The following is a 72,089-nucleotide window of genomic DNA, read 5'->3' as shown; positions in this document are numbered from 1 at the left end:
TGGTCTTGCTATAATTTACAGTAACTCCCATACTGTAAACTCACTCTCACTAGAAGAGACACCATCATTTGGATTCTTGGGATCGGAAATCAAGAGTGAGAAGTAACTGCTAGCGAAAAATCTCCTTTTATATCGTTCACTGAGTAACAACTCCGTCTTCCTTGAGCAACTTATGGAAACAATCACAATCAATGCTACCTCACTCTCTAACACAATATTATTAGGAGATTTAAACCTGCACTATAACTGATATAGCAGATGTGATCTTAGCACATGATCTGGACATCCTCTTCCTAAGTGAAAAACTGGCCCAACCCAATGGCTTCTCCAATACTGGACCTTCTCGTGACCCCGGACTTTGCTATTCTACGTCTAGAGAGCACATTGAAACAGGGGATGGTCTTGCTATAATTTACAGAAACTCCCTTACCTTAAACTCACTCTCGATAGAAGAGACACCATCATTTGGACTCTTGGGAGCGGAAATCGAGAGTGAGAAGTTACTGCTAGCGAAAAATCTCCTTTTATATCATCCACGAGTAACAACTCAGTCTTCCTGAAGCAACTTATGGAAACGATCACAATCAATGCTACCTCACTCGCTAACAAAATATTATTAGGAGATTTAAACCTGCACTGGAACAATGACAAAGACCCTGAGTGGCTGCACTCAGTAACCTGTTCAAGGACCTCAAAACGATTCAAGCATGCAATGGACCAACCCACAACAAAGGTGCCACACTTGACCTCATTTTTTTTTTTTTTTTTTTAAATATATTTTTATTGCAGGAATCAGTAAAACAATACAGTAACGACCAGCATTGTATCATGAACAACATATGCAAAATAAAGCCCACTGACCCCCTTCCATAACGTTTGTATGCAGCTAATCAGCCCATATCCCTGGGGTTGGGCGGCAAATACAGTTGGGGTCAGTAGGATGCTGGAGCTGGTCCGGATAACACACTGTCCGTCATCTGCTTTTCTAAACAAACCCAAAACCCCTAAAATAAACCCCCCCCTCAAAATTCCCAGTAACTGTGAAACCCCCCCTCCCCCCCCCACCATCAGCGCCAGGTAGCTCATCAACCTAGGATCCACTGCTTGACCCACGGGGAAGGTAATAGTGCTGTCAATGCTAATGTTTAACGGGACTCGGGGCGAGTTACTTCTTCACTTTCGGAGTCGCTAGGGGTACAATAATCCCTGAGGGCCTGCACCAGCGTTTCCCACTCCAACGCGGCCTCCTGCGCCTTCTCATTACCCTGCCTCCAAGCCAGCTGGTATCTTAGCGCGCTCTCACCCGCCGCCCATTTCAAAAGCTCACTGTGCCATCTGCTGCCTGCAGGACCAGCTCGTGCCTTCCAGTTCCTGGTCACCTCTCGCTTAGCAAGTAGGAGCCCCAGGTCAATAAATTTACTGGAGATTTTATTCCGGGGGGTATGGGGGAACCAGTGCAGGAGCCCTACCGCCACATCGAATGATAAGTGCCTCCCTGTCACCTCCTCCAAAGTCGTCGCCACCTCCTGCCAGTAGGACGTCAGTCCTGGACAGGCCCATAGCATGTGTAGGAGGTCCGCCTCCTGAGCCGGGCACCTAGGGCATTCCGCTGAAGCCGTGGCAAAATAACGCCTGATCTTTACCGGGGTCAGGTACGCTCTATGGAGGACATAATAGTGGACCAGTTGGAAACGGGCGCTACGTGTACCCTTCCAGGCGCGCCTCACCAACTGGGACCAGGTCGTCTCCGGGATCTCCCTACCAATGTCTTCTTCCCAGCGGGACTTCAGTGTGGTGAGAGGAACCAACCCCTCGGTAATCAGCCTGCCATAGAGGCAAGTGACCGCCTTTACCGTGCCCGCCGACATCATTACGTACTGGCACACCTGAGACAATTGAGGTTCCTCTAGCCCGTTCTGCCAGTGCGCCTGGATCGCTCGCACAATGGCCGAGTGCAGCAGAAAGTCGCCCCGGGGAATCCCAAAGCGGTCAATGAGATCCTGAAAGGACAGGAGCGCTCCGTCCTCGTACAGGTCCCCGACGAGCTGTAAACCGGAATCCTCCCAGTCCGCCAATCGTGACCAATCCCCTCCATGGGGGAGGGCCGTCAGCATCCCCAACGGTATTTCAGGCGCATATGGCGTCCGTAGGTGGCCTCTGTTGTGAGCCCGATTCCAACATAGTCGGATAGTCCGCTCCTCCATCGACAGGTCCCGTAGGACCAAGCGTTGTCGCAGCGCGATAAAGGAGAGGACGTGCCTGGCCATACCCGTCCCTCTACCGTCTTCCGGGCCTCTGAATTCCCTGGCTATCTCTTGGGTGTAGGTCTGGAGCTGCGCCGCCAGATAGTACTTCTCGAAGTCCGGCACGGCGAGCCCCCCCTCGTCCTTCGGCCTCATCAGGGTATTGAGGGCCACCCGCCGCCGGCCCGTACCCCAGAGGAACCCGACCACCATAGAACGCAGGCGACGAAACGTGGCCGGTGGGACCCAGATCGGCAAAGTTCGGAAGTAATACAATAGTCGGGGGAGCGCCACCATTTTGAGTAGGGCGATGCGTCCCGCCACTGAGAGCGGCAGCGTGGCCCAAAAGTCCATGCAACCTCGGAGTGCTCGAACGCAACGGGCAATGTTCCCATCCAGGAGGTCGGGTTGGTCGTGGTACACAAATACCCCAAGGTATTTAAAGCAGTCGGGCTCCCATCTGATCTCCTTACTTAGCGCAGGAGTGGGGGTACCCCTACGCATCGGGAAGAGGCAGGTCTTAGACCAATTCACTCGGAGGCCTGAGACCGCTCCGAACTCCGTTAGCGCTAATTCCGCTCCCCGCAAGGCGTCGACCGGATCCTCCAGGAAGAGCAACAGGTCGTCCGCATAGAGCGAGACATAATGTGGGCCCGCCGCCGTCCATAAGCCTGTATAGTGGGCTCCCGAGCGAAGATGCATCGCCAGCGGCTCCACCGCTAGTGCAAAAAGAAGCGGGGATAAGGAGCACCCCTGCCGCGTGCCACGCTCCACCGGATATCGCGATGAAATCAAAGGGCCCGATCTAACCCTGGCCGAAGCGGAAGCGTAGAGGACTGCAGTCCATTTGACAAATCCCTCCCCGAGGCCGAATTTCCGTAATACCGTGCATAGGTAGTCCCACTCTAGGCTATCAAAAGCCTTCTCCAGGTCCACCGACAAGACTACCGGGGACGGGGCATCCACGAATGGTTCCCCAAGCAAGCGGAACAACCTTCGGATGTTCATAGTCGTATTCCGCCGTGGGATGAAACCGGCTTGGTCCTCATGCACTAGGGAACTCATATGTCCCAGCAGCCTCGAGGCCAAGATGCTGCTCAATATTTTGTAGTCCACCGTCAACATTGAAAGGGGACGGTAGGACCCCGGGTCAGATGAGTCTCGGCCTGGTTTGAGGAGAGGAACCACCAACGCCTCACACATCGAGCCAGGGAGACGACCCAACCTCTTCGCCTCCCTGTAGACCACCAGTAATCGAGGGGCCAAGAGGTCAGCGTAAGCTGCATAGAACTCCACCGGAAGGCCATCTAAGCCCGGGGTCTTGTTCCTCGCCATCCGTTTGATGGCCCCGCGGATCTCCCCCAAGTCGATATCAGAACCCAGGGTTTCCGCCACTTCCTGTCCTACTGTGCGGAGTTCCAGTGGGCTAAGATAGTTATCAAGCCGGTCTGGGTCACGTGCGGAGCGACTGCGGTATAAACTTTCGTAGTAATGCCGGAAGCAACTAAGAATCTCCGGTTGGGTGCACACCTCGGTCCCATCTGCCCTACGCATATTTGTCGTCGTTTGGGACTGGCGCGTAGGGTTGGCCAACCACGCCAGCAACGCGCTCGACCTGTCTCCCTCCGCAATAGACCGGACCGTATAGGCCTTATAATCGAAACAGCGGAGCCGTTCGACCTCCACCGCTACCTTCTCCCTCGCCTCTACCGTTTGTGTTTGCAATTCCGGGTGTCCGGGGCGGCTAACTTCGAGCTCGCGGAGTGCCCGGTCCGCTGCGTCCAAATCAGCCAGGATAACACGCCGCATGCCCACCTTCTTAGAGATACAGTAGCCCCTCACCACCACCTTAAAAGCGTCCCATTCGAACGCCCTAGTACTCGCAGAGCTGCCGTTGGCCGCAAAATAATCCGTGATTCTCTCCCCTAGGTCCGCCTTGAAGACACTGTCCTCGAGGATCTCAGGGTGCATCTTCCAGGTGGGTACTGCCGGCGTCCCGGGGAACCAGCGAATGTCCAGCAGGAGGGGGTTATGGTCTGAGATGGTCCGCGATAAATACTCTGATCGGACCGCTGCCGAAACTAGTTCGGACGAACCAAGAAAGCCATCTAGCCTGACATGCAACTCATGAAGGCTCGAGAAGTATGAATAATCTCTAGACGCGGGGTGATGCGCCCTCCAAATGTCCGTCAAACCCCAGCGGGTCTGCCAATCTTGACGACCCTTAGCCGTCCGCCGGACCGGGGAATCGGGGAGCGGGGGATGCGAGCGGTCTATGTCCACATCCACTACGGAGTTAAAGTCTCCCCCCAGCAGGAGGGGCCCGGCGAAAAAGTGGGCCAGCGAGCCCGATAACCTGGAAAGGAAGGCAGTCTGGTCTACATTAGGAGCATACACACAGCAAACATTCAGGTCCCTCCCTCCTAGAGTGCCTGAGATGGCCACGAAACGCCCCTCTAGGTCCAACACTGTCCTCGTGACCTGGAAGGGGACTCCTGCCCTAATCCATATTAGCGCCCCCCTGGCATAAGCAGAGTACGCCGTGGAAAAGACCTGCCCTCGCCACCTACGCTGAAGCGCCGCCCCTTCCGCCTTGTTCAGATGCGTTTCCTGCAGCAGCGCCATTTGCACTCCCCTACGCACTAAATAAGCATGGACCTTGTGACGCCTGGACATAGTGTGAAGCCCCCTCACGTTCCAAGTAACACATTTCAAGTTAGCAACATCAGCCATTGTCCCAGAGTGTTCTTGCACAGTCTCCCCGTTCGGGTCCCCTCAAAGAAAAAGCATCAATCCTCCCAGCGCTGATGGCGGCCATTTTCCCCAACCAGAACCAAACCACCCAAAAACCAACAAGACCCCCCCCCAACCACCCCAGAACAGGACCCAAACTGCACCATCTAGATCCCATCCAAACCTCGATGTATATCAACCCCAAAACCCCACTAGTCCCACGGTCGCCACCGTAGGAAGGCCTTATGGGCCAGGTGCGGGCTGGGCGGAGGCAGTGGGCCCTCGTCGCCCAGGCTACCAGGACTATAGCAAGCCCCCCCCGGTGTCAAAACCTTCCGGGGCAAGAGCAGGAGCCCCCCAACCCTCTCTCCTTCGTTGTCAGCAAGAAAGAACGGCAACCGCCTCCCCCCTGCCGGGCCCCCACCCAAAACAAGGCAGCATACCCCGTTACCCTTGTCCGTCCAGAAGGTCCTCCACCGATTTCGGTGTGATCACCGGTGTATGGGTACTGTCTGCCACTGAATCCTCCGAGTCCGATGGTGCCCCCTGAGCACCCGGGTTTTCTTCCTCCTCCTCGATGACTTCGCCTCTTGCTCCCGACAGTTCCGACAGAACTTCCAACACTCCCCTCCGCTCCGATGATGTCTCCGCAGTCGAGGGCCCTCCCGTGCGGCCGCGGCGATTCCTGACCCTCTTGGATCGCCTCCTTTGTTCCGGCTCATCCGCCTGATGGGTCGAGGCGCCAAAACCATCTTTCCCTGTCCGATACAGTTCGAGCCAGTCACAGACCTCCTCTGGGGTGTCGAAGAACTGGGTTTTGTCGTCGACAATGACGCGGAGCCTTGCGGGAAATAGGAGTGAATATTGGATGCCCTCACTCCTGAGTTCACGCTTAACCGCCAGGAAGGAGAACCGCTTGCGCTGCGTCTCGTAGGTGTAGTCAGGGAAGATGTTCACCTGACTGTTCGCAACCCGGAACGGGCCATTGTGCCTGGCGGCATTTAGGATCAGGTCTCTGTCCCGAAAATGTAGTAACCGCGCCACCACCGGCCTTGGGGGACGTCCCTGCTGTGGGGGCCGTGCTGGGACTCTGTGGGCCCGTTCTAGAGTGTAAAAGGAGGACAGACCCTCCGGGACCACCGTGTCTCGGAGCCAGGTCTCCAAGTATCGCACCATATCGCCATCCTCGATTTTTTCCGGCAGGCCCACCACTCGAATGTTATTCCTCCTGTTGCGGCCTTCCGCATCCTCCGCCCTCCGTTCGAGGGTCTCAATTCGGTATAAGGCATCCTTTATCGTCGCAGCCAGGGTTCTCTGCGCCGGTTCTAAAGTTTTCACTGTGCCCTCCACCTCCTTGACCCGGTCTGAGAGTTTACCATGGTCTGCCCTAAGGAGGCCCAGGCCCGTCGCCACCTGAGCAATGTCCTGTTGGAGGGCCGACCGAGTTGCCTCTATCGCCTCCAGTACACGGTCAAATTGTTGCTGTAGTGGTGCGCCACCAGGTCTTTTTGGGTCTCCATGCTCTTCCTTGTCCTGGGCTTCAGAGTCCGAGGTGGTCTGGTTGGAACCCTTGGCTCCTTTAGGTTTCCCCATGCTGCCAGGGACTCTCCGTAAGGGTCCCGGAGTAGGCGTCTTCGTGTACAGGTGTCCAGCACGACCTTCTCGGGAGTTCGTTCTCACGTCGGGTATGGGCGATCTCCTTCTCCAGAGCCTGTGGAGACTCCGCCGCTTCGGCTCACGCCACCGCCACGGCGTCCGAGGGCACCGATGAGGGGGCGGAGACAACCGTCGCCGGGTCGGGCAGGCCCGTTCACCCACTATAGCTCCGGGGTGAGGGCCACCAACTCCCTCGGTTGATCTGTGGCGCCAGAGTGTCGCGCCTCCCATGTAGTTGGACTGGCCAGGAAATCGTAGCTAGTTGCGGAGTCGCGATGCAGACCACCGCCTGGATCAGAGGGCACCCGCACCCGGTGCCCTCTAGTGCGTGGGCACCCGCCCGGTCGTCCAATCGAGTATGAACCCGTTGCAGAAGGTCCGAGCCTGCCAATGTCCAATGTCTAAAACAAGCGAGGATGGTGAAGCCGGGTGCCAGTCGACACCCGCGAGACCTCTTCAACTTCGTAGTTTCGATCAAGGGGACAAAGGAGTCCGGGCGCCATGTTGGGTCGCACTCCGCAACTCCGCAAACTTCGGCGGTTCTTCGTAGCCACCCCCGGCCAAACTCCACCAAGGACCCCGGCAGGGTGTCGTCGCCTCGCTCAACCGAATGAGGGGTCTGGGGCGCCCCTCAGCCTCCGATGTTCAGGATAATCTCGGGCTTAGTCCCGGAGCCGAGCTCTCAGGCGACCATCGCCATCGGCGTCCAAGCCACGCCCCCGCCACACTTGACCTCATCATGACTAAACCAGGATCAGTAAACACTTCACATTACTCCAATGGACTGGTCTGACCACTATCAAATTTGTTTTCAAATATCTGCACAAGAAACCAAAATCAAGGGTCAAACGAGAAGTGTTAAAAACTGGGTAAGGGATTACAGTCAAGTATACAGATCAGAACTGACAGAGCTATGGCAAACCTCCTCAGCACCTCAGACAAACCAAATAGCACTTCAAGTACTGATGCACTTCTACAACAGCAGTATGACCGACAGAGTTCAAAAGACAGCTCCTTTATGTCTAACAAGGCAAAATAAAAAAACCTTCAGTTCCATAGTTCAACCAGAACATAGTAAACAATATTGGGGAGAAATTTCGCCCCAACCTAATGCACAGCTAGGGTCGCCGACTAGGCTGTTTTCTCTTACGTACAACTTCATCCAAATTTTCCAAATAATCCAAAATTAAACTTTAAAGTTCATCTTGTTCTCGACTTCTCTCGTCTCCACAAGCGGAGTATTACATGCCAATTTCCATAGTTTCTAATGTTAATGCTGGGCCATCCGAACCTCTAGCAAGAAACACGAATGATGCAAATTCGTCTGGAGGCAGTGTTCTTTATTTAAAATTAACCCAATGCATTTCGGGCAACTGGGTGCCCTTCGTCAGCGTAACAAAACAATGTTACCCTTTGAACCTCAGTATTGCATCAATGTTCGTGCATTGATATACAGTTATTTAACATGATTAAACATACTCACAAATGCTTCTTACTATGACAATGTACATCTGAACACTGAAGGTCAACAACTGACGGGAATCAGAACCTCGCTCCTATCATGTTCTGTCTTATTAACATCACGGCTGCAGCATTGAACTGTCTACCTTCAACTTTCCTTTCATTCACTCTTTGTTTCTGTCCTATTTAGCCCACCTCTCACTCTATGCTATCACCGAAACCCTCCTACCTCCCCACACACTTTCTCAACTACCAACTCCATTTACAATTACCTGCTTGAAACGCTTTCACTTCTAAATCCATCCACACTCAATCTCCCACCTCTCCACTGCATTTTAAATTGCCCACTAACCTAAAAAACGCTCTCTCATATGCTGTCTTTCGACCACTTATCATACCGAACTTCCAGCTTTTGCTCACACTGTACTATACCATACTAACTTGAAGGTTAGTTAGTATCCTCTCATGAGGATATCTGGAGACTAGATGACTCCCTGAGGGAAACCCAGGACTGGCTGCAACCCCGCCATCTAAAATAAGACCTACTGAAAACAAAATTAATTCTCTTCTCACCCCCCCCCCCCCCCCCCCCCTCAGATCCAAACAACTGCAACTTTGGTCCCTTAATTTCAAATCGCTAAACTCCACCCCAGCCATCTGTAACTCAGTAAAATCACTAGGTATCACACTAGACTCAAATCTAAACATGGGAGCGCACATACAAGCTGCAACTAGGAGTGGCAACCTACATCTGTACATTCTAAGAAAACTAAAACCCTCCATACCGCTAAGAGACATCAAAACAGCGGTTCAATCTCTAGTGCTCTCCAGACTAGACTCTGGGAATGTCACACTCATAGGTCTACCCAAAGTCTGCCTAGCCCCAATGAAAATGACAATTAATACAGCAGCAAGACTTTTAACAGGTAGCTGTCATTACAATTGCATCTCCCCATCACTCAGGGACCTCAAATGGCTTCCAGTTGATGCTATGATCCAAATGATGGTGGCATGCATAACAGTGAAGTTAGGCAGTTTCCGTTGGTTAAGTTACTGAGAAAATATGCCCAAATATTGGTCTTTAACAAGAAGCTCAATTAAGCATAAGCATAAACAAGAACAATTGTATGTATAAAATATAGAGATTTTATTAAAACAAACCTTTAAAACATATTAAAAAACATTCTTATTTCATAAAAGGATTTTTCAATTAAGAAAAACTCATTCACAAAGGCATGCATAACACACAAAGTTATACACAATTCTGGTCCCAAATACATGGTGAATAGGATGAAGCTACCAGGAGGTGGAAGGGGTTCTAGAAGTGCTACATCCCTAGTACTAGAACGACCCAGAGTCAAAAAAAGAAAAACTACGAGCCGTACTTTTGCCATTTTAGCCCCCCAAAAATGGAACTCCCTGCTAATCTCAATGAGAGCAATTACCTCTCTCAGGCTTTTCAAGAAGGAAGTAACTAAAAAAACATGCATCATAAAAGAACTATTTTGAAACTGTCATTCACCCAATTTTATACTGTATCCTATTGTGGACCTCATAGTCAACGCTAAGGGGAGGGCAACATTCACCTCAGTGTTGACTCTAATGTTGACACTACAGTGAGTTGAGAACAAATTATGGACTGCATGTACCATGATGCAAAGGAGCAAACTTTTCTTTCCTGGAGAGCTGGAAACACGCCGAAATCAATACCCTACTCAAAAAAGCCCAAAGCGGACCCAAAGGACCTCAAGAACTTCCAACCCATCTCCCTGCTCCCCTTCCCGGCGAAAGTCATTGAGAAGACCGCAGACCGACAACTGACCCACTTCCTGGAGGAGAGCACCATCCTGGACTCCTCCCAATCTGGTTTCCGCAGCAACCACAGCACCGAAACCGCCCTCATCGCCACAACCGACTGACCTCAGGACCCTGCTGGACAACGGCGAAACAGCAGCCCTCATCGTCCTGGACCTCTTGGCCGCCTTTGACACCGTCTGCCACCACACCCTGCGCACACACCTCCACAATGCAGGGATCCACGACAAAACCCTGAACTGGATCATCTCCTTCCTCACCGGCAGAACCCAGTGAGTCCGCCTCCCCCATTCCAATCGGAAACCACCAAGATCACCTGCTGTTTACCCCAAGGATCATCCCTCAGCCTGACCCTTTTCAACATCTACATGGCACCGCTCACCGACATCGTCCGAGCGCACCACCTCAACATCATCTAAGTCAGTTTTTCGTTCGTTTTCAGCCCCCAATGCCGCCGCCTCCACACACACCTCCCCAACAGGATTTTCCCGATCAGGGAGAGGAAACCCCTGGATAGATAATCAGCATTACTGTTGTCTCTTCCCTTCGGTGCTTCACTTCGAATGCAAATGGTTGCAGGGACAACAAGCAATGGCATAGCCAATAGGTCTCGATTTTGGGACCTTATAAGTGTTTAGTTATCCAGCACAATATCCTTGGTGCAACAACATCAAGTGTTGGCTAAACACTTATACGGTCCCAAAGGCGAGACCTATTGGCTATGCCAATGCTTGTTTTTTTAGATATCAGCACGCCATACAGTGAAACCCCAGAGAACTACAGCATTCCCTGTACTCGGGTTGATCTTTTGTTTCCAAATTTTTCCTTTTTAGGTCTCGCCTGTCGATGCGCATGCGCATCGAGCAAGGCGAGAGTATTGCGAGTTATCCACTCTTTATCTGCACTGCAAGGAATCGTGGCGATTCCTTGCAGTGCCCGTGACTTTTAAGGTCAATGCGCATGCGCATTAAGCTTATGCGCATGCGCATTGACCTTAAAAGTCACGGGCGCGTGCATGTCCGTCTTTGTTTACCCGCTCCGCCCCCTCCCGCCGTGTCGCCTTGCCTTCCCCTACTCTCCTCCCCCCTCCTCCTCTCCTCCCCTGCCTGCCTGCCGCTAGCCTTGTTGATGCTTGTTAAACGCTGCCTTCCTGCTTGGCGTCCAGCGTTCTTGGTCTCTTGTTCAGTCTCCCTGATCGACTGGATCTTTTTCTTCAGCTTCTACGGCCATATCATGGCAGAATCCGTTCCCTTGACTGCTCTTCTTTCCAATCCCCCGTCGACACTCGTCGTCTCACTCTGAAGCTGTATATTCTGTCTCTGTTCCCACATCTGATCACGACCTCCGGGCAGTCATCCTTTGTTGCTGGCTCGCTTTTCTAGCGCTGCTGCTCTGCATGCTTCTTTGCGCATCCGTTCACCCTCAGTTTCAGCGTTTGCCTTTCCCTGTGATTGAGCGCATCCTCCGGTCCATTCCCAGCACAGGTCATTCTCCATCTTACACTCGCACAATAGGCCTCCCTCGCTTCTGCCAGTGCACGCCGGTCTCCCTGCCCTCTCACTGCGCGCATCTCGCATTTCTGTCTGTGTGCTACTTTACCAGCGCAGTTTCCCTCTGCCCTGTGCTTCCCAGTCAGTGGCGCTTCTCCCTGCCTGTGGTGTGTGCTTCCCTGTCAGTGGCGCTCCTCCCTGCCTGTGGTGTGTGCTTTCCTGTCAGTGGCGCTTTTCCCTGTCCTGTGCGCTTCCCTGTCAGTGCCACTTTTCGATTCCCCATTGCATGCACTGCATGGTCAGTACCGCTTTTCCCTGCCCTATCAATAACGCTTCTCCCTGCCTTGTGGTGTGCGCTAATCTGTCAGTTCCCTTTTCTCCCGCCCTGTAGTGTGCGCTGCCCATTCTCCCTGCCCTGTGTTGTGCGCTGTCCTGTCGGGATCCCTGCTCCCTGCCCTGTGTGTTGCCCTGTCGGTGCCCCTTCTTCCTGCCCTGTGGTGTGTGTACTGCCATGTTTGGGGTATTTGTTTCTGACCTATGGGGTGCATTGCCCTTCCGTAAGTCCCCCTTCTCCTTGTTTCTGCTGGAAGTGTGTGCTTCAAACTATTAGACCTGGCTGCGGTAATCACATTTTGCAAGCAGACACTTGTTAAAGTGGCAGCTTTCCTGCCATACCAACCTTTCGTAGTTACATTGTAGGGAGGCTGTGATGCATGAAATGAAAAGCAAGTCAGAAAAGACATTACTCAATTCCAATATAAATAATTGTATTTACTACTGAGCGAAGGTGGTCTAGGGGCGCCAAAGGTCGCAAGAAGCTATCGGGCATCCTGCAATCGGCCCATGATAGAGCGGGGCAGAATGGAGTCCGATAGCATTGGTGTATAGATCAAACATTATTAGGTACGCAAATAAAAAGATGGCTATGCAAAAAATGCCGCAGCTGGGACTTATCCGGTGACTGGGACCACTCCTACACATGGGAAGATCTGTACGCAGAATGGAAAATGATAGTGTCTCTGGTTGTAGAATTGTGTTTTTGATGAGTGATGAAACCATTCTAAAAGCTGGAGTTTCTCACTCCCAGAAGGAGAACAATATTGATATCAGATGAGTCTCTGGTTCCTCTGCTTGCATGCTACTTTCGCGGCTCCTTTGATGTGCGTCCATTTGCCACCAGCCACTTAGCCACTTAGCCAATTTGTGTGCAGGCGCCGCCTCTGCTGGCGCGCGCCGCCTCTGCTGCCAGGCTTCAGCACACCAGGCTGCACACCCCTCACCCCCCAGTCACTTCATCCGCGCCCACTTCACACGCGCTCTGCAGGTCATAAACAGGACCATCTGCTCCACTCCCAGCACTGCATGACCATCTTCAAAGCAAGCTTGTAACACGAGCTGCCCTCACACGTTCCAAGACACACACTTTTAATGCTTCTGAGGTCGATAACATGAGCCCCGTTGCATTGACACACACTGCCCTCACACACACAAGTTACTGTCACACACACACCCTCAACCCCTCACCCTCACTCACCCTCACCCTCACTCACCCTCAACACCTCACCCTCACTCACCCTCAACCCCTCACCCTCAACCCCTCACTCACCCTCACTCTCACTCACCCTCACTCACCCTCAACCCCTCACCCTCACTCACCCTCGACCCCTCCCCCTCGACCCCTCCCCCTCAACCCCTCACCCTCCCTCACTCACCCTCACCCCCTCACCCTCACTCACCCTCACCCTCACTCACCCTCAACCCCTCACCCTCACCCTCACTCACCCTCAACCCCTCACCCTCAACCCCTCAACCCCTCACCCTCAACCCCTCACCCTCACTCACCCTCACCCTCACTCACCCTCACCCTCACTCACCCTCAACCCCTCACCCTCACTCACCCTCAACCCCTCACCCTCACCCTCACCCTCACTCACCCTCACTCACCCTCAACCCCTCACCCTCACTCACCCTCAACCCCTCAACCCCTCACCCTCAACCCCTCACCCTCAACCCCTCACCCTCAACCCCTCACTCACCCTCACTCTCACTCACCCTCAACCCCTCACCCTCACTCACCCTCACTCACCCTCACCCCCTCACCCTCACTCACCCTCACTCACCCTCACCCTCACTCACCCTCAACCCCTCACCCTCACTCACCCTCACCCTCACTCACCCTCAACCCCTCACCCTCACTCACCCTCAACCCCTCACCCTCACTCGCCCTCAACCCCTCACCCTCACTCACCCTCAACCCCTTACCCTCCCTCACCCTCAACCCCTCAACCCCTCTCCCTCACTCACCATCAACCACTCACCCTCAACCCCTCACCCTCACTCACCCTCACCCTCAGTCACCCTCACCCACCCTCACTCACCCTCACTCACCCTCAACCCCCCACCCTCACTCACCCTCACTCACCCTCACCCTCACTCACCTTAAACCCCTCACCCTCACTCACCCTCACCCTCACTCACCCTCACTCACCTTAAACCCCTCACCCTCACTCACCCTCAACCCCTCACTCATCCTCACTCACCCTCAACCCCTCACCCTCACTCACCCTCACCCACCCTCAACCCCTCACCCTCACTCACCCTCAAACCCTCACCCTCACTCACCCTCACTCACCCTCAACTCCTCACCCTCACTCACCCTCACCCACCCTCAACACCTCATCCTCACTCACCCTCACCCTCACTCCCCCTCAACCACTCACACTCACTCACCCTCACTCACCCTCAACCCCTCACCCTCAATCCCTCACCCTCACCCTCACTCACCCTCACTCACCCTCAACCCCTCACCCTCAACCCCTCACTCATCCTCACTCACCCTCAACCCCTCACCCTCACTCACCCTCAACCCCTCACCCCCACCCTCACCCCCTCACCCTCACCCCCTCACCCTCCACCCTCACTCACCCTCAACCCCTCACCCTCACTCTCCCTCACCCTCACTCACCCTCAACACCTCACTCACCCTCAACACCTCACCCTCAACCTCAACCCCTCACCCTCACTCACCCTCACTCACCCTCACCCTCACTCACCCTCACCCTCCTTCACCCTCACTCACCCTCACTCACCCTCACCCTCCCTCACCCTCACTCACCCTCAACCCCTCACCCTCACTCACCCTCAACCCCTCACCCTCACTCACCCTCACTCACCCTCAACCCCTCACCCTCACTCACCCTCAACCCCTCACCCTCACTCACCCTCACTCACCCTCACCCTCACTCACCCTCACTCACCCTCAACCCCTCACCCTCACTCACCCTCACCCTCACTCACCCTCAACCACTCACCCTCAACCACTCACCCTCAACCACTCACCCTCAACCACTCACCCTCAACCACTCACCCTCAACCACTCACCCTCAACCACTCACCCTCAACCACTCACCCTCACTCACCCTCACTCACCCTCACTCACCCTCACCCACCCTTACCCACCCTCACCCTCCCTCACCCTCACCCTCACTCACCCTCACCCTCACTCACCCTCACTCACCCTCACCCTCCCTCACCCTCACTCACCCTCAACCCCTCACCCTCACTCACACTCAACCCCTCACCCTCACTCACCCTCACTCACCCTCAACCCCTCACCCTCACCCTCACTCACCCTCACCCTCCCTCACTCACCCTCACCCTCACTCACCCTCAACCCCTCACCCTCACTCACCCTCAACCCCTCACCCACCCTCAACCCCTCACCCTCAACCCCTCACCCTCAACCCCTCACCCACCCTCACTCACCCTCACCCTCAGCCTCACCCTCACTCACCCTCAACCCCTCACCCTCACTCACCCTCACTCACCCTCAACCTCATGCTAAAGATTTACAAAAAAAACCATTAACAATTCTAAAAGCACTAACTCTAATGCTGCGAGACCTATTGCATTTCTAATTGTAGACACCAGCACACCTTGTTATGAGACAATGAGCCACAGCTACCCTTATGTGCTTCCCCCAGGGCTGTTCAATATTTACACAGCAAACACACACTCACAAAAAAGTGATCACCTAGTACTTTGACAAATGTACCATCTCACTGTACATAATTCTTTTAAATCTCTTATATGCATAGGTGTCAGATATTTGTTTTCTTTATAAAAAGCGGTATATCATAAGTGTGATAATAATTTCTCGCCAATAGAATGTTGTAACAAACATGAAACTAGTTCTGTGATATTGTCTCACGCTAGGAGGCTAAAAAAGTAAAACATTGTTATGATCTCTTTTACAGAAACTTGATGGTATAAGTCCTGATGAAGGCATATTCTTTATGTTGAAATGCGTCGACCGGATGCCATCTAATCTCTTTTTAAATTCGTTTGTGAATACACATGTATCAATATATTGTCATTTTATCAATTCTGATTAATGCACTGATTTTTATTATTCCTTTTTAATCTAATTAAAAATGTATATTTTCTAAACTGAACTAGTTTGTTTGTTTAATCTATTGTGCAATTACTTTAGGTGTATGCCTGGGAGTGTTATTTTACATACATAATTCACCCAATAGCACATCTCAAACGTCCCACGTCACGTGCCTGGCGCTCAGTCGGTAGTGGTTTTAAGCCTAGGGAAGAATTTGTTACTTTTACTTGTAGATGTTGCACTCTAAATTACAGCTTGTGAGGCAGAGCATGCTTAAAACTACAGGCTGAAAATCCAAAACCTGGATGTAAGTCACATTCATGTGCAAGGGAAACAGGTGGCAAATGAGTAGTGTTACCTCTCGTACACTGGGAAAAGTGTTCCACCTGTTCTCGCTCCCTGTTCCATAGTTTTACACTAGATTTAAGAACCCGCGTAAAAGTAGATGTGGAGGGAAAGTGGGGGGAGCTAAAGTCACTAGCCAAAAGCAGTTGCATTCTGGGACATGTAGTTTCGCCTTTCACATTGAAAGTGTTGATGCTCAAACTCCAGCATGAAAAGTGTTGCTGGTTAAAGTGTTATGTATAAATATAGCAACCATGTACCATTCACCCAGTACCGCATACCCAGTACTCACAAATGGCACAATACAATCTCACAGTACTTCTGTTATCAACACAGAGTCCCTCACTGAGAACACCTCAAGGGTTTTACCTCTCAGTATCTATCCCCTGTGTAACATGCTCTGCCCATGATGTTGTACAACAAAGCGCGCTAAGCCAGGTCTCACAACTCAGTACGTACCAGTAAGTGGAAATAAAAGATAATTACTGAAAGAAAGAAAATGGCAAGGTTCGTACAAGCTACTTCTCTATCACTGGGAGGGCGCCAACTGCGGACATCTGCCCATGGCTGAGACTTCTGGTCACAGCCTCATTTCTGGCTCCAAGGGGCTAGCGGCGCCGACGGGAGTTGTACTAAAGTCCGGAAGAGGCCCTCACCTGGGGCCGATTTCCACAGTAAAGGGAGTATGAGGGAGGTAGAGGAGGGACTACGGCCCTTTCACTCGCTCCCCAGCACCAGCTGTGTGGGCCTGCAGGAACGTGACGGGGCGATGTTTCACCGAGGAAGTAGAGGAACGCTTCACTAAGCGTGAGAGAGAGAGAAGAGAGAAAAGAGAGAGAGAGACAGAGATGTCTTGCAGAGCACCCGCTACTCAGAGAGAGTGAATGCGACTAACTGATGAAGAGAGAAAGGGTACCTCAGAGGGCCCCTGTTAAGAGAGAGCATGGCAAGTGGGGGAGTGCTGGCCGAGAGCAGGGACGCGCAGCGTTTCCCTTGTGGGAGCGAGCGCGATAATTGCTACCATATGGCGCCGCTCGCTCCTGCAAAGGAATCGCCAAACGTGCACGCGTTGCCATTCTAAGCAGTGCAACGCGTGCACGTTTTTAGGGCAAAAACAGAATCTATTGCATGAGGTCCTCTTCTAAGCTGCGCATGCACGCTGCATAGGCGAGACCTAAAAACCAACGAAGGACCCTTGGATTATGAGCCATGGTCCTACAAATCCATTGAAGAGGAGCATGGTCGGTATACTGTGTGAAAGGACGACCCTCAAGGCAATATCAGAATTTGTCTATGGCCCACTTCATAGCTAAACACTCCTCTATGGTGGGGACTTGATTTCTCTGAGGAATAGCTTTTTACTAATATATAGAATAGGGTGTTCTACCCCATCATCTGCAAGCTGGGACAATACGGCCCCTACCTCATAGTTCGAGGCATCAGTGTGCAGTATGAATGGTTTACTAAACTCTGGAGACGACAACACTGGACCAGTCGTGATGTTTTTTTTAAGGGTCTGGAAGGCTTTCAACATCTGGTTGGTTGGGTGCAGCAAGCTTTGGGGTCTCACGTTTTTACCCAGGGTGTCTGTTGAAGTGGCTGCTATTTCGAAAAACTGAGGGATGAAGCAACTGTAATATTGTATTGAGCCTAGAAAAGCCCTCATTTCTCTTTCATTGCCGGGGAAGGGAGTTTCTGCAATGGCCCGTACCTTCTCTGTCTGGGGGGCTATCACTCCATGTCCCAAAACGTCACCAAGATATTTAACTTTTTGGTACGCGACCCGAGACTTCTTCGAGTTGATATGTAACCCTGACTGTTCCAAGGCTTGTAGCATAGTCTGTAGATGTTCTAGGTGGTCTCCCCATGAACTGCTGAATATCACAATGCCGTCAAGGTACGCAGAACAAAAAGCTTGATGGTCTTGGAGCACTGTATTCATCAGCCGTTGAAATGTGGCAGGTGCTCTGTGCAGGCCGAAGGGGAGTACCATAAACTCATAGAGACCCTCAGAGGTGGAAAAAGAAGTTTTCTTGCAGTCTACTTCACGCAGGGGTACCTGTCAGTAACCCATGGTCAGGTCTAGCGTTGTTTTATACCTGGCATCACCCAACTTTTCGATTACGATAGGCATCAAAAGAAGATATGGAATTCATGGCCCTGAAGTCCATGCAGAATCATGTAGAGCCATCAGGTTTGGGTACCATCACAATTGGGGATGACCACTCGCTTTTTGATGGTCTAATATCCCCAAGTCGCAACATGTCCTGTACTTCCTTCCTGACGGCCGCTCTCTTCGCGACTGGGATCCTGTTCGGTCTTTGTTTTATCATTTTTCCAGCAGGTGTCTCTATGCAATGTTCGGCCAACATCGTTTTTCCGGGGGACGTTATCTGCACCTGGTATGTAGTTTTCCAAGGGTCCCCATGATCTTTTATGGACCCATTCATTCTGAATGAAACTTCTTTGTGGAGGAGGGAAGAAGTACCAGGACCCAGTGATCCAGGGACAAAGTTTTCCATTTCTTTCCCCTGTCGTAAAAGGATTTTTGTTTTTCTCTACTCCGGTCTAAATGGAAATAGGCCCGATCTCTCAGTTTCCCCATCTTCGTCTAGATTTGCTGGGTATATTCCAATACCCCTCGGGTTTCTTCTAGTTCCTCTTTCTCCCACGCTTCCTTCGTCATTTCGAGCAACAACCTTGGTTGTCTCCTGTAAAGCATTTCAAAGAATGGACAGCCCAGACTACTCTGGTCTTGGGATTGAATTAGGTAGAGGCAAGGGGCAAGAGGCAGTCCCATTCTTTGCCCTCAACTGCTAACATTTTCTTCAGCGTGGTCTTCAGTGTCCCATTGTATCTCTCAACGAGGCCATCCATTTGAGGATGATATACGGAGGTCTTTATATGGCGGAGATACAAGGTGCGACATACTTCCTTTATAAGTCGAGAGACGAACGGGGTTCCCTGATCTGTTAAAATTTCCTTCGGGAAACGTACCCTGGAAAAGAGTTCTATGACCCTATCAGAGATGTTACGAGTAGTGGGGGCTTTTAAGGGGAAGGTCTCTGGGTATCTGGTCGCATAGTCTACAATCCACAAACCCAAGAGCATATTGGTTCCCTGTTTGTGTTTTTGGTAAGGGGCCTATTAAGTCCATCCCCACCCTCTCAAATGGGTTACCCACTATAGGCAAAGGCTGTAAGGGGACTGCTGGGGGTCAGTGTGTGTTTTTCTTCTGACATACCTCACAGGTTTAACAGTGGTTTTTGATGTCCTTGTAGACCCCAGGCCAATAAAAGTGTAGTAATACATTTTGTGTTGTCTTTTCAGCCCCTGTGAGGTGGGAGTGTGAGAAAAAGAGTATTTGCTCCCTGAAAGTCAAGGGAATGAGTAATTGGGGAGGGTCTTCTAAGGTGCCTTTGGGGTACAGTAACCCTTCCTTGATGAAGAAATGAAGATAGGTGGGAGACGGGTTGTCTTGGTTTTGGTGTGCATGTTCCCAAGCATTAAATAGGGATCTATCATTGGCTTGAGCAAACCTGAAGCTGCGGTCTAGAAGCCAAAGTTCAGAGGTTATGAGGGTGGGTAAAGGTTTTCGCCCCTTCCTCCCGCTTCCCCTGAATGTATGGTTTTAAGGAACAAGTTTAAAAACTCTGGGATGTCCGCCCAATTATTAATTCTTCAGGCAAAGAATTCAGAACCCCTTCCCGGACTTCACAGGGAGAACCTTGATGGGGGTGAAGAGTCACAGAAGCGAGGGTATAGGGCTTCACGTCCCCATGGACACACCGTATGTGCACTATCATATGGGGAAGGATTTGGGTGGTCTTATGAGGGATCCTTGTATGACTGACTGTCTGCCACCTGAGTCTAACAGTGCTTTTACAGCCCCCCCATTCACCTGCACACTTACATAAAATGCACTACCCATCTCGGCCATATATAGGATGGTTTTTGGAATAATACCCACTTCCATGGCTTCCTCCGTTGGTTTGCGTCTGGGGCATAGTCGCGCAATATGGCCCCAGTCCCCACAGTCAAAACACTATGGGCCCCTGAAGGTCGGCATCTCCGGTATTTGTTGTTTCACTTTGTCCGGTTCGGTTCAGGGATGCTGTTTCTTCTCAAACGTCATGGGGGAGGCTCTGCTTGTTTTTTCTACCTCCCAAACAGAGTTTCTGGGTTGGGCTCTTGAAAAGGTTGTGGCCATTTCGATGGCTAGTTCTGGTGTGAGGTGGGTGTTCTGTTTTAGCCATCTCTGTGTGTTGAAGGGGAGTGCATCAAGGAATTGTTCCAGATATATTCGGTTCATAATCTCTTCCTTTGTGCTTACATTGTGCCTCAACCACTTGTCTGCAGCCATTTTGAGATGAAAGAACAGCGTTTTGGGGTTTTCCCTAGGTGCGCCCTTCTCTCTCTTGAACTGCACCCGGTATGCCTCTGCATCAAGGCACAAATAGTCTAAAATGATGTCTTTTATCTCTGCGTATGGTGTGTCTCCTGTAGTGTTTGCCACCTGATATGCTGCCTGGGCCTCCCCTGTCAACAGGGAGGCCAAAAAGAAGGGCCACTTCTCTTCAGGCCATCCACACACTTGAGCGGCGCGTTTAAAATTTAGCAGAAACACGTCAGGGTCCTCCCCAGCCACGTACTTCTGTAGGGAGACCCCAGAAGGACAGTGGGGCATGCCTCGGGTTTCCCTCTGAACATGGGCTGCCGGCTCTGTTACTAGTTTTTGTAGTGCCTCTACCTGGGCGGTTATCGTGTCTTTAAAGATTTTGTGGTTGGCCTAGGCCGATGTCATTTGCCGTTCCACAGCCCGTCCCAATTTTTCCTGGCCCTTCACAAGGTGCTGAATGAGTGCATCCATCATATGGGCACTGACGGACGTTGTTATGCCCGCATTCTCCACCACTTGTTGCGGGCGGAAATAAGGGGACGAAAACTATGTCGAGTTAAATAAGGTTTTATTGTTCCCAAGACCTGTCTCCTGTGGGAAGCCAGTCTAACAGTCCAAAAGGGAGGTGAGTCAGTTTTGAATCCGACGTCCGGACCTCGTCTCCCTCCAGCAGTAATTCTACTTGCCACGGACCAGGTAGGATCCCAGGTTTCAGAGACCAGAGAAAAAAAGGAAATAGGAAAGGGGTCAAGGTACTGCAGTGGTTGTGTTGAGGGGAGGGAAGTGAAGGAGCACCGCAAAACCTGTGACGCACGTCTATGGAAAAAAAATATGTGAAAGTGCTCAGGGCACGGTGCAAGCAGGGAAACAATGAGGGACCCGGTTTACTCCACAGGGTTCTCCCTCCTGCCGACCCAAAAATTATTCCCGTACCTGGCCGGGCGAAGCGCGGTGCCGTTGGGCTTCTGGCTTTCCCGGGGCTCCTGATGGTTCCTCAGCACGGCTCTCCTCTCCTTTCAGCGGCTTTCTTCCTTTGGCATTCGTGGCGTTCTTCGTTCCTCCTCCTCACAGGTGATTCCACACACTGTCAGGGATTCCCTCCTCCTTATTGGGCCTGGTCCGTAGACATCATCAGGGGGTTGGCTTTCTCCAGGAGGGTTTCCCCAGTTAATGGTGCTGCGTTGAAAATATGCTGTATTCTCCGGCATGGGATAGGGGGACGCGTTCCACTCGTCCTGTCGTAAGGAGACAAGAGGGGCAGGGCGGGGTGTCACAGTCCACCAGTCAGTTTTTAGTTTGTTTTCAGCCCCCGACGACCCAGCCTCGTCACACTCCCTCATCCCCAAATCTACTAGGAGTAGCACATGTTTCGACTCTATCCCCTGCGCTATTCAACCTCTATGTCGAATCCCTAACTGAACTATTACAGCAGGTGAATATCTCCTTCCACATGTACGCGTACAACACTCAGCTGTATATCAAGATCACTTCCATAGAAGAGATCAAGATGATGAATCAAGCTCTTGAAAAGACTGTCCACTGGCTAACGACTAACTTCCTCAAGCTAAACTCGCAAAAAAATTAATTTGTTCTAATTTTCCCTCCAAAAAACTCTTCGATGATAAAGGAGTGGACCAAGATGATTACTGCTCTAAATTGAACAAAGTGGACTCTACCAAATCGCTTGGAATCATGCTGGATAAGAACCTTCATAGACAAACACACATCAACATATTGGCTAAAAATGCCCACTTTCACCTCTGCTACCTCCGAAAAATGAAACCATTCATCAAGATCCAGGACCTCAAAACTGCAGTTCAGGCTTTAATCATCTCGAGATTGGAATACGGATGTACTACTTTATCAGGGCTACCGAAAATCTCAATGTAGGAAGGTGGATACCTGACTATGGTTGCCCCCAACTTTTTGCCTGGTGTTTTGCTGGTTTTCCGACTTAGTTGGCCTGGGACCCTGCCAATCAGGACCCCAGGCCTACTGCTCTCTCTGTAAAATGGATTCCATGTACCTTAGGTACATATTTAATTGGTACTGGGCCACCTTATCAGACCCTGTGACTCAGGGCATAGGTGTACCCAGGGCCTACCAGGGGCTGCAGCATGTATTATGCCACCCCTGGCTGGCCATCTAAATCTGACACAACTGGCTGCATGACAGCTGGGGCAAGGTGGTGTAATCACCCCTTGCTTTAGATATAGTATACCTATATCTAACCCTAAAATGGACACACAGATTCCTATCAGTCACTCCTATGGCAGGCCTTGACAATCCTGAAGGCAGAGTGCTTGGAATCGTGTGAGATGGTGCTCTGGCATGAGCTGAGCCCGTTTGCAGCTTGCGGAACCAAGTCCTAATAGCTGTTCCATGATAACGCATACCATATACTCTTAAGTGCATTATAATCCTCGCGGTTATATGCTATCTTTGGTATCGCTTTATCAAAACATGTCGAGTAAGGTGTCATACGAATTGGAATACTAACCCCTCGCCAATTCTGGCGACGGGGTTAGCATTCCACCCTTCTAGAGAGACATGACATGTATGTAACTGTGAACCCCGGTTAAAGTTAACTCGAGCCTCAGCATCACAAAATGGATGCTGCCACCACAGCCACAAGTCTGACCCCCTGCAGCTGGGAGTCCTTCCAGTGAGGGGAGCTTGGACAAAGGGTTTCCTGTCAGGGGCGGTGCTAGCACCATCCCAGACAGGGTTTTGTGTATCCTGGGTAGGCAGGGCTTTAGAGGAAGGTGACTGCAAGTGGCACCCCGGTGCTCACTATGCATCTGCCGGCTAGAACCAGTTCCAGGGGCACACCAGCCCCTGAGCTGGGGAAAGTCCGGCATGGGAGAGGGGTGTGACCACCCCCCTTCCTGGTCCCACCCATGGGCAGGACCTAGTCGCGTGCCAGCCCCTTTTCCTAGTATAAAGATAGGAGCGGGCCCCCTTCCAAATTAGATCACCTTTGAATCCTGAAACTACTTTCTACGAAAGGAACTCTCAACTTCTTCTCAAGATTTCTCCCTTGTGGCTAAGGAGTAGTCACCCTGCACCCGCAGGCACCATCCAAGAACACTGCGGTTTGCTGCACGCCCTTCCTCCGGAATCCGACTGACCAGCACGACGAGACCCGGCTTCCCTGGCACCTCTGACCTCTACCCACGTCTACAGCTTAGCTGAGATCCGTGGGTGTGACGAGACCTCGAGGGACCGGCCATCTTCAAGACTGCACGACTCTTGCCAAGCACGACCGCCGAGGGATCCTCGTGTGAGTGCTTTGGGGTCCGAGAAGCCCCAACCCTGAGCAGCTCCAGCACCGAAGTTCAGCCCTCCAGCATCCACCAGATCTGCGTGGGGCCCTTCTGCTTTTTGCTGCTCACCGCGTTGTCTGGCTACTAGCCCGCTGGCTTGTGGCCTTCCCGACGACGACCGACGACATCAACACTGCTGGTCTGGTTGCTCCAGACTGGCCCTTGCTCCCTTCCAAAAGAGGAGCACCCCGGACCCTCCTGGTCCACTCCAGACGCCATTTTGAGTCCACCGCGTGGGCTTGAATTTGCCAAGACTTGTTGCCCCAATCCTGGGTCCAGCGACGTCGACAGCAGCAACCATCGTGGGACAGCTCGCACCTCCATCCTGGTCGCCGACAACGCCTCCTGGTCCGTGAGACTGCAGAGCCCAGCGTCGCCCACTCACCTGGTCGAGGTGACTTCAGCCGGTGCCATCCTGGTGCCCATCTAATCACTGGCTAGTGATTCAGAACTTGGTCCCCTCTGCTTACAGGTGTCTTCCATCTTCGATCCAGGCTTGGATCACTTCGAACTTCTTCACTGGTCGCCTGCCAGCAACTTCTTCTTTCAGGCTCCATAGACTGCAACGAGGATTCCCGACGTCTTTCCAGACCTATGCAGCCGCAGCCCCTGGGCTAGGTAACTTCGGCATTTCGGTGTCCCAGCATAGCCTCACTATCCAAGGGTCCAGATCCTTTTTCGTTTTCAGCCTAACTAGTCGGGTTCGCCCGAGAACACTAACTTTGTAAATTCTAGCATCCATAGACTTTGTCCCGCATCCCGCGTGAGAGTGCACACTCTGCACCCGAGTCCCCTAGGCCTCCTGCTAGTAATCTGAAGGTTCAGTAGTCCAGTCCTAGCGATTCCAAAGCCTATTAGTCCAGTACTTACCTGCTAGTAATTTCGCATTCCACTTTTAGAGTATATGGTTTTTCGTGCCCCTCGGGCATTTGTGTAAATTGTGCAACTTAAAGTATTTTCGTAAGAGTTTTGTTGTGTGCTTAGTACCCTGTCCTCATAAAGAGTACAGGACTGTTGTGATCTAAATAAATACACTGTTTATGTTCATAACACTTGTGTGGTGTCCTTTCACTTGGTGTTCAAGGGGTATATGTGATGGTATAACAGCTGGCTTAACACGCCCTCTAGAGTTTAGCCCGAAGACTGCTTGTATCCATGCTACTAGGATAGCTGGTCTATAAGGTTGACTTACAACCAATCATCAATAAGGGTTGTTTGGACTGATACAAAGTGCTCACTAGAATAGTGAACATTATATATCAGGCCAACTTCTCACACTCAACAACCCCCTTAAAAGCCTGTCTCAACTCAACTGCAAGACTCCTAATAGGATTTAAAAATGTGACCATATCTCGCCACACCTGAAGGCGCTCAACTGGCTACCCTAAAAAGCTAGAATACACCTTAAGATGGCCTGCATCATACATAAAGCTTTACACCAAAAAAACCCCAATACGTAGCCCAGAAACAGACACTCTAGGAGCTCCGGCAATCTACTGCTGAAACCATCATGCTTCAGCAAGAAAAAAACATTTGACAGAGCATTTTCCGGAGCTGCACCAAGAATCTGGAACTCACTCCCTCCGAGCATCAGAAGAATCTCTTCATCGACATTATTTAAAAGTGAAGATAAAAATTTCCTGATGAGCAAATTCCTCCCTTAACACCTTAACAATCTTCACCCACTTGGGCCCTATAAAATGCTACAGATAACTCTTTGACTTGCCCCTCTCTGGGATTGAATCTCCCCACTTTAACGATCACAAGATTCAACTCCGACGGAAGTTGTACTTTCGATATCCCTTCTGCTTGCACTGAACCAATCGGCTACTCTAAACTCCTATGTATCTATGATGCCCGTGATGGCAGCCTCGCTAATATGATTTGTTTGTACTTGAACTTGTTCCTACTGAACCGAACTGAACAAATTAGCTCTACTTATTATGTTTACTATCGATTTGTTGTATGCCGAACCTCATATATGCCACTTATCTGTGTCTAGGACCCTATTAAAATGGTCTTTAACTTGTTGCTCTGTACTGTGAAGCGCTATGATACCCTACTCAGGATCTTGTTTGCGCTATAGAAAACACAAAAAATTAAAAATAAAACAAATTAAATAAAACGCTGCAAATAATGTGTGATCAAGAATCACAAAGGATGGAGGTGCAGCCAAGAGCTGTCTCAGATGCAGCTCCTCAGTGAAACTCATTGTACCCTTAGTTTGGACAGCAGCATGAGGTCCCTGCTCCTGCAGTCACAAGGCCTGGGATGGAGGCCTACTTTATCTGCATCCCAGGGGTAGCCGTATATCATGGCAGTTGTCACCCTCCTCGCTCGATGGTGGGGGGCCAGAGCTGAGCCCAGCCAACTCCAGGGGACTCTAGAAATCCAAGAAGGCAAAGTCCCAGCCCCAGAAGGCCTGCGGAGAGTGCGGGTTGCAGCACTGTGACACAGAGCACAGTCGGATCCCGAGGAGAGAATGAGAGACAGGGGGGGCTGGCTGCCAGTTACATTCTGCACTGACCTAAACCATGTGCCCACAGCACACAGACAGTCTTATTAGCTGTTTGAACTACGCATTCCACTCAAGTAAGCCAGAAATCTGACTGATTTAGGATTTACTATCCTCTTTGCAAGATTTTTGGTTGTATCATTAAACAATGTTTTTGGTGACTTTTGTAGCATTGACAGGTGACTGTGGGTAACCTTTAGCTTAGGGAGTACTGTGTGACGATTTAAAACAGCTTGCATTACTGGGCCTGTCCAATTAATAGCAATGCAGCTGGTTTTGGCATGTTGTCACTTTTCACCAGTAGGTGAATTTCCATTAAAACATCTTACTTTCCATTTTTCCCTGTCGCCTGCCCAGTTGGCGCCAAGCACAACACTTACGCTGGTCTGTGCTGTGATGTTGAGTTTGTGTGCTCAGCGCAAGATGTTTTCCCTAACTGCAGCCTCCCCTAGCCCATCTGGACATAATTGGCAGGCCAGACGTATCTGTACTTCACCCTTACCAGTGAAGCTCTCCAGTCATGTGCGTTTTTGCTCTGTCTGGAGGAGAGGTGGGCCCTGATTGCATACCTAATGGGAGAGAGATACTACAACAGAAAGGCGGTCTGTCACATGACAGCGCCAGCGCCATCAAGCAGCCCTACAACACCTTAAGAGAGCAGAGCTGGCCTGAGAGGAGTCGAGGGCTGTACTGTGTGAGTCACTGCTGAGGTGCAAGGCCATCACTGCACTGTCAGAGTGCAGCGGTCCGGAGTCAGCAGCTGTGGTGCACTTCGTTGTGATCTCTTTTAGTTCAATATTAAACTGTTAAATCTTACAGGCAATTTTTGATTCATTTATCACAACTGGAACTTGTGGGAAGTTAGTGCCCTTCCATTTCTGGTGCTTTGCAGAAGTTTTAAGATCTCCTTAGAGTTTCTTGTTGCTCAAATGGGTGTAATTTCTGATATTTGCTTACCTTGTCTTCCTTCCTTTATTTTATTAACGAGAAAGTGTCATTCAGTCATTGAATGTCACTCATAATTACTTTGAAATTAGGAAAATGTCACACATAAGCAATCTGAAATCAGCTAGGTAGTTGTACATGAACCGGAGGTCGCAGTTCATGTACCACGACGGTGTACCGCCGAACAGAGTGGGCCCCCTTCCCTGAGCTGTCACCAGCTTGAGGTGCGGCCGCTTATCCAACACTTTTGGGTACATCCAGTAAAATCCAAAAAAGAAAGAAGAGGATTACTGGTTTGGTATCACAATCACGTTTTCACTTTTTTTAGCAACAGCATCACCTTTATCTGGTCTTGACCAAAGCCTAGATACTTCCTTAGATCAACCAGGCTAAAACATGTAGACCGTCTTTTGATACTAAGTAGTTTAAATCCATACTGCTTTCTGCACTGCTTTTTTAACCCTACCAGTGTGAGCAAGTTAATAGTTTTATTTTACTCCAACTAAGCACTTTTAACTTCACCATTTTCCTTGCACTTTTTATCTTGCGCTGCGTCCTCACCATACCATGATCCATCTGTGGGATTTAGGATCCTTGATAGTGTAGTAACATCTCAAAAACATCTCTGATCTCCGACCTCTCAGTGAGGAAGTTGTAGCCCTTAGTGTGACTAGGTTTTCCCACTAAGAGGAGATACCCATATGATGAAGCATGACACCTATGCTGGGTGAGGATTTTCGTCCTAAAAGGGATTTCTCCCAATTGGAGATTGTGTGAGACACCAGCAGGTCATGTCGCAGGCTTCATTGTGCTAGCACAGACCCTGTAGTATGCGCTCTAGTCTATGAGCGTAGACGCGATGACGCGTCACGTCATAGACTGGAGCGTGGGACGCGCGCATGCGCGGAAAGGTGATTAGAGAAAGGCGCGAAGGAGAATAACGGCAGTTGGCGACCGGAGCTGAAACTAAGCAGACGCTCGGCGCCCTATGTTCATTATACTTGGAATAATTGTGTAATAAATACTATACACAACCACAGCGCCTCTGTGCATGGTGTGGGGGAAAGGAGAACTTTACAGTGGCGACGAGGCTGGGATTTAAAACCACCAGTGAGCACAAGGAACAGGTGCAGGCACTCTTCAACAGCCCCACACCACCCAGAAGGACAGAACAGCAACAGGACGAACACAGGGCGTGGCAGCAGCGCAACAGCACGAGTACAAACGAGGATACGCCCTAACACTCAGGTCAGTGCTGCCCCAAGGAACAGAGCCCACAGCCAGCAACCTGGCAGCCAAAGGCACCACCCCTAAGCCAGAGGAAGGGGTACAGACAGACAACCCCACGCAGGCTATAAGGGACAATACCCCAGGAAGTCCAAGAGGGCAAAGTGACACGGCAGGGAGTGCAGGAGCATCCGGAGTACTCGTCCAACATAGTGCCCAGGCAGTAGACCCTAAAGGCGAGGCTAAGATGGCGAACCAAGCGTCGGCCCTGATGGCTCCCGTCCCATTCTTGCCCAGACCAGGGGAACCCCAGTTAAAATGGGAGGATTGGAAGGAATACTTTCAAAACTACATAGAGGCACTTGAGGATGAAAATGAAGGAGAATACACCCCAGAAAGGAAAAAGAGACTGTTACTTCACAACCTAGGCCCGGAAGGGGTGAGAGTATTCAAAAACCTGGTGCCCAAGGAAAGAGACGCGACAGAGACTGATGTATTCAAAAATGCACTGGATGACTTGGACAGCCATTACCGTCCAGCGGTTTGCGTCTCCATAGACCGCTACAACTTTCAACAGAGGAAACAAGAGGCCGGTGAATCCATTGATGACTATGTGGCAGCGCTCCGACGTCTGGCCATCACGTGCCGGTATGGTACTCTACAGGACGAGTACATAAAAGATCAGATTGTCATGCACACCACCAGCAGGGCCGTTCAAGACAAATTATGGGCGCTGAATGAGACATCACTCAAGGAAGTCGTGGCGATGGTCAAAAAGGCGGAAATGTCGAAACGTGGTGCAGATGCAGCCAAACGTGAGGGTGCACCGAGGCAGATGATCAACAAGATTGATGAGGTTCCACAGTCCGGCAAACACAAGGGGACGTATGGAGACCAGAGGAAGGATTCGAGAGGGACCGGGAAACAGACGGTCCGCCCCCGCACGGACAACAGATTCTCGTGTTACAGATGTGGCAGCACGGCGCATTCGGCCCAGGATAAACGCTGTCCCGCGTTCCGCGCCAGATGCGCGTTTTGTGGCCTGGTCGGCCATTTTGAGAAAGTGTGCCGCAAGAAAGGAAAGAAGGCCGCGGTCAAGTGTGTCGATTCAGCCACTGCGGACATCAGTGAGGAAGACGACCTGGAAGATGGCGATCTGGTACTATGCATTGAAGACCAAGTGCTGGAAGTAGCCGGGAAGCGAAGAGATAAGCCCCGCACAGATATGCTGATAGGGGGAGTGAAGGTGCACGTGGCTGTCGATTCGGGATCTCCCTGGACCATCGTACAAAGATCCATATGGGAAGAAGACTTCGCTCCGGTAGTGGGTCCAGACTTATGGCCGCCGGACATCAAACCCATCTCGTACACAGAGAACGCCTTTCCGCTGGTGGGGTGCCGAGACTTCACGTTTGAATTCAGGGGAAGGTCGGCCACATGCACCCTATACGTGGCGGAGAAGGGCCCATCAGTGCTGGGATGGAGAGACGCAGGGGATCTAGGAATCATACTCAACCCAGGCGGGAAAGAGCAGATACTGCTAACGGACGAGTGGCCCCTCACGAGAGAAGACGATTGGAAAACGGCATACCCCAAAGTTTTTGATGGCACAGTTGGCAAACTGGACAAGTTCGTCCACAGAATGGTCCTTAAGGAGGGAGCAATACCGGTGGTACATAAAGTCAGGAACATACCCATATCCACAAGCGGGGCAGTACAACAAGAACTTCTGAGGCTGGAGGAGCAAGGCATCATAGAGCCGGTGGACAGTGCGGAGTGGCTATCGCCCTTGGTGGTGGTCAAGAAACCCAATGGAAAGGTTCGTCTCTGTGTTGATCTCCGTGAGCTCAACAAAAACCTCATAGTGGAGAGATTTCCTCTTCCTAGGATCGAGGAGATGCTGGCCAGGACAAAGGGCGTAACTCACTTCTCCACCATAGATCTCACGTCAGCGTACCATCAGATTGAACTGCACCCCTCGAGTAGGAAGTACACCGCCTTCATTACGCCCTTCGGGTGCTACCAGTTCAGGAGGATGCCCTTTGGCCTGGCATCTGCAGCGGCCGTATTTCAGAAGCTGATGCATCGGCTGTTCAAGGACATCTCGGGAGTACAGTACTTTCAGGATGACATCCTGGTGATGGGATCCTCCAAGGAAGATCACGACAAGAAACTACACAGAGTCCTGGGAGTCCTACAATGCAAAGGGTTAACTGCGGAATGGAGCAAATGTAAAATAGGTAACCACTCAGTGACATACTTGGGTCACGAAATCGGCACGCTTGGTATATCACCCAAGGAGCAAAATGTGAAGGCCATCAGGAATGCCAAAGCTCCCAGCACCAAGGAGGAAGTACGGTCATTCCTAGGGATGGCCGAGTATTATAGCAAGTTTGTGAGACATTTCGCTACCAGGACATACAGGATGAGGCAACTCATCAGAGACAAGACGAAATTTGATTGGGACTCAGAAGCGCAATTGGAATTCGACACTATTAAGGACTGCATCAGCCAAGCTGTTCCACTGCAAGGGTATGTCCCCACGGGCAAAACCATGGTGACGACAGATGCAAGCGATAAGGGCTTAGGGGCGGTCTTGGCTCAGGAAAGGGATGATGGATCCACTGAAACCATCAGCTTTGCTTCACGCGCACTGTCTCCGACGGAACAAAGGTACAGTGTTATAGAAAAAGAAATGTTGGCGGTCACTTGGGCCATGGCCAAGTTTCGGCAGTTTGTGTGGGGCACAAGATTCAAGCTTCGTACTGATCACAAACCCCTAATCAAAGTCTTGACATCTTCGGGCCATGACACAGCGACCCCGAGAATAGCAAAGATGACTCTGAAGCTCCTCGATTATACCTATGACGTGGAGTACTTACCTGGTACGCAAAACAGAGTTGCAGATTACCTCAGCAGAGCGGCGGCGATGGAAGATGCACCGGAGGAAGCCCGGGACAGAGAAGAGATGGTGGCCAGCATGGAGGACCATGAGACGACGATAAGCGGCCAGGAATGGGCGGCAGCTTACGAGAAGGATGCCGAGAAGGTGGAGATAAAGAGACATCTAACATCTGGCTGGCCTGACAAAAGGAAGCTCCCGGAAGGAATACGGAGATTCTATGAAATAAGAGAGGAGCTGTCCCTGAGTGATTCGGGGATTTTCATGTACAGGGGTGAAAGGGTCGTACCTCCAGAATCACTGATAGCCCGATTGTTAACACAATTGCATGAAGGACACCTGGGTATTGTAAAGACTAAAGCACGAGTAAAGCAAATGTATTGGTGGCCAGGCATGGATGTCCACATAGAAAGACAAGTGAGGGAGTGTGGGCAGTGCCAAGGAGCGGACAAGGTGCTACGACCACTCAGACCAGCATTGGGGAAGTTTGACACACCAAAGTCCCTGGGAGAATGTGGCCATCGATATACTGGGGCCGGTCTTGGACAACAGAGGCGTGAACAAGTATTTGTGTGTGGTGATAGATAAATATTCCAAATGGCCTGAAGTGGACATACAGGAGTCCATGGACACGGACACGATTTTGAAGTTCTTAACATCCCTGTTTCTGAGAGAGGGTATACCCAAATGTATCCTCAGTGATAATGGACCACAGTTTGTCTCGGACAAGTGGCTTAGGTTTATGAGGAGGAACGGGATTGAGTCAAAGCACACGGTGGTCTATCACCCCTCCTGCAATGGCCAAGTGGAGCGGTTCAACCGCGTGCTAATGGGCTCCATACAGGCAGCCATTTCACAAGGAAAGGACTGGGAGACAGAAGTGATGAGTATGCTGTGGGCCTATAGGATCACCCCCACGGTGGTGGGATACAGCCCGTTCCAAGTGCTAAGAGGACGACATCCGTTCACCAGGGACAACGTAGTGTGGAGGGAGAAGACCATCACCAGCAAATGGTCCCCCGCGGTGGTCCAGCACAACCTGGAGAAAGCCCAGAAGATTTATGCAGCACACTACGACAAACGTCGCAATGTGAAGGGTACAGAGCTGGAGGAAGGAGAATGGGTCTGGGTTAAACTCCCTACCATACAAAAGAAAGGTGAAAGCAAATACAGCCGGCCCTTACAGGTCAAGGAAGTGCGAGGCAGGGCGGCTCTCCTGAGCGACGGCAAGGTGTGGTCCCAAGACCGCATGGCCAGAATCAACAAGATAGTAGTGTGGCCCAAAGCTGAGGAGGAAGAGATACAGGTGGACTCCCAAGAATCTAGATCCCAACTGGGGCACAACGCGGGAGGCCTGTCGGATGGAAATGGAGAGAACAGTGAAGCGGACAATCCCGATACTGAGCCTACAGACGGAGACGATACACCGGACGGTGTAGTACAGAATGGAGATCACAGAGATGGTGAGAGAGCACAAGAAGAGCGAGAGGTGGAAGAGAACCTGCCGGTAAGACACACCTGTAGTGGCAGGGCAGTCACCATGCCCTCTCGATATAGAGACTTTGAAATGAGTGGACATTAGCCATGTGTTTAACCGCCTCTGGGCGTCCCCCAGAGAGACACATTGGGGAATTGGACACATTGAGAGTTGGGGGGTATGTTAATTGTTGTTCATATAAAAAGGGGAGATATGTAGTATGCGCTCTAGTCTATGAGCGTAGACGCGATGACGCGTCACGTCATAGACTGGTGCGTGGGACGCGCGCATGCGCGGAAAGGTGATTAGAGAAAGGCGCGAAGGAGAATAACGGCAGTTGGCGACCGGAGCTGAAACTAAGCAGACGCTCGGCGCCCTATGTTCATTATACTTGGAATAATTGTGTAATAAATACTATACACAACCACAGCGCCTCTGTGCATGGTGTGGGGGAAAGGAGAACTTTACAGACCCGAGGATATTTTTGTGTTATAATTGTCTAATAGGGATATTATCCTTGCAGGTCTTTAAGCTGTCTCCCTTGGACCCTCTCCTCTCTTTTTTGTGCGTTGCACAGCTTTCGTTATATCTTCTGTAGCTTTGGAACTGGTTCTAGGGAAGAAGTGTCTGGGAACGGAATGGGATTGTTTATGTAAGGAAAAGGATTTGTTCTAATTCAGCTTTTCGAGATTATTGTTAGATCATCCCCTCTAGGTGACCTATGTGTAGGAGAAGCATTATGCTTTTGCATTTCCCTCCATGCCTTGGCCAAAAAAAAAACTGGCATCCTGATTGGCAGGCCCTTTTCATTAATACCAGATCCAAAATGTCAGATGCAGATGTCATGCAAGTTACTAAGTTAGAGCTTTTTCCGGTGGATACTCTAACTGCAGATTTCTCTCATGGCATTAGACCGAGTGGGTCATGGAGAAGCTACAATCTCAGATATATTTGCAGCGTAATCGTGGAAAAAGAAACAAAGCAGAAACATGACGTCTTTTATTTCTTTGGAACAGTATGTTTCCTTACAGTGCTGCCCCGTGGCTTAAACATTCACCTTGCAACCTTGATGGATACGGAACTGAGGAAGAGCTTTCACGGTGGCCTCCCCTTACTAAGATAATTTCGGGAGACATGGATATCCACGCGGTCCTCTAAAAGGTGCGCGCCCATGGCAACAAAATACTTGCAAGATGGCGGTAGCGCCATTTTGTCCTCGCCCAAATTAAGGGGAGTTAAAGAAGAATTAGACGGATATCCGCACTGCCGTGGTGAGGCATCTCACCCGCACGCCCCTTGATCACTAACTGAGCAAACAAACGCTGTAAACAATGGTGCTCCAATTGGTACATAGCAGAGAGACGCATCAAATGTAGCCCCCTCATGACATGGAGGAACTTCCTCCTTTCCTTTAGTTCACTGAGTACGTCACGATACTAGAGCTGTTCGGGTGCTACCATTGGCCAGACGAGGCGGAAGTCCAGCGTCTGGTACCACCCCCTGAGGTGTGTAGTGCTCTGTCTGCCAGAGTACGCAGGCGCGGCTGGGAGCCCCCGGAGGGTGGTTGCTGTGCTCTGCGCCCTCTTCCTGCTTTGCCTAGGCGGCCCGCGCCCCAGGACCAGACTCCACGTTTTTACCGTAACGCCTGGTGGTCGCCACTCGCAGGTAAGTCCGTTGGCGGGTTGTGGTTTCTTGGAAAGAATGCTCAGTCGTCCCTGCTTTCAATTAATAGGGAGATTTTCGGGTAGTGGCGCGCAGTGCTTACAGGGGGCAAGCTGATATATATAGGCCATGCTGCTGCGGAGTGGAAGACCGTCCTTGTTGCTGGAGACGGCGGAAGCCGACAGTCGCGACCCCCATAGTACGAAACGAGTGAGCTACTTCGTCTGGCTGAGACTCGGAAGCCCCAGGTTAAAGTTAATCAGTCGGCCTGGACCTGTTCCGCTTATTGCAAAAAGGCTTCGACGACCAGCGTGGTGTGGTCGGGCAGCTTCTAAAATACAGTACCTGTCTGTCTCAACAACTTGTTGATTAATTTGCGTCCTTAAGAATTGATGTGCCCGTGTTTCAGGAGTGTGTATTTTTGACCCTGTTCTCCACCAGCTTTCGCTGCAGTGTAACACGCGCTAGTGTTTCGATCTTGTTGAGGAACGTTGGCGTCCTTGTTATACTACATGTTCACGGAGCCGTAGTTAAGCCATTATTTTTAATGCTTCCTGTTAAACCCAAACATTAACGATGGACTATTGGCAGGGTACACCACTGGTCCATTTTAAAAGGTCCTCTATTAGGTATGCACTGCCCGTGAGCTTACTGGTTTGCTTGGACACAAATACCAATTTAGGCTTGCTGGCGCAATGGGTGGTCTCTAGCCAAAGAAGTAATTTTCAGACCCCCCCCCCCCCCCCCCCCCCCCCCCCAATGTTTATGTATTTTTCACTTGTCTGGCATTGCACAGGCGGCGCTCGGCGCCATGTTTTTGTTCCTAAGCCTGGCTCAAGTACATGAGCCTGGTGTCGGGACATTAGTTATTTACACAATAAGTTAGAATTTATCTTCGGCAGTTTTTTTTTTCTCTCGGATAGTTCTCTTAAACTATGTAAAATATACTTTTGATTATCACTGTTGAATGGGGCGTTTTACTGTCCAGTTTATTGGCTTCCATTGATAACATATGGCGAGTGCTTTATATGCTACACTGCCTTAAGACCAGACTTGCGTGTTAGCGCTGTTCACACTGGCTTTTATAATTGACTGTAATTGGAACTTTTAGTGCGATACTGCAATGTCCATCACAAAGTAGTTGTTTATTACTTTGATTCAAATGTCTTGACGCTTAAACCTAGCCAAGAGCCGTCGCTAGAAAGGCGAATGCGGTGCTGCTATGAGAAGATGTTTGCCCGTTGAGTGATCGTAGCATCAAGGACGTGTGGTTTTTTGATCTCGCTCCCATGTTTAATGGGAAAATGTTACTGTTTTGTCTGCTACTGTACTGCTGTAAGTGGTAATAAGGCATGCACAACTCTTCTTGCCCCCTATAAGGAGACTTCATTGACCCTGTTGGCTTTCTGTACTAAAAGGGTATACATGTTAGTGTACCATAGTTATCTAACGCCCATGCGAATTTTTTTATCTTGTCTGTTTTCTTTACACGTGTCTTGCGCACTCGTACCTCACAACACATACTGTCACATTTAAATGTTAGATTTACACAGGCTATGCTTTTCTTGGTCTGGCAAAACATCCCACCATTAAATTTTCACACAAGAAGTTAAACCTAATGTTCAGGGATATTGAGTTTAAAAAAAAAATATTAAGATATACAGCGCCAAAACTGATGGTATGTAACCATTGGGGTGGAGATTCAAAATACTCCAAAAGTACACCCTACTGAACTGTCTTGAATTACGTGCATAGATGTAATCCTCTGAAAGTTGAAAAACTGGTACGATCAAGGATTTGTTTACAAAGAAAACTGGTTGAGCCTCTGCTTCTTAGGGTAACCTTTCTCGACAGCTGTCTTTTATGCCAGCACTCAGACGAATCTCTGGGTAAGAGTATGTAAGTAAAGTGGTATTTCAACACTGTATTTTTCACTGTTATTGCAACTGCCAGCTCTAATGGTGATTTTTATGTTTTTAGATATGGCTCGTGGACATCAGAAGTTTCAGTCTCAGCAGAAGAATGCCAAAAAACAAGCTGAACAAAAGAAGAAACAAGGACATGATCAGAAGGCAGCTGCCAAAGTTGCGTTAGTGTATTCCTGTGCTATTTGTAGGGTAAGTACCGTTTGCATGTATTACCCTTCCAGTTTGCCTGAAGAGCTGAGGGTTGAACTGCAATTCGCAACTGAAAAGCAGTTTTGTTGCTAGCTAGGGTTTGGTATATAATGGTGCTCGCGCCATTCACTGCGAATACTGCTTTAGTTCTACCTTCATCGGCTATATGGCTACTTAACTCGGCAATCCTGAGTCCTTAGCATGTGCCAATGCCAGTCACATCTTGGATCAGCCACAAAAGTATTTTAGTCTCCCTGTTCTTTCGGTTGTTTGAAGTGAATCCTTCTGCCAACCTCGGGACACTTTATACTTGTATACTTTATTCTTAACATGGTTGCTGGTTATCACAGGAATTGAAGTTGGGGTCTTGTCAGTTATAGTAAGTTTGCAGCATGTTAAGTGGAACCTTAATATTTGAGGTTTAGCTCCTCGGGGAGAGACCTAAAGTCATTCCGCTTTCCCACTACGTTAATGGCAGACTCCTTTTGTGTTTTGCACATTCAGTGAAAGTATTAATTGCCTTATATCTGGGTAACAAGCATCGGTTGTGTCTGCCTGAGTGGACTACGCTGCAGCTATATACAATTTTTAAATTCAGGTTTTGAATTGTCGCTAAACGAAGCTATCTCCGAATCCTATGACAGGCCACCAAAAAATCATTTTTAACCCTCGTGTGTCAATGTTTGTCCCAAATGTCCCCCATGGGCCAATTTCACAATCCTCAGTCTTAGTGCACATGGAGGAACACATTTATCACCTCATTAACATTTCACCTTTGACTAAAGACAACTCTTCAATATCTTTCAAATAAGGTCCCCCCCCCCCCCCCCCCCAAAAAAAACTAATTTTACCTCTTTCTTTAATAAGCCTCTTAAAACTGCTGTCTTCTCAGAGAAATTCCTCACAAACTTCGCATAGAATTTTATCAGGCCCATGAAAGACCTCAGTTGATCCTTATCTGAAGGACAGGGGGCCAACTCAATTGCTTCTAAAAGATTCCTCTTTGGTCTGATACCGCAGCTGAAATGCCATATTCCAAATATTCTAGCTCTTCCACTAGAAACATACACTTTTCCTTCCTCAGTGTCAAACCTTCCTCTTGTAATCTATTTAAGACTGAAATAAGTGTCTCATTGTGCTCAGCTACACACCTCCCAAATATAAGTATGTCATCCTGGAAGAAAATCGCTTTTTTGATTCCCTTAAATATTTCAAGTGACCATCCTCTGGAAGACACTAGCTGCAGAGATTAAACTGAATGGTAACCTTGTGAATTGAAGTGCCCTCACTAGTAATGAATGATGCCAGATCGTTTGAATCTTGATGTAAATGTACCTGATGTTAGGCACTCTTTAGGTCCAGTTTTGTGAAAATTTGCACCTTGTTAGAGTGGTAACTAATTCCCCTATATTTGGCAGGGGAAAGACATCAGCCACCACACATTTATTCAATGATCTGAGATCAACGCAGAATCTTATATTTGTGTCTGCCTTCTGCGTGATCACCACCGGAGAAATCCACCTAGAAGCCTCCACTGGTTGACTTGAACATCTGCCCTGGGATTAACTCTAATGTTCAGATCATATTGGTGCATCCACCCCAAAATTGCTGGACCATCTCTAGATATGTATACTCTACCATAAGTCGACCGATGCTTAAAGCAGATGTTACTGTCGAAGTATCCTAGAATCTCTATACTCTCCCCTTGATACCCAGTAGGGTTTATATCACTCAGACAATTCTTTTTCTTTCCATATGTCCTTAAATAAATATTGTGGAATAATGGTCCACTTCGAACTGTAAGAATAACAGTGTGACCATCCATAACGAAATCTGCTTTGGTCTCTTTTCTCAACATTGACTGCATTTTCTCCTGTCTCATCAATGACTAATATCTTGTTACCATCCCTCTTGATCTCAACTCCGTTATCTTCCACATATGCTACTTTCCCTCTCACTTTACCCTTGCACATTTTTGCAAAATGTCCTAATCTCCCACATTTCAAACACTCCTTATTATTTGCAAAGCACAATCTAAATTCAGACGAGTGAGCATTACTACCACATCTAGTACATATTTTGTTTTGACTCCTCGGAACATAGTTCTTCTTCTAAAATGTATTCCCTCTCTGTTTCACAAAATTTACAGCACCCTCATCACACATTGAATCGTCATTCCAGTTCTTTTCCGAGACCTCGTATCTCTTGTTGTGCACCATCTTTCTGTAATTCCTTCATGCATTTTTCCGACTCCTCCACTACTTTTGCTAGTTCAATCGCTAATTTCAGTGAAGGTTTTTTTTTTTGCAGCCCAGAGTCTTTCTTGAATTTTCCTGTTACTCTGAACAATCAACTGATCACGAATCAATTCGTCTGCCATCTGACCAGTTGCATTTTACAGATAGTTCTCGCAATCGAGCTACAAAGTCCTCTATTGACTCATTTCTTTGTTTGTTTTTGTAAAATTTGAATCTATTCATGACACTATTCTCCTCTTTGGCAAATCTTGTTTCTAATCTTAGCACTGCCTCTTCGTATTCATCCAGGTCTGACCCACTACCAGACTGTGAGACTTGTGGAAGGTATTTAAATACCCGTTGTCCTTTTCCGAGAGAAGACAGTAATAGCCCTTTTTCCTTTTTGCTGAGAACTGCTGTCCATCCAAAGCCTCAATGTGGTTGTCGAACATTACAATCCAGTCCTCCCAGCTAATCGATGGATTACCAGGCTCATTCAGAAACTGTGGTGCCTATTTGTGTAGATCATAATACATCTAAAATATTCTGTGCCAACAAAAATAACCAGGTCTCAACTATCTGTTATCTTGCATTGACTTGAATTCGGTTTTAATTCTGTACTCGACTAACTTATATGACAATAGTTAATGAGTTGTCGAACTTGCTACTACTTCTCTTTACAAAATGTGAGTCAATTAACAATACCGTTTTACATACCGCTAAATATGTAATAAAATCGACTCTTGTTCCGTTCTCCTTCCGTTTCACCGCCCACGTAAATTTTAACTTCATCCGCTCGTTGCTGCCAAACCTTTGTTTCGGTTGCTATGGAGATTTTGATGGGTCTCCATTTCCTCAAAATGGCTGAAAGTGACGTCCTACGCAATCACGTGTTGACGCTGATGCGTGATGTCGTGTGTTTGACGAGTTACTCTTTCACTGCTTGCGTACTGGATTCGGATTGTAACTGCAAGCTGCTTTTGAATAAAAACAGCGCTGCTTTTGCCACAACCGTATTTCCAGTCAAAATTGGTAAAATGATGACGACCTCATATCCCTGAAGTCACCAGATCCACTCCGATACTTGGCAGTCCAAATCAGTTTTCTTTTAAACGGCAAATAAGCATGGTGAGCTATTCAATTTCCCTTCACCGTAGCGCTCATCTACCTCTGATGTAAATCCTGTTTCCTTTTGGAAAATCTCCTTTGTCTGGTCCAAGCTTAAGAACGTCGCCAAATGTTGTAAATTAAATAATACTTCTTGTAAGCTTCTTGGTGGTTGACAGATGATTTATTCATCAGAGTAGAAATAAAAGCTACATGCTCCAAGCTGACCAGACCTTAACTGACCCTCTAGAATCCCACGGCATAGGTAAGAACACCCAGAGGTTCTATACATGACAGCTGGGCATGAAGATAAAAGAAAGGCTAATAAGCTTAACATAACTAAAGATAATATTTACAACAGTTTCAATAGTGGTTTCCATTCGTTCAGGAGTTCTTTACATGTGCAGCAGGTCCTCTGGTGCTATGCAGCATAAGCTGCAAGTGGAGCCTGCTTGATCCTTGAGCCATTATGGGAGGAGCTGTATGCAGGGTAATGGGCCTAGTCAGTACTTTAAAAATTGGATTTTGCTGGTTATAAGAGTTTGGAGTCGTCCAGCCGTGGGCCCTTTTTGGTGGGGCATCATTGTCCTCGGCCAGTGATAGAAGTTTGACCATTTTCCATACAGGTTTTTTACATGTTGAGTTTTAAGTAGGTGTTTTCCACAACCGATATAGCCCAGTGTTGATCAAGCTATCTTTGCGGTCATATGAGGCAGGTGATGAAGCATGCTGTTGTAATTCTGACCACATGTAATGGTTAAGAGTTCCATGTGCAGATTTCCGGACTTTGTCCCAAGTGATATAAGCTCCTTGTCTTGCCATGGTTTGTATTTGTAGGCATAACTCCGGTCTTATCTGTGCGGGCGAGGTGTATTTGGGAAAGCCAAAATGACTCCTTTACGCTATTATAGCTGTGCTGTCCAGGGCTTTTGAGTCTCTACCCCTCTGTAGTTCACTTCCATAGGCTATTGTTGGTAAAAGCTTGGCGCGTACAACTTGAGCTAGGGGAGAGTCTGTGCGATATGTTTAAACATTGTGCATCCTGTTCTGAAGCCATTTTGATCATGCAGCAGCAAGTTAGATGCTATGCAGTCAGATACAAGAGTAAATATTTGACAGTTATCCATCGGCATCTAAAAAGGCTATTGGGTGGAAATATGCATGTTTGTTGCAGCTTTCTTATTTATGAAGTGGGTATATTATCAGCCCTTGCTATGAAGCTGATACATTGCCTGACTGCACAACCAGATCGAACAAGGGCTTCTATCTTTTACTCCACGTCATTCAATTTTATTTCATTACAGAATGGAATCTTGTTGGGGCGGGTGGCTCGAGAGGACTTGGTTTTAGGCATTTCCTGCACAGCACGTGCTTGTAAAATCTTTTGTATTAAATATCTCTATATCTATATATATCTTAAAAGTTCAAGTTCGGGCATTTGTATAGCGCACTACTCACCCAGAGGGTCTCAAGGGCGCTTGGGGAGGGGGTTCATTATTTGTCGAATAGCCAAGTTTTAAGTTCCTTTCTGAAGGAGATGTGGTTCTGAGTAAGGCGAAGGTGAGTGGGGAGTGAGTGTCAGGTCTTGGCAGCAAGGAAGAAGGATCTGCCACCCATGGTGGATTTTCGGATGCGCGGGACTGCGGCGAGGGCTAGATTGGACGATCTTAGTTGGCGGGTGGGTTTGTAGAAGGACAGTCGAGTGTTAATATTTACAACAAGGGGTGGTGAGGGACAGAGTCTCTGAATTAAGCAGAAAGCTCTCACCCAGTCAAGAGATCAGGGCTAGATCCAACACCATTTTTTAGCTCACTGCACCATCCCAGTTTCAGAACCTGGCTGTATGCAAATTAGTCTGTTCCTGTCCCAGTGCATGATGGGAACAGGGCAAACCAAACTACAAAAGCCAATTCTTACACTGGGAAGGAAACAAGCTCCCGGGGACCGGTTTCTGGCATTACAGCCGTCTTCGGCCCGGTTTGCTTGAATCCTGATGGTGCAATGAGCAAGGGTCTCACATCTGAGAATACCCTTCCACGCTTAGGGTGGACAAAAATATTTACAACAAGGGGTGGTGAGGGACAGAGTCTCTGAATTAAGCAGAAAGCTCTCACCCAGTCAAGAGATCAGGGCTAGATCCAACACCATTTTTTAGCTCACTGCACCATCCCAGTTTCAGAATCTGGCTGTATGCAAATTAGTCTGTTCCTGTCCCAGTGCATGATGGGAACAGGGCAAACCAAACTACAAAAGCCAATTCTTACACTGGGAAGGAAACAAGCTCCCGGGGACCGGTTTCAAGCAAGCCGGGCCGACGACGGCTGAAATGCCAGAAACCGGTCCCCGGAAGCTTGTCTTCTTTCTGGTGAATTGGCTTGGTAGTTTAGTCTTCCCTGTTCCCATGATGCACTGGGCCAGGGACAGACTGATTTGCATATAGCCAGGTTCTGAGCTGGGATGGTGCAGTGAGCTAAATAACGGTGATGGATCAAGCCCTGATCTTTGGACTGGGTAAGAGTGGTCTGCTTAATTCAGACACTCTGTTCATCACCACCCCCTTTTCTGTATCGTTTTTGGCCACTATAGGTGTGGCCGGGTATACTCAGACATGAGTCCCTTTCTCACTGCTCCATCAGGATTCAAGCAAGCTGGGCCGAAGAGGCTGAAATGCCAGAAACCGGTCCCCGGTAGCTTGTCTCCTTTCTGGTGAAGAATTGGCTTGGTAGTTTGGTCTGCCCTGTTCCCATGATGCGCTGGGCCAGGGACAGACTAATTTGCATATAGCCAGGTTCTGAGCTGGGATGGGGCAGTGAGATAAATAACGGTGATGGATCAAGCCCTGATCTTTGGACTGGGTAAGAGTGGTCTGCTTAATTCAGACACTCTGTTCATCACCACCCCCTTTTCTGTATAGTCGAGTGTTAAGGCATTCTGGTCCAAGATTGTAGAGGGCCTTGTGTGCGTGGGTGAGAAGGCGGAAAGTAATTCTTTTGTTGACGGGAAGCCAGTGGAGGTCTTATACTTCACTAAACTTTCCAACGTCGTATGCTTCTGATTGGCCAGCACATAAATCACTTATGCTTTGCTTGCCTGTCTATTCCGTTGCATGGAGCTTGGCACAAGTACATCTCTGATCTCTGGCTGCTGACCAGTGTCCTTCCACTGGCTACGCACTCAGAAGGTACTTTTAAATCTATTTCTTATCAAGTTCTCCATGTAGGCAGTCTTCTCTACTACCGGCTTTTCGCACTAGTCTTGTGTCTGTCGAGGTAATTTAAAAAAAAAAAAGTTTGTATCCTATTAGTTCACCTGTAAGCTCCACCTCTCAAATATAGACCTCAATTTGGGCCTGATTTAGATGTTGGCAGTCTTGTGGCCGGTATGCCATAGCTGCTGTCCAGGATAGTATGCAGAAGCCACTTATTGCCCCAGAGTTCCAGAAAGTGCTTATCACATAATCCCCAGAGAAATATTTGTTGGTTGGTAGTGCACATGCTAGTCTGGAATGATTTAGTGGCCACTCATCACTGGGAATGGCAGATAACTTTTTGTTGTATTTAACTAATTGTTGCGGCTATCTAAGCGTTGGTATCTATTGCGTTACTGTTGTGGAGCAGCCCCTGCAGATGGGATTCTAGCTTTACAAACTGTCACTATGTGGTCGTAATTCCTCTGGGTGTAACTACACCTTTTTAAGGTGAACTTTAGGGTTTTTCCTTACTTACCGGTGAGTCTGACAGTGGTGGTCATTCTTTAATTTTATCAATGCATGTCTTGGTTTGTGATTTGTAGCTGCTTGGCCCTCAATATCATAAGAAACCTTGCCAATTGTTTTTGAGTTCTCAAAAAGCACACATTGCCATAGTAGTCTGTGGCACGGAACAAAACTACTTTTTGTGCCGATGTGCTCCTTGTGAAAGAGCAGAATACGGTTACTCTTAGTGAAGTCTGTCTATAGATAGACCGAGAGACAGCATGTTAATGAATACAAATGATCTTGGTTAACTCAAGACCTAATTAGGAGCTTCAGTCTTAAAGTGCATCTGCTGTGTATGCCCTTGCATTAGTGCAGATTTACAGCTTTCATGTATTCAGTTTACATGAAGCCAGGAAATCCTAATCCAGGAAATCCTAATCCAAGAAAATATCTGTGACCAACATTTTAGCACAAGCAAATATGCATGTGTAGACTTGTGTATATGTGAAAATTTGCTGAGCATTTAAAAGTTAATTCAACTCCAACCACCTGATCCCAAATGGGGAAGAAGTTGTACCTCTGCCCTTGTCAAGAGTAAATATCCAACCTTTTCTCAGTATGGGAAAAAATTAGAAAAGCTGATAACCCCCTAAAATATGCAAGTTAAGTAGGTTTGCAAAGACGTCAAAGCACATTCCAACCCTGGAACTATTGCTTGATGCGATCTACAACCCCGATATGTAGATCTTTCGAACGGTGGCAAAATGCGGGAAGTGTTAAACTTCAAATTCTACTGTAGTATGAGACCTCGAATAAATAGAGCGGCTATTATCAGACTTCTTATATAATGGGATTGCTGCCTTTCAAACTAGCAGTTTTAATTGAGATTGTCTTCATTGAAATGTCCTTCAGAACAAATAGCAGTTGTCACTTAACATGTAGAGTATGTGAATCATCATCACTTTGACTTTCTGCACTCTGTCATATCAAGTGCTCAGTTTCGGCTGGAAAGAAATTCATGCCTTCCTCAAAGATACATCATACTAATTTAATTTCCAGATTCTAAGGCCTGGAAAATGCACAAGGAATCCAAATGTCCTGAGAATGTGACGGTTCTAAAGAAGTGACAAACTATCCTATATCCTTATTTCTCCCGATACACTTTTCACTCTTGTTCATGGCTCCTTAAAACCCCCTGTCTTTTTCACCCTCAGTGTAGAGATCCCGTTTCGCACTCTAGCTTTCTGATAAAAATTCGGAGGTGGGAAGTTGCAGGATTATTTTATAGACTAGTTATTTTTGGAATGTATGTATTTTAGTCTTCATGCCCGTTAAATTTGAAAGCATGCGAGTTGGGTGGTCTGAGAAATTCATTTCGTTCGTCCAGCCTATGAAGATGCTCAAATTTTGGGTGCTGTGAATCGCTACATTTTCTAGGCAAAGTTTTGATCCAGGCTACTTTCCAATGTTTACAGACTGAGGCATGCTCTTCATGGATTCCCATGACACTAGGAGATTTGTGAAAATTGGATAGCAATCTGCAGCACATTTGTTAGTTGGGTGACATGATTTACTTTTACTGTCTGTCATTTCCTCCTAAAACTCTGATTAATGTTCTAATTAATCCTTTTTATAATTTCTTTCAGACGCAAATGCCAGATCCTAAAACTTTCAAACAACACTTTGAAAGCAAACATCCAAAAGTCCCACTCCCTCCAGAACTGGTTGATGTTGAAGCATAAACCGTTCACAGGTTAGTTTATATCCGTATTTTTTGTCTGCCTCAAGGCTGGAAATGTAAGGATTTTGATTTATTTTGCACTTCTAGTTCTGAGCAATCATTGTAGTTGAAACTCCCAGATTATTGCATCCAGCCTCCGCTTTAAAATTCTGGCGTACATATGCACCATATTCCTGCTGTTTCTGCCAATCACCACCTGTCCATTTTTTTTCCTTGTGCACAGCTCCAGAACAGTGAGCTAGCAAGCAAGATTTGGCATCCCTATTGTGATTATCCGTCACTAGGAGGGCACCCACTGATATTTATTTTGCTGTGGGGGGGGGGGTTGTTGCAACCCTTTGCCGTCAGAAGGCTGCCTTCTGGTGTTTCACTAGAGTATCGGAATAACAACCATTCATTCTCCAACTCTTGTAACCCACCACCATGTGTATGCAATTTCAAGGGCACTTTAATCTAGATAGCAGGACCTGAAAAGGTTGTGCAGTCTTAGATAAACTGAAAATAATACTCTTGTGCCATGTGCTTGCTCATCACCTTATTTCTTGAGAATGAAATGTTTGTTCTGTAGCAGATTTGCTCAGGGTGTAAATATTAACTGTGCTGTTGGTCTCCTACTCCTTCCACGTTGGTTGTAAAGCCTAGGTATCAATCAAACTGTACTTATAAATCACAGCTTATCACCCGTTAGGGTATCCAGATGCTGTGCTGAGGTTCTCAGTCGAAGAGCCAGGTCTTGATCTCTTCCTGAAGTCTACCAATGAGGGTGCTGTTCGAAGGTGGAGCGGAAGGGCGTTCCAGGATTTGGCGGCAAAATGGAAGGAGGATCGACTTCTGGTCCGGCAACGGCAGATGCGCGGTGTCTGTGCGAGTGTGAGGTGAGCGGAGGTTTCTGGTTGATAGAAGTTCAGGAGATGGTTCACATATGCTGGTCCTTGGTCATGAAGGGACTTGTAGGCGTGGGTCAGGAGCTTGAAGTGGCATATCTTCTGGATGGGGAGACTGTGGAGTTCTTGCAGGTTCTGGGATATGTGCATCCTTTTGGGCAGGTTGAGGATCAGTCTAGCAGCTATGTTTTGAATCGTCTGGGGTCTTCATGAGTTCTCCAGTGGTTCCTTAGTCCAGACAGCTGGTGATGAGGTGCTGGTGGGTATCCACTTAAAGATTCTGCAAAGCATTTGGAAGCAGGCTGAGGCCACGGTGCTGACCGGTTATTTAGCGACTTCAATGTCCAGGATTATTCGGAGGTTGCAGGTGTGATCTTGTGGAGTGTGGGTGGGTATGAGTACCTTTGGCCACCAGGAGTCGTTCCAGAGTGTTGTGGCTGCCGAAAATTAGCACTTCGATTTTGTCCTCGAGCTTCAGGAAGTTGTCTCCTATCCAGGCTGAGGCGTTCTTCAGGCCGTTGTGAAAGTTGTTGTTGGTCGTTGTGGAGTCCACTAAGAGGAGGAGCTGGGTGGCGTCTGTGTAGGAGATGATGGGTTATGACGTTTGCTTCCGGCATCATGTAGATGTTGATGAGGGAGGGACTGATGGAAGAGCCTTGCGAGACACCACAGACCGTCTGCATGGGCTGTGAGGTGAAAGGAGGGAGACCAATCCTTGGAACAGGTACCTGCTTTTTAACTGGTTACAAGAATCCCACTTCTCTTGGTAGTGTAACTTGCAGATAGAATTGTTTTGACAGACTTCTGCTGGAAATGCTTCCTTGGGTGTGAATATGCCTTTGCCACTTTCGTTTTTTTACTTAGTGCAGTGATCAGTAATTTCTTGGCCTCGTGCTACTTCTTGTTTGTGGTCAGTCTGCCTGAGGTAAGATTAAAGTTAGGGTTGTGATGGGACAACTTCCCTGTGACTTGAGTAACTTGTTCTGGAGTCTAAATTGAGGGTTTGTCCTAGGGTGGTGCATTTAGGAGCAATAAAGCACGAGGTATTACTAGCTGCCAGTGTTTATTGAAATGGCACCTGAAGAATTAGCCAATGACACTCGTTAAGGGGTTGTAGTGATTACACTGACGTTTGAGGAATGCCTTATACAGAGTACAAGGCTTCAGATGCAGTCATTTGGTGGGTGGAAATTTCACTTTTGCAACGGCAGGGCTTTCAATTATTAGCCCTCCTTCTGCAGACTCCCCTGCCTGTGTTCTGGAGCTGTACTGGTCAGACCCATCAGATCAAAAATGGCATATCCAGTAGTTAGTCATAAGTCCAGCTCTCAAATCAGAGTACATACTTTGATTCTGTTCTCCAACACTCATCCCAGACTCCTTTCTCACTGGTGTCAAGACACTAGTCAAAAATTCTTTTTTTCGGCAGAAGCCATAAAAGACGCAGCAAGAATAAAACTTTTAGCATTATTTAAAAACCAGAGAAATTCCATTTTGACAAGTGACCATAATAAAGAATTTAAAAATCCCGATTTTAAAATTTCTGACCTTGTCCACCACATACGACACAAAAACCTGGAAACTGCAAATACAATATGCAAGTCCGTATCCGTTTTTAAGTCTATAGACTTCCTTGCAGTGCCCAAGTTCTTGCACAAGTTAATAAGCTCTTTCCGACGAATTTTGCAGTAGCCTCTGCAGAAAAAGAGCACGTGCAGATCAGTCTCCTCCTTGGCTGGACACGCAGTGCACCCCAGATACCGATTGATTTGTGTAGGCATTGAGCCGGAGACTACCATATCAAAACTGTAAATAGTTTCCCAGCCAGGGTTGGATAAATAACATCCCGTACAGTTTCCAACATGTATGCACATTTCTTGTCCAGGAATATAGATAGCCTGGAGCCGGCCCTAGGACTGAGATGCAAATTACCCATTTGAACATCCCAGTATCTTCTGATCAGGACCTTCCTGGTAATACTTTCACAGGCTTATCTGGGGTTCTCCCACAAATCGCAGAATCCTAGAGCGATCAAGCAGTTTTTAACATACATGAGCCATGGAAACTTCCAGTTCCCAGAAGTGCTAAGAATCTCCTCTAGCTTAGTTCTATACTCGACAAGTTCCGGGGTAGCCCTTATCCTTCGCCAAAAAAGAAGTGGCCTGCATCCTACAACCTGGGTGATTAGTCTTACTCCTAGGTCCATACGGAGAGGGAATAGAGAGGTGCTCCCCGGAAGGACAACTAATTGTCTTAGAAATTTATTTTCGGTGATCAGCATTGGATTAATATTTGAGTGGCCCCATATCTCAGCACCATACACTGACGCACTTCTCACCTGAGTTTTGTAAATCTCTAAGACTGGGCTCATAGGTTTGTGATGGTATCCCTAAAAACTTTGGCCAAACAACCCCAGAGATTTGGGTTAATCTAAGGTTAGCCTTTGTGATTTCCCCCCCACCCCGTCATTTTTTTCATGTACGGTGACCCCCAGGTACTCAAATTTGTAACCCTCTCTAGGGGTGAGCCATTCAGGCAGGGGCCAGAATGAAGCGATTTCTCGGGGTTTAAACCCATATTTTTGTAAGATTATCCCCAACCCCCTATCTTTACAAAAAAGTGAAAGTCCATCCATTATTCTTTGTAGCCCCATAGGGAACTTAGACAGGAGTAGCGTGTCATCAGCAAACATCAACGCCACAACCCGAGCCAACTTCGGGGCATCCATGTTCTTGCATCGGCTCAGGGCGTACACCAGGCCGTTGATGTAAATACAAAATAAGGTGGAGGCCAGGACGCACCACTGTCGGAGGGATGGGTGGAAATAGAAACTCTGAGGCCGTATTGGAGGTTGAATGGTATTGGTTTACTAAGTTACAGAGATGAGACAAAGTCAGAATGCTATTGAGCAGTTGTAGAGAGGTGCTGGTCTCTGGGTGATGAGATGTCCGGTCCTTTGGTAGTCTTCAAGCTTGTAGGGATTTGGATGGCCTCCCGGAGTGTCTCCAAAAGAAAGAGCAGTCAGTGGACTGTCCTGTCCGGAATTATGACAGTCACCACACCCAAAGTGCAAAGAAAACAAACAAGTCGGGAGGGATTTATTCCCCTCTGCTTCTTTGAAAAGAACAGGTTCTTCATTCCTGAGCGGGGTATATGTTCCCCCTGCCTTCTAATCGGGGATAGTTAGGACTCAGCCAAAATTATACCAGAGTAATTGCCCCCAAAATTCTAGGGCATGCAAATTTTGCTCGGGCCAAGAATTATAAAGAGCAGTGGCCTCCAAAATCCTAGGGCCTAAAGGCTTAATACTCTCGTGCCCACACAATAACTAAACCAAGTATCGCAGTTATGAGCACTGTTCCAATGCCCAACAATACAAAAAAATCAATATGCAGTTTGCATTCACTATTTAACCACAGGTTCCTGCTGACATAAGGAACAAGCATTTACAATGCAATGGTTTTGCCTTTGTTAAAGTTAGAGCTATTGGCATTGCTCTTGACATTATTTTTATTTATGTTTTTTTTAACATAAATAAATGGCATTGTCATTTACAATGCCACTAGCTTTCTCTCGCAAATGACACAAACACACACAGAGCCCCCCTACACACACCCCCACACAGAGCCACACACAGCCACACAGAGCCCCCCACACACACAGCCACACAGAGCCCCCCACACACACAGCCACACAAAGCTTCCTACACACACAGCCACACAGAGCCCTCCACACACGCCCACACAGCACAAGCAGGCAACAGGGGCACACGGAGGCACAAGCAGGCAACAGGGGCACACGGAGGCACAAGCAGGCAACAGGGGCATACTGACGCACAAGCAGGCAACAGGGGCACACTGACGCACAAGCAGGCAACAGGGGCACACTGACGCACAAGCAGGCAACAGGGGCACACGCAACAGGGGCACAAACGGAGGCACAAGCAGGCAACAGGGGCACGAAAACGGAGGCACAAGCAGGCAACAGGGGCACGAAAACTGAGGCACAAGCAGGCAACAGGGGCACAAAAACGGAGGCACAAGCAGGCAACAGGGGCACCCAGAGGCACAAGCAGGCAACAGGGGCACACAGAGGCACAAGCAGGCAACAGGGGCACAAGCAGGCAACAGGGGCACGAAAACAGGCACAATCAGGCAACAGGGGCACGAAAACTGAGGCACAAGCAGGCAACAGGCCCTGCCGACACCCCATTACTGAGACTTAGCGCATTTTTTGCATTCTCCTATAGGTTTGGGATCCCGTCTGTTTACAGCGCCTCGAGGGCTCGGAAGCAGAGCTATACAAGCACAGGATCCAACCAAAACAAGCCGTCTGTAGGTCAACAGCAAATACCAAAATACAAACCAAGCATCTATGAGTGTAGACTTCGCATTCGCCAGCAGGGGGCAGTGAATGCTTTACACCGTACACAAACACTGTTCGTATGTACTCAGCGCACACCGTCCTGTCTCAAAGCACATTACCAAGATTACACCCACAAGGGTAAACATATCAATATATTGAATAACATCAAAACAATACCCGAACTCTGACTTGTTTTGGGGACTGAAGAGGAGGTAAGCAGTAGCTGTCGGACACAAGAGGGTCAAGGCACCCCGGACTCCTCCCCACCCCCCACCCCAGGAAGGTAGCAAGGTGCGTCTTCGGAGGAAGTGACCACCGACTTTCTACAAGGTGCGCCGGGCCACCTGGAGAACTCGTCGGGGACTCTGTCAGCCGCAGTTGACTCCCTCCACAATCCTAGCTTCTTGGTCTGATAAAATTGATTGGGGCAAAATAAGTCCAAATGTGGAACAATGACCATCACAAATATATTCAAATTATGAACCACGCAGCTCAACATTTACATCTGATATTTCAAAAGTGGACCCGTAGTTTATAAAATAAAACTATGCCTTTAAATGTCTGCAGTTTTCAGGCCTCCGCGCCACTCCCTGTGATCCTGCCTGGAGACTGGCTGCCGTCCAGCGCCACGAGGAGGACATGGAATCTTTCTGGGCACGTCATGAGTCCCCGAAGGGAAAGCTCTCCCTCCTATTACTGTATCTCCGTCGTCAAATGTGCAAACATTTCTACATCTCGCTCCTTTCTCCTTTTCCCTTTGCAAAGGATTTTGAGATTCTTATAACATTTATTTCTACTTTTACGGCGCTGTTCTGCCTGTAAGGCATCAGGGCGCTTTAAAAAACCACAAGAGAAGGTTACAATGCAACGTAAAGTTGGGATTGAAGACGATCGACAAAACTCTGAGCAGGTACAGGAGAGGAGCCTACAGGAAACCGAGACCAGCAGACCCCCGAGGCCCGGCTCGTGTCTGCACGTACATGCCGGTGCAGGGAACTCCCCGGACAGGGCTCCACCTCTCAGGCCTCCAGAGCAGCAGCCGGGAGCCTGGCCGGAGACGAGGAAGGCGGGGAGGACATGACGAGTGAAGGTAGGAGACAGGGGGAGAGAGGTTGGGGCAGGAAGGCAGGGGAAGAGAGGAGGGGAAAAAAAAACAAATCGACTCACCTGCACCTTGCGACGGCGGCACTTCTCCGGTCTCCCTCTTCGGCATGGGAGACCGGCAACGTCGACGGCGGCGGTTCCCTCCAGGCCACGGGAGCCCCGCGGGCGCCGCCATACTGCTTGCCGTCTTCCTTCTTCCCCCGGGGGGTGGGCACTTCCGGCCGGCCGCGCTAGGATTGGCCGGCCGGCCAGTCACGGGGCGGGAAACGGGGGAGAAGAGACGCAGTAGTGCCGGCAATGCCGGAACAGACACGGGGGCGTTCCCGGCGTCCCGTGACGTCGGCAAAAGCCAAAGAATGTCGGGAACGCCCCCGTGTCTGGTCCGGCATGGACGGACAGGCCCCTCGTCCAATGGCAAGGCTCCGTTTACGGAGCCAGCCAATCAATGACGAGGGCCGAACCAAAGCCACACTACTGTTCTCATCAGGTTTTCGCCTGCGCGAAAAAGCTGCGCGGAAAGCGCAGCTTTCGCCAGGCAAAACCTAAAAACCGGGTAGGGTTAAAGGTGGTTTCTAGGATGGTGCAAGTTCAGGGATGGTGTGCCCTCCCTTCCCGACCTCCTCCCCAGCTGACCCACTCACTGCGTCTGCTGCAACTCTCCAGAGTTGCGGCGGCCTTTCAGCAGCCTCCGGGGGCGTCCACCAGTCTTCGCACCATCGGTCCACGGCCTCCCCTTCTCGCTGCGCGGCGTCCTGTCTTCTCGGTTCCTGCAGACTCCAGTCGGGTCTCTGTCTTCCTATTGTGGTTTTCGGCGTCTTCCTGGTTCGTCTTGCAGATCCCGCCTTCATTGCATGTCACCTCCCTAAAAGCCGGCTGTCCCGCCTCTTCTGGGCTTCTCATCCGTTCCCATTCGTCCGGCCCTCGGGTGGCTGACGTTGTTTCCTGTGGGACAGAGATGTGAGGAAATTAACTCTGCCTTGATCAATGGCAGGATCGTCGGTAATAGGCAGGGGTGAGTCCCGCTCGTCCTCTATTTGTTTACACTCCCCTATTAACCAGTATAGGGATGGTGCGATTTCTCCCCCCTTTCCCATACCTTATTATGGCATAGTTCCCTGCGTGGAGCCGAATGATCTCTAAAAGATATGGGGGTATCCCCAGCTCCCACAACACTCCACAAAGTCTCCCTGGGAACCATGTCAAAAACACTTCACAGGTCCACAAAGACCAGATAGAGCCCCCCTCCGCTACTACTGATTTCCAGTGGAGGAGTTGGAGCTTAAGTATCTGGTCTATAGTCGCAGTTTTGGATCTAAACCCAGCCTGTAGATGGGACATTTTATTTTCCTGCAACCAGGTCTGGACTCTATCAAGAATGATCCTTGCGAAGGCCTTTTGAGCTACATCTATTAGACTGATAGGTCTATAGTTGGAGGGGTGAAAAGGACAGCCCTTCTTAAATACCAGAATTGCCTCTGCCCCCAGCCACGATTCAGGTAGGTTCATCCCTTTTTACAATTACGTTAAAAATCAACCACACAGGTAGGGGGCCCAGACTTTAAGCTCTTTTCTATATAGCTCTCCAGGAACCTTGTCAAGCCCTACAGCTTTTCCTATAGGAATCTTTTTAATTTCAGTTACTACTTCAGCCAGGGAGATTTGAGGGGAAACTATATCTACTGTAGGGAGTGTAAAGAGATACTACCATTGTCTGGTGGTATAGAGTACAGAGCTTGGTAGGGGGGTCACCCAATCACTGTCGCTATGTTCTCATCCAAGGGAGTCCGACCCTCACTACTGCCGGTCGCAACTATGTTCCAGAATGATCTTGGATTCCAGGGCAGTTTTTAACCTGTCCCATTTGTCTATTCGCCGGGCAACCTTGGCAGAAGCAATATTTTTATACTGGGCCCTAGCTATTTTGCTGACACTCTGAGATTTGTTTAATAGCCTCTTAAGAGTGTTCTTTGCCTGTTTACAGGTGCTGTTAAACCACGTAACTTTTTATTGACTCCTTCTGCCCCGCGGGCATGGTCTATAAAATGCTTCTCTCAATTTACAGTAGATGGAGTGATTGATGGCCCTAATCTACTTTGATTTTAAGGTGAAGCCCCATTGTCCGCCAGGTCTGATAGGGTCATTAGATCGGTAATGATACTTTCATAGACTAGTGCCAGTTTTGCTTGACAGTTTTCCATCTGTGCCCACTTAACTTTTTTTATTAATTTTTTTGTTATTGGCGAGGACTAGCCCATCCCTAAGACACTGATCTAAGTCTCTTGATTCCGTTTTTAGAGGGAACTCTAAGGTTGATAAGGCGTTATGATCACTATCATGCCTAGGTAGAATAGTAAAGTCACAAAAGACCAACCTCTGGATTTTATTACAACGAAGTCCAATATTGACTCGTGGCCCACACTTTTAAAAGTGTATCTACCAGGTGAATCTGATATAAATCGACCATTGCAGGCACGTAGGGAATATTTAAAAGTAAAAGGCTTTATTTGAAGCACAAGAGAAGACCAGGCCCTGATCGGGGTTAAGATAGCCCACACCTCATCTTCTCTGCCACAAAAGTCATCAAAGTCTTTTAGGGGTTCATATTGACCTTTTAGGTTACCACCCAAAAGAATCGGACCACGGCTAATTTGCAATAGGATGCAAATCCCGGACGAGTGTGTTCCTAGACAGCCAGGTTTCTTGGAACATACAAATGTCACAGGAATCTACCAGTGTTTCCCAGTCTGGGCAATTCAGTTTGTTTTTGATGCCCGCAATATTCCATGAAAGAAGCTTCAAGTTTAGACTGGGTTTTAATAAGGATAGGGGGGTATTGTGGATCCCTTCCGTGGTATCCTCATTTGAGACCGACGGGGAAGCCAAGAGGAGAGAACAAGCAGAATTAACGGAGAGTAGATCAGCCTTATTAGAGAACCCATTTCCTCTAATGGGCCCAATTTCAGTCTGTAACTTGGCCAAAGCCAATTTTTGGGTTGAAGGGACAGAAGGTAGAGCTCGTACAGGACAGAGATAAACATCCGTATGACTGGGGTCAGATTTCTCTTTCTCAGGGTGTGAGTGATCAGGTCTTTGCTGTTCACTAGCTATCCCAGCTGTTTCCCTACCCTTTTTGATCTCCAACAGTCTGTCTACTGCGTCTAAATGACAATTTATTTTGTAAAGGGAGAGTAAGCTGGATGGGATTTTGGTAGAAACAATTCTGTCCCCCCTGTGAGCGTATTCAGCGCCAGACGTGAACCAGTGCCCTGTTCCTCACGCTAACATTTTTTGGGCACATAAAAATAGGTAAGAGTAAGACATCTAATACGTCCCCCTCTTGCTTGATGGTCAGATGGGGTGTAGGAGATGTTGTGTAATGTGAGGCTTCCTTGGATTAACTATTATACACTCCCCTTTTATATTGTTTGGTCTGTTCTCCACCCAACTTACTCTACTTGTCAGCAGAATCTAGTTTGCACTGACAAATTTGCCCCTACTAGAGCGAGTGTAGGCACTTGTTCTTTAACTGAGTGATTGCTTTGCCCCTGGACTGAGAGACGAACTCCAGAAAGAACTACTACATAAGGGATTGAAGCTGGGGGAAGATTGGGGTGGGCAGCTCTTGTCTAGATGGCTTGTCAGCCGGGACCAGACTGGCGGCAGTATTTATAGCAACTTAGTCCATCGACCTCAGTTTTCTCTTTTTTTCCATTGAGCGATTTTAGGTTCGTTCTCCCTACAGGTGATAGTTTTCCCCCCGTCCTGGCCAGGAATGCTTGCCCCTCCCTCTAATGGCCGTGAGGCAACCACCTCTTCTTGGACTGGTGGGCTGTTTCTGACTGTAATAGCTGGTGGACACTCAATTATCTGCCCTTGGAGGCTAATTATTTTATCAATATGCCCATGAATATGTGCTAATTCTTCCCTTGCTATATCTAATTTGTACTTTTAGAAAACTCAAGAGGGAAGGGAACCAAGTAGGTTCTAAATCAACCTTCTTCCGCTTGGCCTCACTCTGCTTATTAGGGTCTAGGCCACTCTCTACGATTCTATGGAATCAACATGGGTGGCTTTCCTCTTGGTCCCGGCTCTAGTATTTCTACTGTTAGACTTACAAACAATGGATTTCTTAGCTCCTCTAGCCGGGCCCATTTTCTTTGCTAACATTTTTGGAGTAGTACCCTCTCCCTTGTCTTGTGGAATACTATGGCAAGATTGTTCTGGTGTAGGGGTGGGGAAAATCAGACAATTGGGGGGTTAGGAGGTGTACAGTGGTTGAAGGTCCGAGATAACCTGCGTTCTATTTGTTACAACCACTTGGACCGTAAATGGCGCCGGACGTATGAGAACGGTGCGAAAGAGGACTATAAAAATGCCAGGAGACTCTATCATTCAATGATTAAAAACGCAAAGAAAACCTACTTTACCTCCTGCATCAAAAAATAAACATAAGGACATCTTTAAAATAGTCAACAGTTTCACCAAACGTAAAGCTCTCACGAGAAATTCCACCATCCCAGACCCTGTGCAATGACATCGCCAACTACTTTGCCCAAAAAATCGATACTCTGACTAAAGATTTCCCTCAACCAGACCTAAAAGACTCTTGAGGCAAATCCTGGCACAAATCCAGCCCATCCAAGGTGGACAAAGTTTAGCCATATTAGTCTGGAAGAATCTCACCAAAGGATATTGGCCACTAAATCGGGTTCCCTGTTTGACCCCTGTCCCCCAACGCTTCTGAGAACTATAATACAGGAGGTCAACCCCTGCATTAATTCCATAATTAATGCGTCCCTGCAAACCGGGGATATTCCTCCGCAATGGAAACTGGCCGCCGTCAGACCACTACAGAAAAAATGAATACCTGACCCCACGACACTAGCTAACTTGCGCCCCATCTCCCTTCTCCCCATAGTATGCAAAATCACCGAATCCCTTGTTAATAAACAACTGATGGCTCACATAGAAAGCAACAATATATTAAATCTGTGCCAAGCCGGTTTCAGGGCTCACCATTCCAGAGTCAGCGCTACTATCTTCAGCTGAAACCATTCGTGCAGCCCTAGATCAGGGAATAATGGCTGTCCTGATCCTATTATACCTATCTGCGGCCTTCGACACGGTGTCCCATGCTATCCTTTTACACCGCCTGACTAAAGCTGGCATAGCAGGAACCGTGTTCGAATGGCTTAAGAACTATCTGGAGCAGAGGCGGCAGGTTGTCATGCTAGGCAACTTTCTTTCTGAGGAGAAGCTCCTGACATCTGGGGTGCCGCAGGGCTCAAGCCTGAGCCCAGCCCTTTTCAACCTTTATATGGTACCCCTGCTGGAACTTATCTCCACCTTAACATCAGCACAATTGCCTATGCCGATGACACCCAACTCGTGCTGACCCTTGACAAGAATCAAACTAATGCTGAACAAACTCAGAGTGTTTATCAGCAACCTTTGAGTGGATGACCCAAAATCATCTAAAATGTAACTCAGCAAAAACTGAGATCGTCCTTTTTGGCCTTAACAATTGTTTTTCTCCAAAGGACTGGTGGCCGGAAATGGTGGAAGCATCCCCCCCCCCCTCCCCCAAGACAACTAATGCTGTTCGTAATTTGGGCATCAAGTTCGACAACGCCCTGTCTTTCAGTCTACAAGCCAAAGAAGTAGCTGGGGCCTGTTTCAGAACCATAAAAAGCCTTAGGAAATTCTTTGATTTTCTCCCCTGAGTGCCAGGCGGACAGTGGCTGTAGCGCTCATAACGTCCAGACTGGACTATTGTAACAGTCTGTATGCAGGGCTGAATAAATCGGCCTTGCACAGACTGCAAATGGTCCAGCATGCAGCAGCCAGGCTTGTTCTGGAACTGCCCAGAAAGTCCTCGGCATCGGCAGCACTGGATGCACTGCATCGGCTTCCGGTGCATAAACGCATCCTTTTTAAAGTACTTACCATCACCTACAGAGCCTACCACAATCTAGGCCCACTGTACTTGAGGAAGTACTTTAAAGCCTATCAGCCGAAACGAACCCTCAGGTCATCTACCACTAATCTACTTCACGTCCCTAGATGCAGGCTAACGACCAAGGGAGGAAAATCCCTTGCAGTCATTGGAGCAAAGGCTTGGAACAACCTCCCTTTGTCTCGAAGTCAAAGTACAACGGAACTCAGTTTTAGGAAAGCCCTAAAAACTTGGATCTACTCTTTGTCAGAATCAGATTACAAAGCACTGCTATGATCCTCTTCATGTCCGATTACTTAACATCATTACCTCTCATCATTATTTGACAACTAGGAGTCGAAGCGCCAAGATACTCCTTGGAGTGGTAGTGCGCTATATACAATTGCAACCACCCCGATCGCTCTTTGGGGCATTTTATCAATGGATGTTTGGGGAAGAGGAGGTGGTACTGGTCGTGGAGGTGCATGGCACTGCACTTTTATTCTATGTTTCCCCCATGTTAAAACGCACAACTGCTTGCTCCAATACAAAGAAATAAAATAGATCAATTGGCTGACTTAATAATTCAATATGCAATAGGTGCCAAAATGGGAACACACGCGGTTTACCCGGAAACTGGTTTATGGCTCAGGATTTTGAATACCCTCCTTGGTAATTAAATGGCCCAACCCTTATGTCCAGGTACCTTCGTGAGTTCCAGAAAAGACGTTCGCCAAGGAGGCTGGCCCAGCCCGGCATCCTCTGGCCAAGGATGGGCCCGCCTTGGCACGCCCCGCGCTGCAGGGGCTGGGCCGATTATGAGTGCCTCTGGCGTCCGGCAGCGGCACGGTCTCTGCGCCTTGCAGGCCCCTCTCGGGATTGTAGTTTGAGCAGAGCTGTTCCCCTCGCGGCTGCGCTGGCGGCTCCAACAACGGCAGCGATGGTAGTAGGCTCCCTCTGGCTCCTGCAGCGGTAAGTGACGTTGGCCGTTGCCCTCACGGCGGATTCAGGCTATGGAGCGTCCCGCGCTGCGGGAGGGCTGGGCCGATTATGAGGGCCTCTGGCGCCGTCCGGCAGCGTCACAGGCTCTGTGCCTCGCAAAGCCCTCTGGGACTGTAGTTTGAGCCGACCTGTTCCCCTCTGTGCTGGTGGCTCCAACAAGGTGGCAACATTGGCAGCAGGCTCCCGCAACAGTAAGCGACGTGGGCCGTTCCCCTCACTATTGAGTCAAACGCCCAATCTAGTCTTTGTAAATTATGGCCACATGCTCGGAACCTCTGAAGAATGCTTTTGCTTCTATCGAAGGTCTTCTAGTAATTGAGCCTGAAGTACTTAATCTGGCTTTTATGGAGTTGAAGGGCTGCAGGAAAAAACTGTCCTCTGCGATCAGTGTCTAAATTATCAGGATAATAAGTACTGGACTGTCCAGGCTAGGTCTCTATGAACCTCACGTGTCCTGTTCTGGTGATTGCCACTTCCCTCGAGTAAGGCTTCATTTAACATCTGCAAAGAAATACTCTTAGGCAGAGAAGTTGCACCAGTAATGTGAGGATAAAATGTTGATGGTCCCCAGTCCCCTTTATACTGCTGCCAGGGCAATTCACTTTAGTCTATGGGTGCTGGCATTCTTGACTTGAATCGTTGGCTCTTAAGTCTGAAGGCCAGGAAAGCCCTCGTACTCTTGATGATGGGATCGCTTGTTTCATCAGTCAACTGATGCTTCCCAGCAGCAGTGGAAGATGATCGCAGCAAAGTCATGGAGAGTTGTCCAAGTAATACCACAGATGACCATCTCTTCTAGCTAGCAAAGGGCATTTCTATTTCCATACCTCTACAATCCCCCACAACACAAAAAATAGGGCCCTTCTCCTTTGGTACCAACTAGCCAACCCAATCCCTTCTTTAACTGCCATCTCTTCTGTCTAAGCTTAGCCCTCCCGTTTCCTTCCATGCCCGCTAGGCACAGTTTATGGGGAGAAGAGTTGAAGGCTGTAGAAAATGTGTATATTTACTGGCCTATCTAAAATGACCTCCAGCTGTGCGCATCATCAATCACACTTGTGCAGCACTCGTATGACTGACGGTGCCATCAGCGCTCCCCTGCAATTCACTCCATAAATTCATGCACTCCACTCACTACACAAGCATCGTCCTTGCTGTATGTAAGGCTGGAGATAACTTTTACCAATGAAAAGCTGTAGACCACTTAATAGTACAAGTAAACCTGGTGTTGCCGATGCATTAGCCCTGTGAGTCTTGTGATGAGAAGCTAGTTTATTTTGGCCTAGTTCCCAAGTGAGCTACAAACCCTCTACGCCTCCACACCAATCGCTGTTTTATACAAAGAACTGTTTTTGTAATTCTGTTATATGAATAAAGAACATATTTTCCAACATTCTTTCTAGGTCTCTGTTCTTTGCCAATGACTTACTTCAAAATCCCAGGGCAAGTTGTGAGGTGTTTTTTTCTATCCTGAAAGGCCTGTAGACTTCAGTCCTAACTAGCAATTGTTTTGACCTTTTGTACACTGTGATGCTAGTAGAGCAGCATAGGTCACTATTGGCTGATGCTTCTTTGTGGATCACCATATGCTTGCTGCACTCTATCGGGTACCCTGGATTAATCTACCTTGTCTAAGTAGTATTCTGTGGCATTACAAATCGGACAGCTGTCAGGCTAGTACTTGCATACATTGTGCCAATAAGCTCATAGAGCTCTTTACAACATTTTAAGTTTGACCAGGACTGTCTGCATGCCATATTTGCTTTGGACGCTGCTGCCTGATACCCTGTTCTCGTACAAAGTTGCTCTGCCATCTACGCCTTAAGTTGGAGATCTGGATGGTTGCAGTTACTCAGTCTGTATGCTTTTCCTATCTACGCAAGTTTGTGGCCTAGACACTACGTGGCAAGGTAGCCACAGTCTACCTTGTAATGTAGTCTGCCAGCTTGGTGGATCCACCCTTAAGAAAACTTCTTTCGTGGTACAGCAAAACAAACTGTTGGTCCAATAGACCAGTGATGTTGTGTGTAGATCATCAAAGTGGCATAGGTGATTTCTCGTGATAAATGTGACCGGTTAAGAATTTGATAAGATGGTTGCATTGTAATGGACATGCGCAATTCAAACAATTGTATTCTGGGTAGTACTACTCCGTGTAGAATAGTTGATGATCAGGTAGTGTCAATTTATCAATGGCGCGATTTAACCTGCAGATAATGCCTGCATTCGGGTCATGCGCTTCCTTCGTGCCTGTTGGGGTTCCCTTGTGCACAGGTCTCTTCTAGTGTTTGCATCACATGTGGGTATGAAGGTAAGGTAATATTGGCAGGAAATCTGTATTAGTCACATTTCGTTAGGTGGGTCACCCATTCCCTTAACTTTTTGTATACTAAACCTATATTCATATTGTGCATTATTCAACTATCTAGTTCTGGAAATACTTAAACATGTTTCTTGGAAAGTCGATTATGTGGAGTCTGGAAGGCATTGATTGTAAACCCATAGTTCCATTATTGGTAAGCAACTCCTTTTTCGTCAGTGTTCCTTAATACAAAAATCCCTAAATGTAGTAGTTCTTCATATTTAACACCTTTTGGCCTGATCAAACTTGGTTATCTGAAATCCTGCTGTATTGCTGCTTTTGACCACTACACTGTGGTGTATATACTTTATAATTAATTGCATAGATGCCCATAGTGCTGTTTAGCACCAATGAGAGTGGGTTGGTAATGTGCCCCACCCCCTCAAACAAGAATAGTCTATTACTGTCTGCCTTCATATATGTATGATGTATGTCCTGGTCATTCAGGTGCATTAGTTATGCATATATTTAATGAGTAGATACTTATATCTTAAGACCTTGCTTCAACTAATCTCGTAGCCTTGTGACAAATATAACTTTCCTTATTCAGAAGGCCGAACGTTGTGAAAAGGGTAATTCTTACTCATCCTTTACGATGGTATTAAGAATTGGGTGTTGCTAAATGAGTCTAAGCAATACTTAGGAAGCGTTGTCGTGTGTGTGGTATGTATGCTTGCTTTTCGGCAGAGTCTGGCCGATAATTATAAACCCAAGTCCAATCCTCAGAGTAGTGAATTAAGAAATTACAGCGGCTTTATTGTTCAGACGCTTGCCTTAGCCCAACGCATTTCACCTTTTCACAAGGCTTGGTCACGGGATGGTGAGCCCTAGCAAACAGACTTCTTTTATTTTTAGCAGTTACTTCCTGTATTCAGACAAAGTGCATTATGGATAGTGTAGTTTTTTCCTTTTCTTTGTTGGTGCTTGGTGAAAATTCAAAAAAATTTTAACGTAAGCATATTGGTAACATAATTAGTCCAACAATTTTGCTCTTCGGTAAGGTATTTTTATGCCGTTGATGGTTTGCCTTAATTTCTTTTTTCCTTTGCTTCTTTTATTGTCCATTCCTTTGCTCTCTGGTGAGCTGGTTTCTTTGTTTCTCTCAACAAGATTTTGTTCTTCATTTATGCTCTGTTCTTCATTTTTACTCTTTTATTTTTGCTCTCTAGTGTGCCCTACACCAACTACACTATCCATAATGCACTTGGTCTAAATACAGGAAGTAACTGTGTGCTAAAAATAAAGTCCATTTGCTAGGGCTCACCATCCCGTAATCAATCCTTGTGAAAAGGTGAAACGCGTTGGGCTAAGGCAAGCATCTGAACAATAAAGCTGCTGTAATTTCTTAATTCACACGAGTGAGTGCATTCTTATTTACTAATCTGAGGGTTGGACGTGTGTGTATGTGTGTCACATTGCATCTGAAGAATCAGTAAGGATTGACAGTATGAATGATAGCCCCTTAAAACCTAAGTCACGCCTATTGCCCCAAATACATTGCGATGCCATCGAGATATTTGAAGAGGGAGTAATGTCTGAATTTAAAACTTGACGGATGCCCCAAATATCTGGATGGCAACCTAAAGGTCAGTCAAGTTAAGGCTATTAAAGAATTGCACGACAACAAATCCATCATTAAAAAAAGTCAGACAAAGGTGGGAACGTGGTGGTGTGGCCCAAGCAGATGTATCTAGACGAGGGCAACCGACAATTGAATGATGGCGAGAGTTATCAGATTAGTAATAGATCGAACTATGAGCAGCAATGAGATGTTTAGATCTAAATTAACTATGTGGAAAGAACAGAAGCTACTGTCTGAATATAAATTTTTATCATGTGAACATCTAAAATTACCGGCTATGTATCTATTACCCAAGATACACGAACAACATCCCTCCAGGGTGTCCAATTGTTTCATCCGTGGGGAGCATATACGAAAATACGCCGAGTATATTGACTATTTCTTGCGCCCCTTTGTGCACTCATTACCGTCTTTTCAAGACACTCGAGATTTCTTGAATGTAATTGACAAGTACAGTGGTCGGATGACATGTTACTAATGACACTTGATGTCAACAGTTTGCATACATGTATCCCCCATCAACTCTGAATCAACGCATCTAACCATTTTGCATACATGTATCCCCCCATCCACTCTGAATCAACGCATCTAACCATTTTTTTTAAACCACGAGAATTGATCTATTTAAAACACACTAATATGCTATTGTCCATGATGCAAACTTGCTTGGAAAATATTTTTTTTCTGTTCAATCATGTTGTCTATTGCCAAACCCGGGGGATGGCGATGGGAACCTGCTTTGCCCCCAGCTACGCTGGTTTATACCTTGGCTTATACCGTGGCTGGTGGGAGGAGCAGATGGCCAGTAACATCAGTGCCTTTACCCATCAAGTCGTCCTCTGGGTAAGGTATATAGACAACGTGTTTTGCACTTGGAAAGGGACCAAGTCACAGGCTGGTGACTTTATTACTGAATTGAACAGAAATGATTACACAGAAATGATTACAATCTCAAGTTTACACACACCATACATCCAACTGAGATGGAATTCTTGGATGTGGCGGTCATGGTGATGGATAGGAAACTCACCAGCCGATTATTTAGGAAAATCAACTGCTGGAAATAGCATATTACATGCTAAAAGCTGCCATGCCCAACATTTGATCAATAGCATACCTCATGGGGAGCTCCTCAGAGCTAAAAGAAATTGTAGTTCTGAGCAGTTGTTTCAACTAGAAATGAGAAGAATGAAGGAAAGATTCTTTGAGAGAGGGTACTCAACTAAAACAGTAAATTTAGCTTGTTCAAAAGTATCAAAAGTCCAGAGATCATCCACATTATCTAAGAAACCCGTTGAACATGAAGAAGAACCTTTAAGTTTTATTACCTCTTACTGTAATCAATCCTGGGAACTACGTAAATGTCTAAAAAAAAAAAAAACTGCCATGTTTTAACCCCTTCCCTGCTCATGACGAGCTGAGCTCGTCATGATCCATGGAGTATTGCAATTTCCAGCACAGGAGGGGAATTCCTTCAGCAGCCATGTGGTTAAACACTGATGCCACTTTGAAGAAATTTCTTCTTCAAAGTGGCATCAGTGGGCAGACACCCCATGATTACTTACAGGAAATGTGAAGCTCTGTCAGACATGTTATGTAGTAATGTAATACCAGACGACACAATCATTGATCCAATACAAGGTTTTTATCCTTGTCAATCGTGTAAAGCTTGTAAAAACAGTCCAAAATGTAAAGAAATGCTTTTTATCGACTGACCATAAACCATTTAAAATAACAAAACATCTGTCATGCAAATCAGATTACTGTATTTATGCTTTGAGTTTCCCATGTCCTTTGATGTACATTGGCAGCACTATAAAGCCAGTTCACAAGAATATTGGAACATACCAGAGCAATTACAAATGAAGATGAACAGTATCCTGTAGCCAGGCACTTTGAAGAAATGCATGGAAAAAATATAAGCCTCTTAAAGTACTGTGCTCTGGACAGAATTCCTAAATCTGAACGAGGAGGGAACCGGGTAAAAGAATAAGATGTATGGATTCACTAATTATTAAATTTGATAGTGTCCCCAAAAGGGTTAAATAAAGATGAAGAAATGTGGGTACATTTGGGATAAATGAAATTATGTACATTGCATAACCTCTGAATTTGAAGGGCAGTTGCTTTACATCTTAAACTCGAAGCTTTGTGTATAACAATTTTAATACATTTATGGCACTTTATTTTGTAGGAGACTTTTTATCTGCAAATCTTTGAAGGTTTCTGGCATCCCAATAATCCGACATCGACATTATGAATTTAGGATGACTGGAATAACAGTATTGGCGACCAAAATGTTTTGGGTTTATGGGATTGAACATGATTAGGGCTCCCGGTTATCCGTTTTTACGGATATTTACATATAAATACAGACGGAAATCTATATTTCCTTTGTCTGTAGTTATATATAGAAACGGCAAAACACTAGTAAATGTTGGCGCGCTGCCGCTGCATGCAGTTTCCTTTGCACGCCAATATTCATTTAAATCCCTTCCAATCAGGGTCTTTTAGCGCCCTCATGTGTCGCGCCATTCCATGATGATTGCCTAGTTAGCACGAGGGTTAACAAACTGGTGGGGGGTGGGATGGGGGTCAGACTGACTCGAGAGCCATACTTCTGGAGAAGCTGTTCAGCGCCTGCATTCTCTTGTGTAGAGCTTGGATGGCATTTCCTCTCAATAGCCAATGAACGCCTCACATCTGAGCCCTACGTTGTAACATGCTTTGATCTTTGAATAAATGTACAAACTTTAAGACAGTTTCGGGGTGGAGGGAAAGGGCACGCCGTCGCGCCATTCCATGATTGATTGCTGCCTATTTAGCATGAGGGCAGGCGCGCAACACCATTGGAATCACCGGGCTTCAGGTCCTCTCCCCCCCCCCCCCCCCCCCCCCCCCCCCGTGTGCGTCAGCCTGGGATGAGACAGATCCCGGGCACACACAGAGCCGCACCCGACCGGTTAACAGGTCTTTAAAAGACTATTTGAATGCCGATTAGGCCTCGCTGTTTCACACCTTGTTGGAGGCCCGGCAGCTCCACTCTGCCTACTGATTAACTGTTCAGCCCCCCGAAATTTTTTCTTAGCCCCCCCGAAATTTGGCGGTCTAGTGGCGCCTCTGCATGAGGGTTAAGGAACGGGGGGGGGGGGGGGGGGGGGGGGGCAGGATGGTGATCGGAACGACCGACTTGAGAGCCATACTTCTGTCCCTCTGCGATGCCTCCCTGCTGCTTTAAATGTCCTGCTGCAGCTAGGGATGAGAATTATGTGTGTTCTTAGATTCGGTAGCTCAGATAGCTGCACAACTACATTTATACGTCAAACATTTTAAAACATTCAGCATTACGTGACGTTCCTTCCCTCGATTGTTCTTCAAGCTTATGCTAAAGCTGTATTGTATACTTAAGTGTTGTGCGAGTACTTGTAAATCAGTAAAGATTACAGGGAGGAAGTTAACAGAGATCAAGAAAAACTGCAAAACGGAGAGAGCAAGAGGGACACAGCAAGGTGGTAGAACAAGTGTGGAGCGTAGTGGACAAGAATAGCACTAGAAAAGAGAACGGGGTGGGGGGCTGGAGCTTAGAAAAAACTAAACCCGAGTGTACGGAGAGAGGTCAAAAGGGGCCAGAGGGCAGGAACTTAAGGGACGCCGAAGCATGGGACTACAGGAGAAAAACGGACAGAGCAGAAACTGGAAGGGAGTGAACCACCCAAAGAAGGGTGGAGAACGGGCCAGAAGAGCAGCTTATGGCGGCTGCACTGACACAGATATAAATAAGGCCTGCAGCTGCGTGGTGATAGCAGAGAGGCTGGCGGGCAGGTATGTGCCAGACCTGGACCATCTCAGCACGCCAGGACACGACCAAGGCCACTGTATCTTGGGCCAGCATTGGTGCAAGCAGGAACTGCTGGAGCCGGCACTAGCTTTGTGGTGACAAACAGTGCCAACTGGTCTACCGATGGCATCCAAGCACTTAACTACTAGTGCCACTATACCTGCACAGTACCACGCACCAGCAACACCAACACTGCTAAGACCATACTACCAGCCTTTTGCGGCACCATTACAAAGGCAATCAAAGTAATACAGTCAGGATTGAGATGCAGTGCCTCTATCAGAGCACCACACTGAAACCTTACAGCTACTGTCTCTGACTTCCTACCATCATTAACTCATTCTGGGCCCTTCTGCTGCCCTATTTTTCACGCACTTTAACAGTGCTTGGAATGTGCATCTAAACTTGAGTTAGATGGGTGCTATTTCAATCGTACTTGTTAGGTCTGGTGGCTTAGTGGACAAATGTGTCCACTGTAGGGGCATGTTGTTGTTCTCATGGTTACAGGTTCAAATCTGGGTTGGCCCACTCAGTCCATCATCCTTCTGAGGTCGATAAAACAAGGATCGTTGGGTAACAGTAAACTGCTATTCGGTGTTAAGATCTATTATCAATTTAAATAAATGCAGATAAATACTAGCTGAAGCAGCGTCTTTTGCGCGTGGCAAAAATAAATGTTGATAAATACAGAAACAATGCCCAAAAAATAAATATGGATAAATAGACGGAAATGGCAAAAAATAAATACCATAAAACCGGGAGCCCTAAACATGATGTAACATGAAGGCCCAATTGTGCTGGACTTTTTACTTTTCTTTATTGTGATTTTGAAGAATTAAATATAATCAAGCCCACTTGGGCTTCACAGAACAACCATTTTTGTGTAGATGATGCTAATGACATTAGCCCACTAGGGCAGAATTATATACATGTAGTCCTATGTATCATTTTAGCCCTAAACACTTTAGTTGACAGTCAACTTCATCTTTCAGATTTAGACTATTATATTTCCGTCACTTATAGTCGATTTATTATAGATCCAGACAATAGAACAATATTGCCATTATTTGCTTGCTTTATTTTCTGTATAAAATGTTTCTATATTTACAGCACTGCTATTCAAAACTTTATTGTTTAAACATGTCAGTCGGGTTTTAAAGGTTATAGACCATTTAAATATGGCTGCCAAAAAACGGAGTGCAGAAACTTGTAGTCCTACTTTACTTTCTTATACTGCACTATATGTATGTTGATAGCACAAATATTCCCTGACCTGTGAGCAAGGTGCTCTTTGCACCGAAATGTGTCTGGTTTGACTTGCTGCATGTTTTAAATAAATCAACACGCTGCATTCAACTTCTGGGATCGAGTGGATTCTTCTAATTGCAAGAAATCTCTTGTATTTGAGTTTTAAGGGGGTGGCGACCTCTTCTCGAGCCCGCCGCCATTAAGTGGCAAAGAGACCTGCGAACTGTATCCTGTGTCAAATATATCAGCCATCTGTTTAGTCTGGAACCTTCATATTTGTGGTAACACGTCTAGGTGTGAGTGATCTTGCTATATCTGTTTATCATTGTCCCTAATGGAAAGTGTTTTGCTAAAAAAAAAACCTGTCGACGCTTTTGTATCTGAAATGCTTTTTTGTGTTTTTGCAGGTGACTCATTCCACCTTCTGACTGTTGTGCTGTTTTGGACTTTACGTGATGGACATAGAGCAAGAAAATTTTGATGAACTATGAAGGCGCTTAACAAACTTCCAATTTTTTTATGCTGTGCCATCATTGCGCTTTATACAAAGACATTCCTCTTTAAATGTTCAATTGCGTCCTGATTTGGATATCTTTAAATGAAAATGTCAGGAAAAATGGGAATGTTTGAAAGTTGTAATTATATGGACATATTGTGTAAATTCATTTAATAAAAGTAGTGCTTTAATTTTACTTGGCTTTATTAGTGAAAATTGAGATTTACTTGCCTAGACCCCATTATAACTTTAAACCGTTTTACAGCTGCTGGACACCAATCACTCAACTACTCTTATACAGGCTGTCTCTACCCTCTGACCTTTAAATTGGACTTTGACATATTCGATCTCCTATTTGAACCCATTGTAAAGAATCCTCATGTTCCGTTAATTTCGGCTGCCAGGCTTCAAACAATATTTTTGTGAAATGAGGTGTGCCTAATTTTTTAGGTCGAGCGTTTGAGACAACACATTGTCCGCAACCTACCTATTGCAACTTCACAAGAACTTACATGGGGCTGAAGGCTCATCATTGCATACGTGTGATTGTCTTTCACTCATTTGCTAGCGTCCTATTTTGACTTTCCTTATACATCATGTATGTCCCTCCCTAGAGCATAGCCTTTCTCTCATTGGCTGCCTCCACGTGTACCAAGCAGGTAAGTGGGTTTAAAGCTAAGAATCTTCTAAGAAAGAGCCAACCCCATTACCTGCTGGGAGTGCATGAAAACCCCCTTCTTGGTCACGATTCGGACGCCCTGCAAAGGATGTCAGACTGCTGCGTGTGGAAGCTTCAGCGTGCAGGGACCTCAGTGTCTTGTGGAAGCGTTTCCTCTTGTCACCGGTGAAGGTGCAGTCTTTTATACCAGAAAGATAGCCTCTGTGTTCGTACCACTATCGATACGTTGTGAGTTCTATTAAATGAGCCTATATAAAAGCAATTATGCAAAGTAAAGCGGTCTCCCTAGGATGAAATGGCTATGACTTTTGTACAGAGTATGTTAATCCTGTTATGTACCTCATGTGCAGTGGATATTAGCCTGCATGCATACTAAATGAGGCCAGTTTCAAGGAAACAAATCTACATTTATTGAGTACATAACTGGATAAAAGGTCAGTGCTAGAACGGCTATGCAGAGCCAGGTAGGACAAATCTAGGTAAACTGTCGCTTTGCTACTCTATTGGGGCATCTCCAAAGTATGGAAATACGCCTTGTGCTAATGGTTCATTTGTAAGTTCATCACATCGGGGTAGAGGGTAAATTTCTTGAAGGGTTTCTGCACATTCTGGTCCTGTAACCTTTACTGATTCTTTGTATTACACTCTCCAATGATAGGGACAAGAAGGAAAACCGCACATTGATATGAGATTCCAGGTGTTAGTTCAGTTGTACTTACCTTTGAAAGGAAACCGTTTAAATGCTTGTTATGGATGTTTAACAGCATATCCTAAAAAGCAGCCCAAACTGAATGACATGCCTATATATAAAGATACTGCGATGGACTTTTTTGCCTTTACTGCTCCAAGATGGAGGTTGCCCTCCTGTTAAAATACAAAATGTCCACATAATGGAGAAAAGAGGGGTCTGGTTGAAAAATGCAACCACTGGGCATTAACTTTTTTTTTTTATCATTTTGTTGCAAATATTGTAATTTCGTATAGTGGGATATGGCCATAGTTAAGGAGCAGAATATTTGTTGCCTTACAACTTAGAGTAGCTCTCATTTACCTTAAGATCACAATGTGGAGACAATTCCATACTTAAAATTCGGATACACAGCAATTTCTTGTGCATAATACAGACCAATTTTGCTTTGTAATGACAGCAGGAATAGACGATTGGAACTTAATTCCAGCCTGCTGCTTATGAACCTCTTCATGAGTAACCAAATCTGCTCAAAACATTTGCTCCATATGCAGTAATACGCTTGTGACTGGAATCTAATCCTGGTTATGAGTTACTTGCCTGCTCAGTCTTCCATAGTTACTATGATTTTGGTTATGGCAAGTGCACATTTGCTCTCCCATCAGTGAGATCTGATCCAACAATGGACCATTTTTTAACTGAAATGTACCAGCACGCTCCATGGTTTACTGTGGCTTTGAAAAAGGTAACATTGCTGCAACACTCAATATCTAGGAATCTGGCCTTAGTTTCGGATGCTTCAGGTAAGTATAGGAGAGTAGGGTCTGCTTCCTATGGTAACCCCACTTTTTGCTGTGTTTCACTGGTTTTTCGACTTAAGTATGGCTGTAGCCTTGCTAATCAGCCTGGCTGTTCTCCCTCTAAATTGATACCATGTACTTTAGGTACATACCAGATTGGTTACTGGGTCACCCTTGTGAGCCCCTGTACAAGGTACCATAGGTAACCAGGGCATAGGTGCACCCTAGGCCTACCAGGGGCTGCAGCATGTATTGTGCCACCCCTGGTTAGCCTTCCAAACTGACACCACAGGTCTGTACTTAAAGCCTGGGTAAGGTGGTGCAATTACCTCTTACTTAGATATAGTATACCTATATCTACCTTATAGACACATAGTAACCTTTAGTGTATTGGGGCAGGTTGGGTTGCATTCAGTGAATGCTTTTCAGACACTGCCTGGGGCACACAAGGTGCTCCATGCATTTCCCAGTTCAAACTGGTTGCTGGGGCACTCTGCCCCAACTCTGGTGTGAAACTGGACAAAGAGAAAGGGGTGTAACTACCCCCTCCCCAGGTCCAATCATAGGTGGGACCTTACGGTTGGTCCAACCTCATAACTTGTTATACGTATGGAACCCCAGTCCCTAGGACTTTACCCTTGACGAAACTCTGATACATAATTCCTAGACCTTCAACATTCCATTTCAACTGGAAGACGGAAGAAATATCCCTTGTGGTCAAGGAGTGACCACCCTGTCCAAACAGGCACCAACAGCATCTTTGCCGGTCTGCATTTTCGAGGCTACCGAGGAATCTGCGACACGACAGACTTCCATACATCTGACGCTGACCTGCGCTCCCAGCAAAACTGGGACCTGTGGCGGACACGAGAGATGTGGGACCGGAACTCCTGGACATCCTGCATTTTTGCTTCTGCCTAGTGAGCCCCCACGAAGACCAATCTTCACTTTCTTGAGCTTTCCTGGTTGCTCCAGACTTGCTCCCACTCTCCAAAGGAGGAGTTCCTCAGATCTTGCTGGTCTGCACCGAAGCCCATCTCGATATCCTGCATGTATTGCGTTTGCCAAGGCTTGTTAGGTCCATTCTGGATTCAGACACTGCAGTCAACTAGATCCTTCGTGGTACAGCTCGAATCCAGCTCCTGGTTGTCGTTGACTCCTCGTGGCTGAAGGGACCAGCTTCACCTTTTTACCTGAAATCACCTGACATAGGCTGGCATCTTCCTATCGCCATCCTGGTCACTGGCTAGTGACCCAGACTGTCTCCTCTGGTTTCAGGTTTCACATCTCCGATCCACCCTTGGATCCACCTGGACACTTTTCCTCTGGTCGCCTGCAGCACTCTTCGCAGCTCTCTGTTGGAATCGATGACTTAACCAGACACCAAAAGACACCTATGCACCCGGCTTCCCTGGGTGAGGTAATACGAGTACTCCGGTGCTCCTTTGGGTCTTGACTCTGGAAGTGTCCTAGTCTAAAAGGGTTCCATCGTAGGTCACCTAGAAGTACCCTAAATCTTTAAAATTGTAACTTGTTCGTTCTCCATAGAAAGTCAATGGTAACCTGCGGCTGTGTTTAGACACTGCACGCGTCTCCCATGGGCCTCCTACATCCTAAT

The 72,089-nt window shown here is 47.7% G+C and overlaps 1 protein-coding gene across 3 annotated transcripts; it reads left to right on the top strand.

Moving 5' to 3' along the window:
• Positions 1-34,437: 34,437 nt before the first annotated feature.
• Positions 34,438-68,500, top strand: ZNF706 (zinc finger protein 706). Of its 3 annotated transcripts, none has more exons than XR_015309922.1 (5): positions 34,458-34,592; positions 36,570-36,706; positions 45,394-45,500; positions 46,177-46,363; positions 68,216-68,500. XR_015309922.1 is itself a non-coding variant. In XM_086966064.1 (4 exons), the coding sequence occupies exons 2-3, from the start codon at positions 36,572-36,574 to the stop codon at positions 45,487-45,489; spliced, it is 231 nt and encodes a 76-aa protein (XP_086822190.1). In that variant the 5' UTR covers positions 34,438-34,592; positions 36,570-36,571; the 3' UTR covers positions 45,490-45,500; positions 68,216-68,500. The 3 variants fall into 3 exon arrangements, 1 of the variants encoding a protein (XP_086822190.1); XR_015309921.1 differs by having other exon boundaries at positions 46,162-46,363; XM_086966064.1 differs by lacking the exon at positions 46,177-46,363 and having other exon boundaries at positions 34,438-34,592.
• Positions 68,501-72,089: the final 3,589 nt, after the last annotated feature.

The sequence above is a fragment of the Lissotriton vulgaris genome, chromosome 4_1 (genome assembly GCF_964263255.1).
Source record: "Lissotriton vulgaris chromosome 4_1, aLisVul1.2, whole genome shotgun sequence".
NCBI lineage: Eukaryota > Metazoa > Chordata > Amphibia > Caudata > Salamandridae > Lissotriton > Lissotriton vulgaris.
The sequence above is the reverse complement of the archived record's forward strand: the minus strand, read 5'-3'. Positions and strand labels throughout refer to the sequence as shown.

Excerpts from the sequence above, each read along its gene's own strand:
- ZNF706 (XM_086966064.1), top strand. The coding sequence starts at position 36,572 with ATGGCTCGTGGACATCAGAAGTTTCAGTCTCAGCAGAAGAATGCCAAA. Across the intron at positions 36,707-45,393 it reads ATTCCTGTGCTATTTGTAGG|ACGCAAATGCCAGATCCTAA; the intron begins GTAAGTACCGTT and ends AATTTCTTTCAG.